Below are 72,089 nucleotides of genomic sequence, written 5' to 3'. Positions count from 1 at the left end.
CATTTCTACAATTGATTATTGGCCTTACCACACTAGCTCATGATATCCTATGCAATTACGACACATTGAACTCTCTTATCCTAACATTGTCCCCTAGTTCAATGTGTTTACTCAAAATCAACTTCTTTGATACAACTTGCCCCATAAGCTAGGACTTAATTTATTTAGTTTGTATTCGAAATCATGCCAAACCCACATTCCATGATAAATGATAATTTCTAATAAACACTATGAATTCAAATGGCATTTTATACCTTGTCAAAAACTAGAGTTACCACTCAAAAGTCCATCACGTTTATTAGTAACCATTTCATAATACTGCAAGACATATTTATCGTCAGGTCTTGTAGTTGCTTGAATCATTAATGACTTTCTAAGTCAACCTTCAATAATTGCCTAAGGCGACCAACCATGCTACTAGGGTGGATAACTTTCCTTAATCATTATAGTGCTAATCTACATCTGTCATACATGAAAATTTTGACACACGCCAAGTCATTTAAATAACTGCTTCATCATCTGTTTGAGTCACATAAAATACAAGCCAAACTCTTAAATCCTTTATACAGATAGCATATACAACTTAGTTCACACCGCATTTACCCATACTTAAAGTAATACGAAGTTCAACGAAACTATTAAGTGTTACTAGGATCATTGTTGCCTTGATCCAGACATATCGATGGATCCTTTTCCATTTCTTGAGGTTTCTCCATATTATCCTTAATCCAAGCTTGCTGTATTCTTATGCATTCCTCCCTACAAATAGGTGCAGCACCCTTCCACATCCAGGAGGAAAGTTTCAAACAGCGGATACCTTTCTAGGACGATAACCTCCTCTTGCAATTACCTCTTTCATCTTTTCCTCAGACCTTTCCATCAAGAAATTTTTTACAACTTCCCAAATCTTAGTGTTGTCCTCGCTTTCAAGATTTTCACTACTTTCTAGGTTTTTCCCATTACGAAACATTATTTCCAATCTAGGTGGAATCCATCCAATAGGAATTTGAGACTAGTCATTTTCTTAACTTCCTAGATCAGGGCACCATTGGCTCCTAGTAGTGGAATCTAACGATCCCTCGCTAGTATTTTGAAGGGCATTCTGACTATCGTTGCTCCTAGGCATGGTGTGTGCAACAAGCGCACCTCCAAACCTATACGTAACCAAGCATAAATTCTTAGCCATTTATACATCATAGGAATAGGTAGGTTTCTAATGAATTAGGGGCTTATGTAGCCTCCCGTCCTTGACTTGTGTTGCACACCCACAATTCAAGGATAAGACTCTACACGAACTCTAATAACTTCATTAACAGACACGAGAATCCTTAGCACTCAACTAAACCTAGAGCTCTAATACCAACTTTGTCACAACCCAAAACTTGGGCCATAACCGGCACATGGGCCCAATAGGCATCGCCCACCAGGCCTAAGCAAGCCTCTCTATGTAAACTCGTCAGTAGTCCATCTATCACTTCTTTTTCTTAAAGATCTAAGACTCGTGATTTTTAATAACAATCTCTTCAAATTTAAATCGTGAAAATCAAGTACATACAAAGTTCACAACAAATCTCACAATTTATATTAAACCATCACAAATAAACATACAACCGACCCTTGACAACTAGCGGAGTGACTTTGGGTGTAGGTGCTATCATTGAGAGTCGTAGTGAACCTACCGAAAGATGAATAGGAGGGAGCACCTCGACTTAGAATCCAACTACCTTCGATCTTGAAAACTAAAACATGAAGTTGAAAAGAATGAGTATAAACTCAGTGAGTGAACATAGGAAGGGAATAAGCAAACGATACGAAAGATTTTTTAGAAAACACGATGCACTTGTATTGAAACCATGCAATTTTTATATCAGAAACCAAACTCGATGCCATGCTATTTTTCAACTCATTTTGAAAACATTTAAGAATAATAACTTTCAATATACAATTCAATCACATTACATTTTCCAAAAATCTCTACTCTACAGGACAAGTGCACATGCATGTAAAAATTCACGTATACATTATGTGTGAGACCTCAACCTCTATAGGCTTATAACTAAGCATAGATGTAATAACACAGGCTAGGGGTAGTTTTGTCATTTCTTCTAATAAGCTCTCAAAAGGTGGTTCTATGATATTTTAAGGTCTAAATAGGCATAAAATCACATAAGTGATGCATAATGATGAAAACACGAAGAAAACTAGAAATGACAATAATTTTCATAACAAGGGCAAAATGGTCATTTTTCACCTCAAGTCAAAATTTTTAAATTTTCATGAACCCGAGTATTTGTAGACCATTATGGACCTTGTCCCAGTGTTAAAGGAGTAAAAAAATTGCATAAAGGGTTGGAGGAGAGTAAGTTAATTCATGGAGGGGCATTTTGGTAATTTAAGTGGAATGGATAAGATTAGCTATAAATATTTCTTTGTTCCAGCAACTTCTTCTCCCATTTTTTCCAGCAGCTTTTCTTTTTCTTCTCCTCCCAATTCACGTTGCTTCCAACCTCCATGGAAGCTTGATATGGAGCTTGCATAATTTTCTCTCTCTAGCTTTAATTTTCATACCTTTGTGCCCTTTTGACTAGAACCCTTGTATTCTTTCACTCTCTCAGTTCAAAACCCTTGATAAATCTTATTTTCATACTTTCTCTCACTAGTTGGGCATTCTAGAGAAAGAAAGAGAGAATTACACTATTTGTTTAGAAGCTATTGGAAGAGAATTCTACAAAGAAACCCTAGGGTCAGTGATAAACTAAGCTTGGTTTTTTAGCTGTGGATAATGGCTAGTAATTGGGATTATGAACTGTTTTATTGTTGAGTATGTTCATTCATTTTATAGTGATTAAGATAGTGAACATAGATAGCCATTTAAAGTGGCAATTGAAAGCTTGCTAAGGGATAGCTTTTAGGGTTTATAAGTATGAATTGACATTATGGTAATGTTAAATTGATGGTAGATTCTAACGAAGACCCATCACCCCAATTGGATCATTAGGGGGAATTAGAGTCAGCTAAAGGCTCAACAATATACCGGTGAGTGAACTGCCTTCAAAACTTGTTTGGAAATATAATGTACTTGCCACACATTTGAATGATTTTGTACAAACTTTTCTTAAAATAAGTGCCTTGGGAACAAGCTTTTGCTAAATGGTTTTGTGTTGTGATATGTGGTTGCTATGGATTCATGCACTATTCCATCATGATGATATATATATGTTGTGCATGATAGTTGACATTGTGTATGATGATTGTAACCGTGTGTGTGCATGATGTGGGGGGATGCACATGCTGGTGATGATGGTGGTGTGAGAGATGGATGATGCTAGTGCATGTGTGCATGATGTGGGAGGATGTACACGATGGCACTGATTGTGCACGATGTGGGGGGATGCACACGATGTCAGCTATGTGCACGATGTGGGGAGATGTACATAAGCCGGGTGTGATTATGATGATATGGATGTTATTTATGTATGTATGCATATCTTTACTTATAAAATGAAAGGGCATGAATATGATATATGATTGAATTGTATGTGAAATTAGATACATTACACTTTGGGGGATTTCATGTGTTTCATGTTGTCAGTGTCATTTTAGCAGGATGGCTTTTATTGAGGGAATGAAAATCTTGTTCATGTTGCTCTGTTCTCGCTGTAGTGAGAAACTCTCGGGTTTTTGAGAGCCTCACTAGTTTGGTTCTCGTTGCAGCGAAAACGCATTCTCATTGCAGCGAGAAAGGTACTGTAACTTCTCGCTGCAGCGAGAAACATTCTATTTTAGGACCAAAATTTCACTGCAACGAGATTCATTCTCGCTGCAGTGAAAAACTTTCTGTTTTGTTTCCTTTTTAGTTCGGTTGCTGCTCCATTTTCCATTTCTTTGGTACCATAGTTGAGCTTGGACTTCCAACATTAAGGAATAAGTGAATTAAGTTTAAAATGAGTAGGTTTGGTGAGAAACCCTTGGCTAGTTGAGGAACTCTCGTTCGGCTAATAACTTATTCCCAACGTTCGTTGTCGTATTTGACTTGCTTGTGTATCACTAAAGCCTTCATTTGTCAAATTATTTGTTATGTATGGGTTCATCATTACCAAGTGATTAATATTTAAGGGTTTAATTAGGGGTTTTCAATATGAATGAAATTAAATTGCATTGTTTTAAAACAAATGCATCATGATTTTAAATTCTCCCTAATGGTTGCTTGTTCCCTTCCTTGTTCACTCACTGGGTTTATACTCACCGTTTTCAACTTTATGTTTTCAGATCACGAGGCAGCCGGTAACTAGGACGAGGTGTCCTTGTAGACTTGTATCTATCTTTTGGTAGGTGTCTCGGCATTTAGTAGCTGTACATTCGTTTGAGTCTCTCCGCTGGAAGTCAAGTATTCTTTTGTTGTGTATAGACAAACCTAATGTAAATTATTAAGATACGTGTTGTAGACAATGTATGTATATTTTAAATGAGTAATGCCAGTACGAGTTGGCAATCTCTATCACTATTTTGATTCAAAGTTATGAAATAAGACTTAGCAGTTTTTGGTAGAATGATGACATGTCAGATTAGTAGGCTTGCTTGGGCTTGGTGGACTACGTCCAGTGGGCCCATGCGCTAGTCATGGCTCAGAATTTGGATCGTGACATTATGTATATATAAATATTTAGATAATTCAAACATACACCAAGGTCAACCCCACACTAGTCATCGCAGCTCCACACATACACCTACCAACCTCAATTTAGCTCATGTGCTCTCCCACACCGCACATAGCTAATATCCTCATGTGCACTCCCACATTGCACATGGCATATATCATCATCATGTGCTCTCCCACACCGCACATGGCATATATCATTATCATGTGTTCTCCCACACCGCACATGGCATATATCATCAGCGTGTGCTCTCCCACATCACACACTACCGGCACCATCACGTCCACTCCCACACCGCACACACACGGTTATAATTCTCATTCAACATTATATTTCAATGCATGGCACACATAACAACATGTAACAAGAATCTTTGCATAATAATACATCACATGCCAGAAATCAATTGGCAATTCAACATAATATTTCAAATACGTAATTCATCACATTATACGTTTAAAAATGTAGAAGTATCACTTGTGAAAAGCTTGTTCCCATGCATAAATTTGAAAAGTGTCAACCAAGGATATTCTAGCATTTCATTCAAGACATATGCATTTGTTCAAAGCCTTTTAAATGCAAGTTCACTCACCTTACAATAGCGGGATACTATATCGCTATTAATTCGGAGGCGTATCTAGCTATTTCTACTTGTCGGTCGCTCATTATTTCCTCAAGCATGCCACTACAGTACACTATCTTTATTTTTGCATTTCCTAACAACAATCTAAATTCAATATCTTTAGTGTATATCATTTCTACTTGTCTTTTTCATTCAATCATGAATCCTTATTCAACTAACTTATATCTGGACACATTTTTACCAAAGTTGCCTTTATCTTTTGCTTGCGTAATTCTTTAGATTATAAATACTGGCAACTTATTTATGACTCTAGCACATATTAATCTTTTCTAAGGATACTTATCAAGTTCAACCATCATTTCCACACCAATAACCTAGCATATGGCGGCAACTATAAATTTACTTCCATCAAGCATTTTCTAAGTCCACATGCACCACAATTTACTCTTACATGCTGCCACAAACACTAACAATCAATACATATCTCATTTTTCCTTTCTACTTGTGATTTAGAGGTTAGAATGCTTACCCACCACTTAATCTAGCTCAAAATCACCACGCATTCCAAGATTCTTCCACATGCATGCCTTGGGTTCCTTGGATCTTTATTGATCCTTGCTTGAAATCCACAAGGCAAACAACCAAAATCTTTTCAAACCTCAACAATGGTGTGTGGGTGGGGAGGAAAACCTCTCGATTTTTTCTTTTCTCTTATAAGGTCGAGCCTTTTCTGAGCTTTTTTCTTCCTTTTTCCTTTCTTTCTTTCCTTTCTTCTTTCTTCCTTTCTCTCTCCTAGGTTTAATTAGGATGAAAAATGAGTTAAGAGTTGTGAGTTGGGTGAATAAAGGGGTAGGAGAATGGAAAAGTAAGAAAAGAAGAGAAATGAGTAAAAAAAAACTTGATTTTTGTGGTGAAGAAAGGAAAATGGCATGGGAGGAAGAAGATGGGAAGAAAATGCCTTTTGGAGAAGATAAGGATCAGCCATGGATAAGGAAGAAAATAGTCAAAGCTTCCTACCAAGCTCATGGAAAAATTATCGTTTTGCCCTCCCAATTTCTCCTTTTTTTTTTAATTTTGTCCTCTCAACAATCCTTTAATTCAAATTTCCTTCTTTTTTCTTCCTTTACATGTTTGCAAACAAAATATAAAGTTTGCACTTCAACGTGGTATCACCATAATATTTAAATATATACTACCTAAATTAACTTTATTTAATAAAGACACATGGGCCGCACTAATGTTGTTTTTCTCCGAAATTCTCTCATTCTTTTTCTCCCCCACTTAGATTGACCATATACTCCTCCTCATGACTAATTTCAACATCAAATAAAATATTAATATTTTAAAACTATTTTATTAGTAAACTATTATTTTATTCCAGGATTTTCCACTTATCTCCTTGGAACCCAAAATGTCTTATTATGCTCCAATTCACTTTCAGATCACTTTTTATCTCGCTAATTCATCATCAATAAAAATATTATTATTTAATTATTATTTTCTCGCGTGCGAAATATTTTACTCAAGAATATTTCTTTCATCTGCCACCGCTCTTTGATACTTAAATCCACGTCAATTAGCCCTTCGTTTTATCGATATGATTAAGTTGACTACTATACGGGGGTAAGGGGCATCACAACTGCCATATACAAAACTGCAACAGTCCATCATCTTTTTATTGGGATAAGCCCTGCAACCAATTAAGATCAGTCAAGGCTTGGTTCAACCATGCAGCAATATCATTCATATTGAATGATTAGAGGTTTTTCTTCATCAATAAAACATTAATTATAATGAGTTATAAGTCTAATTTGATGATGTCCATGAGATTAATATGCTTTGAAAGGGAACTATAATGGGTTGTAGTTATAAAATCTCTATGCATCAAAGTATAATCTCAAAAGGTTCCTAGTCAATGTATCATTAAGATTGGACATCATTGATGCTTAGAGACTAGTACATTCTATTTTCCTTACTTTGGAAGTTAGCAATTGATCTCATAGAGTATAGATATACTTGGAAATAGAATGCAGGTGATTGCCTAGAAAAGGAAGTTCACTGAACATGACTCGCCATGAGAAGTGCATTTGGTGATGCACTCTAGTGTCTATGCAAAAATTCTTATGTGTCAATCGTATATGTGAAGTGTTATGCTTAAGACGCTAGGTTGTCTTATATGTGGAGTGCTATGCTTTAATTTCATCGCTATGGATGCTTAATCAATGATGCCTAAATAAGATGCCTTTGGGTATCATATGAAGCATGTGAAGGCAAATGAGTGGTCAAAGCAGAAATCATCACCTCAAGTGTTTTAGAGGACATATCCTATTAGTTTTTGGTTAACATTAACTTATTAAAGTCCTTGGCCAAGGCGACTTGGAAATTATGGAAAAGGTTTTAGAAGTCTCTATAAAGCTAATGCTATAACTACAAGAATGAATATGGAGGTCAATAAGGGTAGACATTGTACCAAGTTCTTATCATTTTCGAGATATATGATGAAGGAATTAATTGCACTAATAGATTGTACACTGAAAGGTTGTCAAAGAACCCTTTGACTCTCCTAACAATTGGGTGGCCATGATGCATTGTTAGATGCCAATCTTGGTCTATGAAATTGATTATAAATTAATTGATGAAAATTTATATTAATCAATAAAGTCATTAATCAATTATATTTCCAACATGTTAGAAACCTAATAGGTCACACATAATGATTGTATTTGAATTAAATAGGAAAAATGATGATTTAAGTTAGACTTAAATCACATGTTAGGTAATTAACTTCTATAAACTTAATTAAAACTTAATTAAACAGAGTGTAATTAAGTTTTGAGCATAATATATAAATAGTTATAATTATAATACCAAAATTACAATAATATAAAGGAAATTATTTCAATTTAATTTCCACTGGGCTTAATTAAAATAGTTTAATTAAGTCATGGGCCTATATTGTAATATGTTATAAATTGGAGGGCCTTGTTGCAAAATTAAAGCTAATTTTAACCTAGCTATATAAATCAAATTTAACTATTTTTTTGCACATGAAGTAAAAGAGTTGTCAGAAAAGAAGAAAAAAAGTGTCTTTCTCCTTATGTGTCATCATTTACTTTGTGAAAAAGAAAAATTATTTTTGAAGCAATTTTTCAAATGTGTGATTCGACCATCCTTATAAAAAGTGGAAAGGGACCAATGTTGTCCCCTTTACTAGCAAAAAACATAGTTAAAATCTCCTTTCTTTGCTAAAAGGTTTAAGTGAAATCGTGTGTTCTATTGTTGGAGGCCAAGAGCTTGATTGGTTAGGGTTCTTGCTTATTGTGATGTTCGCAGGTTGAATTGATGAGATTGCTATTTCGATCAGAAGAACGTTGGTAAGGTTAGCTTCTAAATTTATGATTTTATATACCATTCTATGTGTTAAAATATCATCATTGTGATCCGTGGTGGAGGTATGTTTGGTTTTTAAAGTTATTTAATTTTCTTTTCACTGTGCAATTTCGAGCATGCCGTCCATAGCCAAATGTAACACTTTCAACTTGATTTTCACCTCAATCTAATTCAAAATGGAATAAGTAGTAAACATGAAAGTTGTATCCATATCTTTTAGCTTTCCAATAGATCAGGAATCACATCAATTTGACTTCTGTAGCTCAAGTTACCCTCGAAATACTGCAGCATGTACAATTAAAACCATCACCATACTTGTGCGATTTTAAATGAACCTTTATCATCAAATATCCTACAAAAGTAATGAGAGAAATCAACAACAACTATTTTTAAAGTAAATTAAAGCAAAATAAATTAAAATTAAACTAAAATAAATTAAATTAACTACTTAATATGTAATCCAACGTAAACTAAAAAACACCTAAACTGCTAAAATTCGAACCTTAAATCTCAAAGATTTAGCTACTTAAGCCCCCAAAATGTGTCAAAATAACTCCATATAATAGAGTTATCACACCTCTAAGCTTAAGATTTTGCTAGTCCTCAAGCAAAACATGAAACAAAATGCAATAACCTAAATAAAGAAAAACAACTTAATTAGAAATCAATTGCACCAACTCATTAATCAATTTAATATCCTCAAACGTTAATCCATATTCTCAACCCTAAGCAACACACAAATATTATTCAAGTTCATGTTTTAATTCAAATGCAAGATTATCGTCAAGTGGATTTCCGTGTGTGTGTGTGTGTAATCTTTTCACCTAGAACATTATACAACCCGAATAAATTTATATTTAAGTAAAATTCAAATTAGTAATTGAATTCCATAAGTTTGTTTTTCATTTCTCTCTCCACTAATGTAGACTAACACTAAGTTAAGGAGCAATAGGACCTTAATTAGCTTGTAATGTATAACTAGGATCAAGGTGGGATATAGAATAATATGTAGCTCCAATTACCCTAAGCACATAGTCAATCTAAGACCCATTCAAGCTTTATTTTCCTTCACCTAGTACACCTCTTTTTTTATCAAAATTTTTTTTGTTCAACACTTCATTTTTTTTCTTTTTCTTTTTCTCCATTTCATACCCCTAAACTTATTTCTTTTATTGGTTAATGAGATGAATACAATCATATTTTTGAACTTTTCATCATTTTCATCTTTACTACCTCTTTCACTATTTAGCTCTTAATACTTCCTAAATTGACTTATGAACTTAGGAATGAGGGATGCAAAAATTGAAATTATTTATTTTAGGGTCTAGGCTAAAAATTAAGTGTTCAAACAAAGAAAAGGTTTCATTAAGCTCAAATGGGGAAACTAAGGATAAATTATGTAAGGGTAGGCTTAAAAAGGTTCAATCAGTCCGAAGATGGCCTAAATCATTTCCTTAACTATGTATAGCCTAGGATTTTGCCTCGAGAGAAAATCAAACAAATTATAGAACTCAATACATAGTCCAAAAATTCATATTCCCATAAACCTTTTCTAAATATGTACAATGAATTTAAGCAAAAGACATAGTGCTCAAAATGTAGAAATCTCATCCTAACAATGAAGCTTAGCATAAGAATTTACATAAAACCCAAACAATATTCACATGCTTCAAAGAATCAATATAAAATATAACTAAGTTCTCATCATTGCATAGGTAAATTAAAAGAAAGTGGTGCAAATATATCTTGCTCAAATTCTTAAAACATGGATCAAATTAAATGATAATTAACTAAACTAACTTAAAGACTAAACCCATAAAGAAACAAAGCTAATAACTGAAAATTCTCCCCAAACTTAAAAATAACATTATCCCTAATGTTATCAAAAGTAAGGAAAATGAATACTCGTCTGACTGGAGGTTAACTTCTAGAGATCATCTTTCTCATCTTCATCATTCCGATCATCCACTATGGGGTCATCTGGTAGAGTAGGAAAAAAGGCCATGTCCATACCAACATGCTCAGCATAAGCGCACATCATCTGCTCAATGGACTGCATACAAGTCGCATAGTGATCCATTTGAAGGTCAAGCCTTTCCATTCCTTGAGACATGGAAAAATGTTGAGGTGGCCTTTGTGGTGGTGGATGGCATGGAGCAGAGGAAGAACTACCTCCAACAGCTGACAACTTTCAAGCATAAAACCAATTCATAATTCTCGCATCCAAAAGAGCTTTAGGATGCAAAATTTCTTCATTTTTCCCAGCTCACGTTTACTTTCTTGCACAAGGACATGATCAGAGATGGAAACCACAATCCATCACGTAACGAGCGAGCAACTTGAATAATGCTATTGAATAAGACTTGACCTACATTGGTTGACATTCCAGAAATAATTGCATATAATAAAATAACTCTATCTTTGGTCACGTCACTTGCATGTTTCACAAGAAGTAATCTTGCAATCAAAAAATAATACCAAAGTTTATGATCAGTCTTCATGGTAATGGCCTTAAAAGACATAAGTATTCCTTTTTTTATTTTCCATTCAGCTCTATTATTATAAAGTGCACCAAAAACTCCATCCAAATCAATATTACCAATCAAGAATTGGCCATACTCATCATTTTTAATATCAGGTAAGTTCTAGAATTGATTGATTATTGGACTATCGAAACATATTTGACATCCTTCAACAAAAACCTGTCCATTCACGTGCTTGGCAAAATTGGCAAAGAATTCTCGAACAACAGTTAATACGACTACCTTAGGTTGTTCACAAAATTTCTCCCATTGTTGCTTAGTGATGACCATATGAACAAAATCATACAGTTTAGGATGGAGATCAATGCCACGCTACAGAATAGGGACTTTATGCACTAGTGATTGAGTATGTCCTTCGGCCGCATCATTTGACATAAATTTGCTTTGATCAAATCGAGTCCCACTACTACTGCCTTTAGTTCTTCTCTGAGGTGTCATTGCTCACTCACAAATTTTTAACAATATGCATTCAATAAGCTCAAAATAAAAACCTCTACCCAATTAAAATCACAAATATTCTCCAAAATTCACTATTTCACAAATACTCCATCGCCCATAATTTCAATACAAATGCATAATTTTGTTTTCACTATTCACCCTTATCTAACAACTAATTTCACCATTAATCAATGTGCAAGTAATTAAAATTCAACACACCTATTCCAATATTCATATAAGCATCCGCCCATGAGTCAACAACAATAATTCCTCCACAATAGTTAAATTTAACATATTTTAAAACATATCAAAAACCAATCCACTTACTTGAATTTTGATGCAAAAAACTTGGAGGGTGATGTGATGAAGAAACCTTACTTGCAGCAAAAGAGTGATTTGGTGCAAAAATTTTGATTTTTGGAAGTGTTTTTGGAATGGGTGGAAGGTATAGAGAGAAACTATAGAGGTACAGAGAGAAATAACCCTAGAATATGAGAGAAGATGGAAAGAAAGATAAGAGAAACGAGTTTTTAAAATAAAGTGCCATGACATGGTGCCACGACGCTTTAGCCTTCGCCTATTGTATGGGTCGAGTCTTCATGTAATGTCACGGTGTTAGGTCTTTAGCACCACAATGGCCTTTTCTCAAGTTTTTGTATGAGAAAGGGCATCATTGCAGCACCATGGCCTTGTTTCCCTTAACACCACAACATCATTTTTTTTAATCCTAAAACTTGTAAAATAAGACAACAAAGTGATTAAAATATAAAATAAACATTAAATGACAAGTAAGAATTATAAATAATGCTAAAGAAAATAAATATTAAAGTAGCTAAGTTTAGAAACTTAAGTTGCCTCCCAAGAAGCATTTCCTTTATAGTCTTTAGCTGGACTCTGTCAAGCTCATTTGGGGTTGGAAAGATGGATAGTGAATCGGTGATGATCAATTTCACCTCCTTAGTAATGCTTCAATTGTGGTTTATTCACCTTAAAGGTCTCATTTGTTGGCCCATCAACTATTTCCACTACTCCATGTGGAAAATAAAAGGTCTCAACGATCTTGATTTCAACTTGCCCAAAAATAGTTTTAATCATGAATTAAAAAACAACACATGTTGACTTGGCTTGAAAAGATGCTTAACAATCTTATAATTATGCCATCTCTTTGTCTTTTCCTTGTATATTTTGGCATTTTCATAAACATCCAAAAGAGTTCATCCATCTCATTCAATTCAAGCAAACGCTTCTCACCCACTCTTCTAAGTCAAAGTTTAATTTCTTGATGGTCCAAAATGCATTATGCTATAATTCAACTTGAAGGTGACACATTTTTCCAAATACCAATCAATATGGGGACATACCTATTGAAGTTTTATGAGCGATCCTATAAGCCCATAATGTATCATCCAGTATACTAGCCCACTCTTTCCTTGACGGAGATACCACTTTCTCTAAAGTCCTTTTTATTTCTCGGTTAAATAGCTCAACTTGTCCACTTGTCTAAGGGTGATAGGCTACGACCACCTTCTATGTCACTCCATACTTTGCAAGTAATGCAATAAAATATTTATTGCAAAAGTAGCTCTCTTTATCACTTACAATATCCCTTGGTGTTTCGAATTTAGTGAAAATGCTCTTTTTTAGAAATTTCATCACCATCTTAGCATCATTGGTTAGTAAAGCGAAGACATCCATCCACGTTGACACATACTCAATAGCCACAAAGATGTATCGATTGTTGAAGGAGGATATGAATGGTCTTATGAAATCGATTCCCCAAACATCAAAACGACATCTCATGTCTTTTGGAAATGTTTCCCATTTTTTGGCATTTGTCACAATGTAAAACAAACTTATGAGCATCCTTGAAAAGTGTAGGCCAATACAAACCTGATTGAAGAACTTTGGTTACTATTCTTTCTCCTCTAAAATGACCCTCATATTTTGACGAGTGATAGTGTCTCAACATGCTTTCAACTTCCTCCTCCAAAATGCACCTTCTTATCATTTTGTCAACACATTGCTGAAACAAAAATGGTTCATCCCACATATGCAATTTAACATCATGCAAAAATTTCTTTCTTTGATAGGAAATTAAATTTGGAGTGAGAAGCTTACTTATAATGAAATTGACTTAGTCAGCATACCATTGTAACTTCTTTTGATCAACATGTAACAATTATTCATCAAAGAAAGTTTTGTTAATCAAAGTTAAGTCTTTACCTTGGTTGTTAGCTCCAACCTTGACAAATGGTCTGCCACTTGAATTTTTGAACCTTTTCTGTCCTTGATTTCCCAATCAAATTCTTGTAACAACAGAATCCATCTTATCAGCCTTGGCTTGGTATCTTCCTTAGCAATTAAATATTTAATGGCAAAATGGTCAGAATAAACAATAACTTTAATGCCAATCAATTATGAATGAAACTTGTCAAATGCATACACAATAGCTAATAATTCTTTCTCTGTTGTGGTGTTATACATTTGAGTGTCAGTCATGGTTTTACTTGCATAATATATAGAATGAAAACTTTATTCTTTCTCTACCCTAACACTGCACCTATAACATGGTCACTAGCATCACACATAAGCTCAAATGGGAGTGAACAATCAGGGGTTACAATAACGGGTGCAGATGCTAATTTCTTTTTCACTTCTATGAATGCACCATGGCATGCATTATCAAATTTAAATGAGATATCCTTTTCTAAAAGAGTACATAAGGGTTTAGCTATTTTAGAAAATCCTTAATGAATCGTCAATAGAAACTAGTGTGTCCAAGGAAACTCCTAATACCTTTTACTAAGGTTGGTGGTGGAAGCTTTTTAATGGTTTATACCTTTGCTTTGTCCACCTCCAATCCTTTGCTCGACACCTTGTGACCAAGAACAATGCCTTCTTGTACTATAAAATGGCACTTTTCCCAATTAAGCACCAGGTTTGTTTCTTCACATCTCTTGAATACATTATCAAGGTTTAACAAACATTCAACAAAATTATTACCAAATACCGAGAAATCATCCATAAATACCTCTAAAGTTTTCTACATCATATCTGAAAATATAGTCATCATGCATTGTTAAAATATGGCTGAAGCATTGCACAGTCTGAATGGCATCCTCCTAAAAGAGAAAGTACCATCGGGACATGTGAAGGTTGTTTTCTCTGGATCCGTTGATGTTATGGCAATTTGGTTATACCCTAAGTACTCATCCAAGAAACAATAGAACTCTTTACAACTAGCCTATCCAACATCTAATCAATGAAATGTAAAGGTAAATGATCTTTTCTGGTGTCCTTATTTAGCTTTCAATAATTCATGCATACTCTCCATCCAGTGACTGTACTTGTGGGAATGAGCTCATTGTTTTCATTTGCAACCACTGTCATCCCAACTTTCTTGGGTACACATTGCACTGGACTTACCCACTCACTATCCGAAATAGGATAAATGGTACCAACATCCAACCACTTGATTATCTCTTTCTTTACCACCTTCATCATGATTGGATTCTATCTTCTTTGATGCTCTATAGTGGCTCTATGATTATCCTCCAACAAAATTTTATGCATGTATATTGAAGGACTTATCCCCTTTATATCTACGATTGTCCAACCAAATACCCTTTTGTGCTCTCTTAGAACTCTCAGTAACTTATCTTTTTGCTTGTTAGTAAGATCAAATGCAATAATAACAGGAAAAGTAGATGAATCACCAAGATAAGCATGCCTTAAATGATTAGGCAATGGTTTAAGTTCCAATCAAGGAGGTTTTTCAATCGAAGTCTTCACCAATGAAGATGATGAAGTAGACAAATCTAACAATTGATAACTCTATGATATAGAGTTATTTTGTCACATTTTAATTATTAAAAATAGTTAAGTCCTTATGTTTTTAAGTAATTTTAGGTATTTTTTATACTTTTCGTTATTAAGTTTAATACATGTTGGAATATTTTAATTTTAGTAATTTTAACTCATTTTTACATTAAAAGGCCTAATTTGAGCCATCATTGATCTAGTCCTTATTTTGAAGGTGTGCAAGTGCATAAACTTCATGGAGGTGAACCGAGCAAGGATGATTAAGTGTAAAATTTTCTAAACATGTTGAGGTATTTTGACCATAACTCTCTCTACAAAACAAAAAATGAGGTGATTCTTATACCACTACAAATGAAAAAGAAAGGTGTACGATGTTTCTGTTTAATACTTTGCCCAGTTTTAATCAAATCATGGTCAAAATCCTTGTTGAAGTTGGAGCATTGAAGCAGTTTGCATGGACTGAACAGGATGCGGTATTTTGAATATATATTTCACTCCATAAGTTATATTGATGTGATTCTTGATTAATTGGAAAGATAGGAGGTCAAGGTACAACTTTCATCACTTTGCCTAAATCAAACGGGATCATAGATAAAAATCATTAAGAAGCCAGTGCTATGGCACTGGAAAAGCGACGTTGCACAGTTTTCTAAAAATAAAACTCTTTACGAGAATTTTGGAAATTAGGTTATTTAAAGCCTATTTAAGGGACCCTTTTCAGAGGTTTAAGTGAGGAGGCAACAAGCAATTTCTCTGGAGAAAAGATCCAAAAACAATGTAAGAAAGCAAGAAAATTTGAGGGAGAATCAAGATCACAAAGCTTCAACTATTAGTTTTCTCTCTCTACTTGTGTGTTTTTCTTATTTTCTTGACTTGGATTAATGGCTAATTTTCTTTAGATGAAGTTTTTATTAGACATTATAAGCTAAACTATTTTTCTAAGGATTCTGGTGGATTTTAACATGTAGCTTGAATATTTATTTCTCTTTTATGTACTATGAATGGGTATAATGTTGCTTATTCAAATTTACTTTTAATGCTTTTGATTGTTTGGCCAACAATTAACTAATTTGTGAATCTAATTTAGACTTGACAGTGACATTTTAGATTAGACTAAGGTTTGAATAATGTATGTTCACATCACTTAGGTGATATGATTTGCGATTCGAGTAGACATACGATAATTGCCATACGTAGCCCAATTAGAACACTAGCTTAATGAATTTTATTAATTGATTACTATAGACATATAATGACCCAATTAAGTTAGGTATTTATGCAAGCATCTCGACAGAGACTTGTACATAGCTTGTAATTTTAGGGTAGTAAAACCACCCACAAATGTGAATAATAGGAGAAGCTGGTATCAGATGAATTGTTGAATGAACCTATAATCCTAGGTTTTAATCTATTACCTTTGTCAACTAAATTTTTAGTTTTTGTTAATTAATTGAGTGTTTTCTTTAATTTATTTTTAATTAATTTTCTAAAAAATTTACTTACTTGAATAAGATTAATTTGTCATAATTTTAGTACTTAGTAAACAATTAGGAACAAATCCCTATGGGATATGATTCTGGACTTACTGTCTATATTAATTATTCGATACGTATACTTACGTGTATTGAAATCAACAATAACAATTAAAATTTATTTCCCAACACATGAGATGGGGCATTCAATACATTCACACACACTATGACTTCTTTATCATTTGTCTCAAATTCGGCAACCAATGATGCCTCAAGTGGGTCAGTAGGATGACTTTCCATGAAAACTTCATTGGTGGCTCTATCCACCACACTAACTGCAAAACACTCATCATGATCATTAGTAAACTTTAAAGCTCTAAAAATGTTGAATGGTACCTCTTGATCCTGTACTCTCATGGTAGGTTCTCCCTTCTTGACATTAATGAGTGCTCTAGTAGTGTGTAAGAAAGGTCTTCTAAGGATAATTGGAACTCTCTATCGTCTTCCATATCGAGTACTATGAAATTTGCTAGGAAGATGAATTTATCCACCTTAATAAGCACATTTTCCACGATACGTCTCGGATATGTGAGAGTTCTATCTACCAATTGCAGAGTCATAGTGATTGTCTTAATTTCCCCCAAACCCAACTTGTTGTAAATAGACAAAGGCATCAAATTAATATTTACCCCTGAATCACTCAAAGCCTTAGCAAAAAATAAAGCACCAATTGTGCATGGAATAGTAAAGCTGCTTGGGTCCTTAAGCTTTAGAAAGAGCTTGTTCTAAATGATTGCACTACACTCCTTAGTGAATTTGACTATCTCAAATTCACCCAACCTCTTCTTCTTGGATTAAATATCTTTCAAAAGTTTGACATATGAAGGCATTTGCTCCAATGCCTTAGCAAATTGAATGTTGATATGAAGCTTTTTAAACACCTCCATAAATTTCTAAAACTGGTTTTCCTCATGTTGCTTCTTGAAATGCTCAGGAAAAGGTGGTGGTGGTAGAGTTACCTTATACTCTTTCATTTAACACTACCCACTAGAAGTTGTAATTTGTTTAGCATCCTTAATTGCCTTATTTTTCCGTTCACTTTGTTTTGGGTCACTTTCAACCTCCTTTCCACTTCGTAAAGTGATGGCCTTGACATGTTCCTTACCTTCCCTCATCGAATTTGTTTCTGTTTCATTAGGTAGTGTTCCTTAAGCTCTGTTGTTTAATAAATTGGCAAGTTGACTAGCCTGAGTCTTGAGGTTTCGAAGTGATGCTACTTCACTTTGAATGAAGGTTTCTTGATTTTGGATGATGCTATCATTTTGTGTCATGTACTACCTCAGCAAGTCCTCTACAATAGGCTTCTTTTATGGGATAGGAGTTCTTGCTTGCTGTTAAAATTCCCAAGGTGCATTCTACCTTGAAGATAAAGATGGTCTTTGATTATTGGCTCAAGAGAAGTTTGGATGTTTCCTCCATCTTGGGTTGTAAGTGTTGGTGTAATAGTTATTCTACTATTTGTTTCCTTAAATTGTTCTATTTTTGTCATACTTGGACACCGATGGCTCGTAGATCATCTCCACAATAGTCACAAGCTACAAAAGGACTTTGAATGGAGTTAGTACCAAAAGATTCAAGTGTCTTATTTAGAACTACTACTTGTGCTGATAATGTTGGAATGGCATCTATATCATGAACTCTAACTACTCTCCTATGCATTGATCGCTCTACTAGCCATTGGTAGTTGTTTATAGCCATTTCCTTCACAAATCGTATGCCTCGTCAATTGATTTAGCCATTAAAGTTCCTCCCGCAAAGGCATCAATGGTGGTTCGAACATGACCACTCAAGCCATTATAGAACATCCACACCTAAAGCCATTTTGGAAAACCATAATGAGGACAACACCGAAGTAATTCTTTGTATCTTTCCCGAGCCTTGTTCAACGACTCACAATCTTGCTGCATAAATAATGTGATATCATTCATCAGTTTCGTTGTCATGGTTGGAGGAAAGAACTTAGCAAGGAACTTTTGAGTAAGATCATTACTGTTGTTATTGATCAGTAGGTAGTACATTCAACCATGCTTTAGCTTTATCCCTCAATAAAAAAAGGAAAACCCTCAAATGAATTGTATCATCTATGATACCATTTTGTTTAAAAGTATCTCATATCTCCAAGAAGTTTGAAATATGGTCATTTGGAAGACCCCCAAACTAGATTGAGGTTTGAACCATGGTGATGATAGCCAACTTGATCTCGAAAGTGTTTGCTTGAATAGCCAGCCTCTGAATGCTCGATGGAATTCTTTATACCAAAGGAACAACATAATCCCTTAAGCAATGATTTTTAACTACTAAACACTCTTGGATTTGCTACTCACCTTATTGATCAGCCATTTTATTTATTCGAACAAAACTTTGTTGATTTTCTCATTGAAGTCCGAAGAATGTTCTTTTAATCTCTATATCACACGGTATAATCTCCAAGTTTTTTACTCTTCTCATACAATGACACAACGAACCTGAAAAATAAAAAATAAAAACTTTAATTAAGACTAACTTGTTAAATTTTAATATTAGCAAATAAATAATAAAACAGATCCTCAGTAATGGCATCAAAAAGTTGTTGAATTCTCACGCAAGTGCACGTATCGTAAACAAATAATATAATGATGAAGTAGAGTATTATTCCTACAAAGATTTGTTCCTAAATCTTTATTAAATACTAAAATTTATGAAAAATTAATCTTCTTTAAGTAACTAAAAGTTTAGAAAACTAATTAAAATTAAATTAAAACAAGCACTAAATTAACTAATAGAAATTAAAATTACTTGGAAAAGGCAATAGACTAAAACCTAGGATTATAAGTTCAATCAACACTTCATCTAATACCAGCTTGTCTTATTATTTATATTCATGGGTGGTTTTACTAACATAAAATCTAAAGCTATGTACAAGTCTCCATTAAGATGCTTGCATAAATACCTAACTTAATTGGATCACTATACATCTATAGGAATCAACTAAACAAGATTCATTATGCTAGTGTTCTAATTTGGCTATGTATGGCAATTGGCATATGTCTACCCAAATTGCTAATCAAATCACCTAAGTGACATGAACATACATTATTCAAATCTTAATCCAATCAAAAATCTCTCTGTCAAGTCTCAATTAGATTCACGAATCATTTAATTGTTGATTAAACAATTAAAAGCATTAAAAACATATTTGAATAAGCAAAACTATACCCATTCATGATAAATAAAATAGAAATTAATAATCAGATTACATGTTGAAATCCATTGTAATCCTAGAAAAGTAAATTTGTTCATGATATCTAAATGTAACATTATCCAAAGAATTTTACCCATGAGTGTAAGTTAAAGAAAATAAGAGAAAAACAAAATAGAGAAAAAAAACTAATGGTGAAGCTTGTGATCTTGAATCTCTCTCAATCTCTAGTACTTTCTTGCTTTGTTCCTGGTTCCAAGTCTTCAGAATAGTTACTACCATCCTTCTTGCTGAATACTCTTAAAAAGGTCCCTTAAATAGGTTCAAAATAACCTAATTTTCATATTCCCATGTAAAAAATATTTTTGGAAAGCAGTGTGGCACCGTGGCCTTGTCTTCCTTGGTATCATGACGCCTTTCTTTGGTTTATGGCACTCTGGCCTCAAGAAAGTGTATGATGCTCTCCATTCTTCCAGCACCATGACCATGCACTCCTTAACATTGTAGCCTTAGCTTCTTTGGTGCTGCAGCCTTGAGCAACTCAAGGTTATGGCTTTCATTCAATGTGCTGCCTTATACAAAACTACATCAATCTATCATTTTTTAACATCATTTTTACCTCAATCTAATCTGAACTGGACAAATTAATAGACTTAAAAGTTGGAGCCCTATCTTTTACCTTTCCTATGGATCAAGAATCACATCAATTTGACTTTTGTAGGTCAAGTTATCCTCAAAATACTACAGCCTATACGAATGAAGCCATCTCCATACTTGTGTGGTTTTAAATCAGATGATCTTTTCTCATCAAATTTCCTACAAAAGAAATTAGAGAAATCAACAATAACTATTCTTAACGTAAATTAAAGAAATATAAAGTAAAATTAAACTACAAAAACTTAAATTAGCAACTTAACATGTAATCCAACTTAAACTAGAAAAATACTTAAAATGCTAAAATCTGAACCTAAAATCTCAAAGATTTAGATACTTAAGCCTCCAAAATGTATCAAAATAACTCTATATGATAGAGTTATCATCTACAAAATTCTCCATTAAAACTAAACTAAATCACCTTTACAATTTCGTAATGCAATGGAATAGATATGTATTTGGTCACATGGATCTTGCAATTACCAACTTTGAAGATAAAATCAAGGCTTTGGATAAAACTGAGAATTCTTTAGATCTTTCTAATGTTGAAATTTTATTGAAAAATGAGAGGATCCAGGATCTATGGACAACCACTCGTAATAGAAAATCCATATATATGCAAAAATCAAGGATACAATGGATTAAAGATGAAGATAAAAGCACTCGATTCTTTCAATCCAACGCAAAAACACGCTTCAATCGCAACCATATGAGCAGTATCATTTTGAATGGCGCATAGATTTCTGATTCCAAGGAGGTTAGAGAAGCCATTAACCTTTTTTTCAAAGAGCTATTTAATTATGATAGGTGGCCAAGACCATCCCTAAAGGCCTCACTTTCAAGAAATTATCATCAGCCATGGCATTCAATCTTGAAGCTCCTATCAATATGAAGGAGTTGAAATCGATAATTTGGAGTTTTGATGGACTTAAGGCACCCAACCCTGACGGTTTCAATTTCAAATTCTTTAAAAAAAATCATGGCCTTTTGTAGGTAAAGAAATATATGATTTACTTCCCTAATTCTTGGTGACTAGAAAGTTAGAGAAAGACATCAACTCTTTTATTGTGCTCATCCCAAAAGTGTCAAGCACGTCGACCCTTAAGGATTATAGGCATATTAGCTTCACCAATTCTTTGTACAAGATTCTTGTAAAGTTATTAGGAAACTGCCTAAAAAAAGTCATCCACTTTATAATTAATGACACTCAAAGCACCTTTATCAATGGCTGGCAAATAACTAATGGCATTATGCTAGTTAATGAAGTTATTCACAACATGTATAAGAAACTTTTTAATCAAGGGGACATAGTACTTAAGCTCAACTCCAAAAAAGCCTTCAATTGTGTTGATTAGGACCTTTTACTCATGGTTATGGATATGATGGGCTTTGGAGCCAAATGGCATGCATAGATCCACAAATGCATCTCTACATTTCATGTTTTGGTTTTAGTCAATGGCTTAACCATTTTTAAATTTTTGGTTAAGTGAGGCTTAAGACAAGGGAAGCTTTCCATTTACTATTTCTCTAGAAAGAAAAGCTTCATTCCTTCAAAGGTATCATTCTTCCTGGTTTTGGCTTGTCTATCTCTCACTTGTAGTTTGAAGATGATAATATCATTTTAATGGAATCAGGATAATAGGAAGCTACTAATATAAGACACATTTTACTCTATTTTGAAATGGTTTCTGGACTAAAAATAAATTTCAGGAAATCATGTTTCTACTCGGTGGAAATTGAGGAGAGCATTGATGTTGAAATGGCGAGCATTTTAGGCTGCAAAGTTGGCTCTTTGCGTTTTATGTATCTCAGCACATTCTTGGTGCAAATCCTAGAAACTTACATAAATGGGACTTAGTGGTAGCCAAATTCAAAAACTGTTTGGCTATGTGGCACAGGAAGTTTCTCTCATTCGATAAAAGGTTAGCTCTTGTAAACTCAGTGCTTAACTTGTTTCCTATGTACTATATATTTATCTTTCAAGAACCACAAGGAGTCATTAAACAACTTGACTAGTTGAGACAATCTTTCTTGTAATGGGGAAGACTTTGGCAAAAGAAAATCCCTAAGCTCAAATGGAGCATGGTACATAAACCAAGAGGGTATGGTGGTCTTTGGGGTTGCTAAATCAAGTCACAAAAATACTACTTTACTTGCCAAATGGTGGTGGTGATATGGCACTGAGGATAAAACTCCTTGGAAACGTCTATGATAACTCTATTTTATAAAGTTATTTGGCCACAATTATGGGTGATTTTATTTAAGTTCTTGACATTTAATTTAATTATGTTGGGTTCAATTACTTTAAGTTATTTTATGATGCTATGATTTAAGTTTAGTTATTATTTAAGTTAGTTTGTTGCTTTTGTAGGTGTGCTATGAAAAGGGTGACATTTTGACAAGATGAATGCATTCAAGGTGCAAACTTTCACTACATATGTTCTGGTATTGCAAGAATATCTTTGACTATAGAAGTTCCATTGATGTGATTCTTAAACCATTGGAAAGGTAAGAGGTAGAGCTACAACTTTTATATTTACCACTTTTCCTAGTTCAACCTCGAAGAAGTAAAAACTCATGTCACAAGTTGAAGCAGTGTAGTAGAGCTTGATATTTTAAGATAGGACAAAGAGGACCAGGGCCATGGAAGGAAGCAGCACCATGATGTCTCAAAAAGTAAAGACACTTCAGGCACAAAGAGGACTCGGTGTTACGCCCACCAAAAAGGCAACACTGCGACACTTGAGGAGAAAAATTGAAAAAAATATAAATGAGGCTTAACTTCGCGGTGGCCATACATAGAGAAGACTTCTTACGCAACTAGACTTCTATTTTGACACAAATTCAAGCTTAATTTAATTTTCCTTTTAGAAGAATGTAAAAAGAATAATTAAGCTAGGTTTTTCTAAAGAAAAAGAGGCATTCAAGCTAGCAAGAAAGCAAGGAAGATTATGGTTAGAAGATTTGATAAATATTAGAGTTCTTTCTTTTCTTGGAATCTTTATACTTTCTTATTTAGTTTTGATGGTTAAAATTCTTTTTAGGATGATATTTTTAGGAATTATATTGAACTAAATTTTTTTAATCTACAATTGCAATTGAACCGAATGCGTAATTTGAATTTTTAATATATTTATTGCTTACGATTGATAGTGTTTGAGTTATTTATTTCAGTCTTGTTCTTAATACGTTTGATTGCTTGATCATCAATTAGATTGATTTGAAAATCTAAACGGAACTAAAAGAGGAAGTTTAGAGTCAGTCATGGATGAAATAACATATGTTCAATATCAATTCCATGAGATGATTGATATGATTTGCATGTTGGGTAGGAACACACTTACATGTCATATGTAGCCATAATTAGAGTTTAAGCTTAATGAGTCTTTCTTGATTTCAATTTGCATAGAAATATAGCAAATTGGTTAAGATATTTTCATAAGAACATTGGAAAAGACTTATAAATAAATTAGAATTTTAGATTAACAACTCAGACCTATCTAGTAAGTAATAAGGGAATAAAAAAGACTCAAATGAAACATAGAAGAGATATTGTGGTTCTAGACATTTGGTTGATTGATTAATTAATTACATTGATATTTTTGCTTTCAGTTCTAGTTCTAGTTTTAGTTTATTTAATTTTCAATAGTTTTAAAATTTAGTTATTTGGATAAAATTTAGTTGTTTTAATTTTAGTACTTAGTACATAGATTTGGGAAATTCTCTATGAGAATGAACTTTACATTCTATTATATTGCTTGTTAATGATATATGCATTTGTGTGGTAAATCCTATAACAAGTTTTTGGTGCCAATGCTAGGGAGTTGTGCCAAATTTTTTTTGTTCATATTAATACTAAGCAATCTTAGTCTTAATTCAAACTTTTTTTTTTTTTTTGTTTTTAGGTACTTTTGGTCATTGTATTAAAGAGTGAGAAGTTGAAAATTGTTCCTTTTGATTCAGAAATCGAAAAAAACTCTTCAAATACGTCGAAAAGAAAATTCACAAGCTTCAACTCAATTAAAAACAATGGCTAATCAACAAGAAGAAAACAAGTCCTTACAAGAATATACTGTACCTCTCCTTCAAGGCCTTTGTTCTAGCATCCGTTGACCTACCATCTAAGCCAATAACTTTGAGATTAAGCCAACAATAATTCAAATGATTCAGACTTCAATTCAATTTAGGGGATTGTTGAATGATGATTCTAATGCACATATTGTGAATTTCTTGGAGATTTGCGATACATTCAATACCAATGGTGGTTTTAATGATGCCATTAAATTGAAGTTTTTCCCATTTTCATTAAGAGACAAGGCAAAGAGTTGGTTGAATTGACTTTCAACTAGTTCCATAAATACTTGGGATGATTTGGCTTAGAAATTCTTGGATAAGTTCTTTCCAACAAGTAAGACAACTAAGATGTAGAATGATATCACTTCTTTTACATAATTCAATTCTAAATTACAGTATGAGGCTTGGGAAAGGTATAAGGATTTTCTTAGGAAATGTCCTCACCAAGAGTTACCTAAATGGCTACAACTTTAAACTTTCTATATTGGTTTGTTGAGACCAATTAGAACCACCATCGATGTTGTAGCTAGAGGTGCACTTATGAGTAAATCCATTGACAAGGCTTATGACTTATTAGAGGAGATGGCTTCCAACAATTATCAATTCCATTTAAAAGATTGGGTCTAAGAAAAATTGCTAATATTCATGACCTTGATGCAATCAATGCCTTGACGTCTTAATTGAATGTTCTTACCAAGAACATTAATACATTAGGTGTCAATGTTATTTAGAGTCCTTTTTCGACATGTGAGTTTTATGAAGATAAGCATCTCAGTGATCAGTGTCTTATTACTATTGAATCTGCATAGTTTGTTGAAAATTTTAATAGGCAGCAGAATAATCCATATTTTAACACTTACAATCTTGGTTGAAGGAATCATCTTAACTTCTCATGGGGTAACAATCAAGGATCCTCTTCAGTAACAAAGCCAAATTTCCCTCTTAGTTTTCCTCCACAAGTTAAAGCTCTTTTGCCTAAAAAAAAGACAACTAAGGAAAAGATGTTTATACAATACATGGCTAAGAATGATGCTGTTATTTAGAGTTAAGCAGTTTCTTTCAGAAATCTTGAGACATAAATGGGTCAGTTAGCTAATGCCATTAACTATAGACCTCATGGTGCTTTCCCTAATGATACCGAACCCATTCCTAAGAGAAAAGGTAAATAGCATTTTGAGGCAGTCACACTTAAAAGTGGAAATGAGGTAAGTAGTAATAATGTGCAATTTGAAGATTTAGGTAAGTCTATTGAAAAAGAAGTTATTGATGTCGAAAAAGAAATTGTGGTTGAAAATTCTAGTGAAAAATCTAAAATAAAAAAATCACAATTGAATCCTTCACAACCACCTCCACCAAATTTCCTTAACATTTTCAAAAGCAAAAACTACACAAGTAATTTTATAGATTTTTTTAGGTATTTAAAAAAAGTTTCATATTAATATCCTTTTTCCTAAAGCTTTGGAAAATATGCCCAGCTATATTAAGTTTTTGAAAGATATCTTGGGTAAAAAAAGTAAATTAGGTGAGTTTGAAACTATTACACTTACTGAGTAGTGCAATGCCATAATTCAGAATAAGCTTCCACCAAAGCTTAAAAATCCAAGTCGTTTTACTATTCGTGCACTATTGGTACTTTATGTTTTGCTAAAGCTTTATGTGATTTGGGTGAAAGTATAAATTTGATGCTACTGTCAATTTATCAGCAACTTGGTGTAAGAGTGGTTAAGCCTACTTCTGTGACTTTACAGCTCGTTGATAGATCCCTCACTTATTCATATGGTACAGTGGAAGATGTTTTGGTAAATGTTGGTAAGTTTATTTTTCTAGTAGATTTTATTGTACTTGATATGAAGGAAGATCATGAAATATCGATCATTCTTAAGAAACCATTCTTAGCTACTAATAGAGCTCTGATTGATGTTGAAAAAGGTGAACTTACTAAGACTAAGAGGTAACTTGTCACGACCCGGAACCTCCCTCAGGCCCATGACAATCGCCGCGACGTCCCGATTGACACTCATTATCCGGAATGCCAACCGAAACCCCGCAAGGCTTACATATCAGTTTCTTTCCTTTCCAGTGAGCAATCATTGTTAAATATCGAGTTTTTAGAGAATATATACTATTTTAGATCAAAAACAATCAAAATAAACTTTTTGCCACACAGGGGTATTTTGGTCATTTTTTTTTCAAAAATTTCGAAACTGGCTAAAACGTAATATACAAGTACAAAAGACATAATTCATATTCAAAATGAGTTTAAAAGTCTAAAATCTTCATTTAAAATGAAATTACGGTTATTTGAATATAATAAGAAAATAAAAGAAATATTAAGGAAAATATTCTATTTTCTTATAAAACAATATTTATAGAGTTATACGTGGATAATTTTTATAGCGTAAAAGCTAAATAAATTTATACATACTAAAATACAGTAAACCAAAATATTTAATTTAATTTACAATAACAAGAGGGCCCCCGAATAAACAAAAGTAAAGAGGACTGTGAACCTACGGTTTGGAAAATGCAGATCCAATGGTAGTCCTCGATGAGATTAGCTATCTACAGTCTATACTCAACCTGAAATGGGTGGAAATGAGGGTGGTGAGATTATAAAATCCCAATGAGTAAACAGACATTATCATAAATATCTAAAGGCGAGTAAAATGGAGGCAAGTTTAAACAACAAATTTCAACCCATTTCATAATGTTTTCAATTTGTTTCTTAAATCATAAAATATTTGTAATTTACCAAAACAGTTGTTAAGGCTTATGTCTTTTATTAAAACAAGGCTCAAGCCAAAACTAATCCTCGGGGATACCTTGGCCGAGGCATCTAACCGAGTCCGCCAAGGGTGATAAAATATTCACACGTGAAACACATTTTTATTTTTAAAACCAGCCGTTCCTTGGCGTTGGCCGAGTTACACATTCACGTGGGGGTTCGACGTGAAGTGAGCTGTAATACTACCCCGGGAGTTACCCTCCTCGCCTCTACAACCGGAGTAACTATATAACTGGGTTTACCGTGCCCCTCTAATAGGCAGTCCACGAAAACCCGTCACTGCAATGACTAACCCACCAATTTTAATAAAATTTCGACAGTATAACGTGGCATTTATTTATTTATCCAGCCTGCATAGTAAAACAACTTACATAAATTTCCCAATGCATTCACAAAATATAGCCACATATACTCATTTCTCATAAGCCATTCCTAGGAAAATATCTATTTTTCAAGTCAATTTGTAGCCTCCAATTACTCAATTTCATAATCAATACAATATATTTTTATTTGTCACATTTATTCCTAAAACATCAAAAATCCCGTTTTAATCTCATAAAATACATAAAGGGCATTTAAAAATAAACTCTAGATAATTTACAATAATAATAAGTTTACTCACCGTTTGTACAAACTAAAAGCTTTCTAAGCGCCTCAATCACTACTCGTCGGGTACGACATCTTTGCCTTTTCCGGAAGGCTCTCCTCCTAGACACATTACAAAAATTTACACAATTCATCACATTGATGCTAAATCACTATATAATTAACTTAAATCCTATACTAATGCATGGTATGAAATGCAATAGCCTAAAACGACTTAAACGCGGTATTAACCTATTTTTGGCACTTTGCCCGATAAATTGCTAACGCGCTCCATTTTAGCTCTAAATCATCCCATTCTCTCTCCAACATTTCTAACCATTAAATATCAGCCAATAACCTTCTAAAAACAACAAAATCAGCTCACTCCCTTCCTTGAAAAATTCGGCCAAAAATGGGACATTAACTCGGTTAATTTTCTACTTTGTTTTTCTATCACGTTTAATCGTTTTTCATCATTTTCTCTTCATTTCCCTTAGAATAAAATCAATTCATCATCATTGTACAGCATTGAGCATTCAGTCAAGAGTGGGTATTGTGAAAATTTAATGATTTCTTGCCCAATTTAATTTCTAAACACATTTAACTAACTAAAACTATCAATTTAACTAAAAATCAAAACCTAAAAATTTCAATTTCTCTCCCCTAGAATTTCGTCCAACCCTTGATATCACTTTTTGATCTCTCTCCTCAAGCATGCTAAATGGAAATAAAGGCATAGGAAAGGTAGAAATCAAGCTAAAATCGAAAAATCTTACCGTTAGACGCGTAAACGGTCGAAAATCGTGAATTTCCCTTTGAATTTTCTTGTTTCTCTTTGGTTTTTCTGTTTTTCTTCCTTTCCTCTCTATTTCCTCTCTTGTTCTTCCTTATGGCCGGCCAGCACTCAAAATTTGGGTTTAAATGGGCTGACTTTTCATTAAAATAATATTATTTCATTAAAAAAATGCCATGTGTCACTTTCCCATTGGCCCATTTTTAAAATTTCATCCATTTGTTTCCAAATTTTCACCATACACTTGTCCCACATATCCATAGCTTAGATAAAATTCTCAGACTTATCCAAAGTCTCGGTGGAGTAATTTTTGAAATTTACACTTTTACCCCCGTAAAAGTCAAAAATTACATTTTTGCCCCAAAAATTGAAAAATTGCCCATAGACATATTTTTCATCCCTTATACTCATACCATTCTCCAATTTGTCAAATTTGATCTAAATTCTCTCAAAATCTCAAATTTTGTCCGTGGGTGATAAAATTACGATTTTGCCCCTACACTCCAAAAATCACCAGAATTAAACTTTTTCACTTCCTATCATTAAATTATACTCCAAATAGTTAATCTTGGTCAAAAATTTCACACCATGATCAAATAATTATTTTAGGTGGTAAAATGACGATTTTGCCATTGAATATCAAAATTTCTAATTTTACCCCAAATGAACCCTCGAACTCCGAACAATCATTTTTAGTCATTCCTGGACTATAAAATATTAAATTTCATCCTACAATTCCTATTTGAACTAGTTCGAGGTTAAATCAATTTAAGTGTATCGTTAGGTACAATATCAGGTTTCGTCTATTCTTAGGTGCTTTTCTAGCGTAATAACATGCTACTCAATGCATGTATGTCATGACATGTATTTATAGGGTCGGGTTTTACATAACTTTTAATATTTTAAGAGCTTTAAAATTTTCATAAGATTTTAATGAGTGTTTTGTAATTAATGTGGTGAATAGCATTACCAATGATGTGTTTATGGAAAATTATTCTAATTATCCACTTGAGGCTTCTTTGATTTCTACTTATGAAAGTTATGATGACAAAGTTCTTGAATATGCTAAATTGTTGGATGCTCTATTATGCCTCCCAAAACCTTATTTTAAGTCTTTGGAATTATCAACTTCTTCAACTACACCAGCTAAACCTTCTATTGAAGAACCACCCACACTTTAGCTTAAGCCATTGCTTACTCATCTAAGGCATGCTTTTCTGGAAAACTTATCTACTTTGCTAGTTATTATTTCTTCTTCTCTTATTAATGCATAGGAAGACAAGCTCGTTTGTGTGCTAATATAGTATAAAAAGGCCAAACGGTGGACTATTGCTGACATTAAAGAAATTAGTCCATCTTGAGAACAACCACAAGGCAACAATTGAGCATCAAAGTAGGATGAATCCAATTTTTGATGGTACATGGGTAAGTTCAGTCTATTGTGCACCAAAGAAAAGAGGTATGACTGTAATTTTCAATGGAAAAAATGAGCTTATTCCCATTAGAGTTGTGACTAGTTTGAGGGTATGTATAGATTATCAAAAGCTCAATAAGGCTACAAGGAAAAGATGCTTTCCTTTCCCTTTTATTTGTCAAATGCTTGATAGATTATCTAGTCAGAAATTTTTCTACTCGTTAGATAATTATTCTAGGTATAACTAAATTGCTATAGTTCCTTAAGATCACGAGAAAACTACTTTCACTTGTCCATATGGAACTTTTTCCTTTAGGAGAATGCCTTTTGGACTTTCTAATACACCTATTACTTTTCAGAGATGCATGATGGCAATTTTTTCTGACATGGTGCCAAATATCTTGAGCCATTTATGGATTTTTTTTTTTTTTTGTATTTGGAGATACTTCTGACAATTTTCCTTTTAATCTTGCTAAAGTCTTGAAAAGATAAGAAGAAATAAATTTGGTACTGAATTGGGAAAAATGTCACTTCATAGTGCAAGAAGGCATTGTTCTTGGACACAGAGTTTCTAGTAAAGGAATTGAAGTTGACAAGGCAAAGATTGAGAAAATTGAGAAACTTCAACCTCCAACATCAATGAAAGGCATTTGAAGTTTTCTTGGTCATGCTAGATTTTACAAACGCTTCATTAAAGAATTCTCCAAAATTTCCTAGCCACTTTGCAATCTTTTAGAGAAAAATACACTTTTCCACTTTGATGATGCATATCTGAAAGCATTCTTGGAGCTGAAAAAGAAATTAATTTCTACACCATTTATCACAACTCCAAATTGGAATATTCTTTTTGAACTAATGTGTGATGCTAGTGATTATGAGGTTGGAGTAGTCCTTGGCCAACGAAAGGAGAAGATTTTTCAACTAATTTATTATGCCAACAGAACATTGATTAATGCCCAATTTAATTACACTACCATTGAAAATGAGTGTCTTGCTATTATGTTTGCATTTGACAAATTTCACTCTTACCTTTTTGGCATAAAAGTCATTGTTTACACTGACCATTTAGTAATCAAATATTTGATTGAGAAGAAAGGTGCCAAACCACAATTGAGAAGAAAGAGTCTTTTGTTGTAAGAGTTTGATTTAGAAATTCAAGACCAAAAAGATACAAAAAATCAAGTTACAACTCACCTTTCTAGATTGGAGAATAAGGCATAAGTTGGAAATAAAATTGTGATTAATGAAACTTTTTCAAATGAGCAATTGTTTCTTGTCAACAAGCAAAAAATTTTGCCATGGTATGTAGATTTTGTGAACTACATTATGAGTAATCTTTTCCCTCCCAACTTGAACTCTCAACAGAAAAAGAAATTTTTGCATGATGTCAAAAATTATGTTTGGGATGAGCCTTTTCTTTATAAGTAATGTGGGGATCAAATTCTTAGAAAATGTGTTCTAAAGGAAGAATTTGAGAAAATATAGCATCATTGTCGTTCTTCAGATTATGCAAGACATTATAGAGGTCAAAGAACTGGTACAAGGGTTCTTTAATTAGGTTTCTATTGGCTTTCTCTTTTTAAAAATGCTTATTATTTTGTTGAAAAGTGTGATAGATGTCAACAAGTTGGTAACATATCTAGAAGACACGAAATGCCTCCCAACAACATTCTTGAGGCAGAAAGTTTTTATGTTTGGGGAATTGACTTCATGGGTCCATTTATTCCTTCATACAATAATCAATATATCTTAGTTGCTGTTGATTGTGTCTAAATGGGTTGAAACTACAACATCCCAAAATAAGGACTCTAAGGTGGTGATGAACTTCTTGAAAAAGAATATCTTTACTTGTTTTTGGCATTCCTAGTGATTAAGGATCTGACTTTTGCAACAATTATTTTGAAGCACTCCTTGCCAAATACGGAGTTAAACAAAAGATTGCCATAACATATCACCCATCAACAAGTGGCGAAGCTAAAGTTCCAAATAAAGAAATCAAGAGAATTTTGGAGAAGACTATTTTTCCATCTAGAAAAATTTGGTCTGAGAGGTTAAATGATGCATTATGGGCTTATAGAATTGCATTCAAAACTCCGACTGGGATGTCTCCATTTAGATTGGTTTTTGATAAAGCTTGTCATTTTTTGGTTGAACTAGAGCATAATGCATATTGGGCAATCAAAAGACTGAACTTTGATCTCCAAGATGCATGAGAGAGGCATCTCTTGCAACTCAATGAGATGGATGAGTTTCAACTTCAAGCTTATAAGAGTGCAAATATCTACAAGTAAAAAACTAAGAGATGGCATGACAAGAAAATCATTGAGTGTCGTTTTGAACCAAGCCAACATGTTCTCCTTTATAACTCTCAATTAAGATTGTTTATAGGTAAGTTTAAGTCTAAATGGTCAGGATCTTTTGTTGTTACGAAAGTATTCCTTGATGGAGTAGTGGAATTATCATAAGGAAACAGGAAATTCAAAGTTAATGATTAGCGTCTCAAGCATTATTGGGGAGGTGAAATCAAATGCTATGCATCCTCAATTTTTCTCATTGATGCTAATTGAGCTTGAGAAAGTCAAGTCAAAGTCTATAAATCAAGCATTTCTTAGGTGGCAACCTAAGCATTTTAAACTCAATTTATTTTTATTTACTTTTATTTATTTATTTATTTTTAATTTACTAATTTAATTCTTCTCTCTTACAAGAGTTAAAAAAAAAAAAAAGTTAGCCCCGCGGTGCCTCGATAATGGGGGACACCTTCCTCAAAACAGAAGGCGTGGCACCACAGTGCCCCACTTATAGCATCGTGGTGCCTCAATATCTCATACACGCCCCTCTACTCAAGAAGGTCGTGTCACAACAACCAAAGGGCCATGGCCATAATGCCTAACAGCCTAAAAGTCCAATAAGGTTTTAAACCCTTCCCTCTTTCTATTTAACCTCTTCTAACTCTCCCATCAGCCACCAAACCCTAAATCTACTTCTGTTTCTTATCTTCCAACTTCAAAACTCTCTTCTCTCACTATAATCTTCCATACAAACTTTGACTTTTTCATCTTCTTACTTCCAAAGATCATAATACTCATTCCAAATCGATCAAAACCTTCAACAATCTAATGGGTTTTAATCTTTCTCAAAGTAAGTTACTTCCTTTCTTGAAATTTATCACTTTATTTGAGGAGTTTAAACTTGTTCTTGTTATTCTTGATTTATTGCTAGTAGTTGATGGGAAATTATACGGTTGAGTTCATTGTGCTTAGAAAATAGTGGGTTTCTTGAATTGTTGAGAATTTTTTAGTTGGGTCGTTAAGAACTTAGATTTCCATGTGAAGTTGATTAGTAAGTTGTGAGACCCTGTCAAACTCGATTAAAACACGGTATTATACCGAGTGGTACAACCAAGTTAAATCGAGCCTTGAACTAGTTCAAATAGAAATTCTAAGAGGAAATTGAAAATTTTGAAACCCACAGAACGACTTAGAATAGTGATTCGGAGTTCAAAGTCCAATTTGAAGTCCATCAGGAAAATTGTTTGATTAGGGACAAAATGGTCATTTTACCATTTGATGATTTAATGGAGATTTCTAGCCAAGATTTGATCACATTTGACCAAGAATAATTATATGAAATATAATTATGATTATTGGAGTATAAATGATGTTTAGCAATGAAAAAAATTTTGATTCCCTGTATTTTTGGAGCACAAGGGCAAAATGGTAATTTTACCACTAGAGGACTAAACGAAAATTTTTATAAAACATTTTTTTTTGCCCCATTTGATTAATATTGATCAACATTAGTGTTATTTTAGGTTGAAAAGTAGAAATAATGAGATTCTGGTACATTTCGGAGTATAGGGGCAAAATCGTAATTTTTCCATCTCGAGGCCAAATCGGTAAATTTCTCGCCCCAGTACCTGTCAAGACCAAGGGATTTTAATTGTGGTAAGATTGGATAAATACCAGAATATTTGTGGTGGAAAATTAAGAAGAAAAAGTCAAAAAGTTAAAAATTTAGGCCAATAAGCATGTGACACATGGCATGCTTGATTATTTTATTATTTTCTATAGAAATCAGCCCATTAAATCCCCAATTCCCTCACCATATTCGGCCTAGACATCCAGCAACAAGAAAAAAGGAAGAACAAAAGGAAAAACAAGAAAACCTAGGTGGAAATTCAAAGAAAAAGTGAAGAAATCAAGGAAACAAGCTAGGTAAGTTAAAATTTCTTTAATTCTCCTTGATACCTAGCTTACCCATGCTTTTGTTCTTGATTTCCATGGTTGAATATTGAGTTATCATGATGAATTCAATTCTGAAAAATGGGTATGGAAGAGGAATTGTTGTTGGAATAATTTGATTTTAGACTATGTTAGTGTTTAGGGATAGTTAAGCATGGTTATGAACAAAAACACAAAATAAATATTCAATTTCTCTAGGGTTCCTTGTTGGCCGAACCATGAGGGCTGAATATCAATGGGGGATTGTTTTTATTTCAAGGAAAATGGCATGGAAAATGATGAAGTAAGGTGAAACGGTTATGTAGAAAAAAATTCGATGCTAGTACACCAAATGACCAAATTTTTTCTATAAGGAATTGTGAGGGTTCTAATGTTGAATTTGGCTTAATTTAAATGTATGTGGTAAATTAAGGTACTAGAGGAGAAATGAATTAATTTGGAGGTGATTTGGACACAATCGCCGATTAATCGGGTGATCGGTCGAATTTAATCGATACCGTGATTAAGCGGTAATCGGACATATTTTTGCATTTACATATCAAGCATTAGTAGTTTAAATTAATTTATATCAATTTAGGGACAATATAGTAAATTCCTCGGCTTTGTTATTTGTCAAGGTGGTGAGACGTCCGGAAAAGGCAAAGGAATTACGCTTGAGGACTATCAGTTAGAGTTCACCCGAAATCCGGATTTTCGACACCTGTGAGTGGACTGCCTATTAAAATTGTTTTGGGAATATGACTGTTTTGAACAAAGTGTTTGAATGATTTTATAATTTTTTTTTTATGAAAATGAATGCCTTGGGAACAAGCTTTTGAGAAAAAGTTTATGTTATGAAATGTGGTTATTATGGATTTCTATGTGGTTGTATTATGTTGATATACATATACACTTGAATATAATGTTGTGTAATTATGTTGACTCGACTATGTGCAAGTAGGGAGTGTGCATAAGCCGAGGATGATCAGGTTATGTGCGAGTAGGGAGTGCGCATAACCCGGTGATGACCCAGCCATGTGCGAGTAGGGAGTGCGCATGAGCTGGTGATGATGATGATGAGCTGGTGATGATGATGATGAGCTGGTGATGATGATAATGGGTTGGTGAGATGATGATGATGGGTATATACATACATATATATATATATATATATATATATATATATACATATGTAAATATGTGTGATATAGCAAATTGATGGACAATGATTTATGGATGTGATGTACATGAAAGTTGACACATTGTACTTTGAGAATTTTCATGAATTTTAGGTTGATTTTATTAGTTTAGCAGGATGGCTTTTTGTTGAGTGAGGAAAAATGTTTCTCTTGTTGCTCTGTTTTCACTGCAGCGAAATTCATGCTCGCTGTAGCGAAAAACTCTCAGGTTTGGAAGGGTTTTAAATAGGAATGAACTAAATTACATTGTTTTGAAACAAGTGCATCATGATTTTAAATTTTTCCTAATTGTTGCTTGTTCCCTTCCTTGTTCACTCACTGGGTTTATACTCACCATTTTCAAATTCATGTTTTCAGATCACGAGGTAGCCGATAATTAGGACGAGGTGTCCTTGTAGATCTGTGTACATCTTTTGGTAGGTGTCTCGGCATTCGGTAGCTGTATATCCATCCGAGTCACTCCGCTGGAGGTCGAGTATTATTTTGTTATGTATAGATGAACTTAATGTAAATTTTAAAAGAGTAATGCCAGTACGAGTTGGCAATGTATATCACTATTTTGACTCAAAGTCATGAAATAGGACTTAGTGATAATAAATAGAATCATAAGTAAGATAAATAATAGGCTTGCCTGGGTTTAGTGGATTACGTCCATTGGACCCATGCGCCGGTCATGACCCGGAATTTGGGTCGTGACATAAGTAATTTAGATAACTTCTTGATTAGATAATATTATTGTTGCACTTTATTCAAAATTGATAAGTTGAATTACTTCTACTTAAAATTTTGTATTAATTGTTGATAAAAGATATTGAGCATTGGAAACTAATTGGAAATTTTGTGGCTTTGTTGGATTTGGTTTTGCTTTCTTTTGCTTTAGTTTTGGTTGAGTAATTTGTAGGAAATTTAATCATGGCACAGAAGAAAGCAAGGGCTAGTACAAGTGGATCCTTCAATAAGACAAAATTTGTGTCTTAGATGCCGTTGCCAAACACGCGAGTTTCCTCCTAAACAAAGTTCTGATTCCTGAAAGAGGTCTTGATGTTTCTTTAATTTGTTACCTCGGAATTCAAGCCTAGATTGAAAAATGAAATTGGAAAAAATTTTGTGCTCAACGTGAGGTGGCTGTTATCTTAGTGGTAAGGGAATTTTATGTTAATCTGCCTAAACATACTAATGGTGTTGTTTATGTGCAAGGTAAATAAGTGTCATTCCACAATCAAGTCGTCAATGCTTTTTACGAGGCTCCTAATATTGAGAACGATGGCTATGGACAATATCTGGTAAAGCATCAAGATTGGAATGAAACTATATCAATCCTTTATGAAGAAAGTACTCAATGGAAAATATTGAAAGATGAACCAGTGTCATTTCAGTGAAGTGTCATGCAGCATATGTCAAAAAGTGTGGTGGTATTTTGTGGTGGCAAAGATGCTCCCATGTTTACACATTAGTTATGTGATAAAGGATAGGGTAGTTCTTTTATATGCTATTGTGATTGGGAGATCCATCAACATTAGCCATGTCATTAACCATGTCATGCTACTTATTGCCAGCACCAAAAGAGATGGTTTATGGTTCCCTTCATTGATCACTTCCTTGTGTGGAAGAGTTGGCATCCAATGGCATCTAGGTGAAGAATTACTGCACTCGAAAGTTTCAATTGACATGGGACTTATTTATTGATATTCTTAACCTTCGGTTAGTGGTAGTTCTTCTGCAACACCACGTCCTCAAGCTTCTCAGCCTAGACCACAGACTTTAACATTGCCTTAGTGAATGGAATAGCTGGAGCTCTGGTTTACACAATAGGCTTCATACCAAATTCAATGCAATCAACAAATAGAGCCGATGCTCGAAGCCTGTGGTTCCTTTATGGGAATGGACATGGATACATTTCCCACCTTCCTAGATCCTCCTAAAAACTTAGGCAACCCAAAAGAAGATGAAGAGGATGAAGATAGTGCCTCTACGGAATCCTCCAACTACTAAGGAAATATTCTTTCACCTTTTCTTTATCTATTGCTAATAGTGAGGACAATATGGAATTTAAGTTTAACGGGAGAATTATTTCTTGGAAGTTGGATTTTTCTATGAAAGTTGGAAACTTAGACTTCATTTATTTATTTGCATGCTTGTTTTAGGTTAAGTTTATCATCTATTTTTTGTTTTGTTTATTTGAAGTTTTTAGGGTAGAGAAATTAGTGCCAAATTTTTTGGTGATTTCCTTATCCAATGAAGACAATCTAGCTATGTTATATTTTTTGCTTTTGATAAACGTAGTTATTGTTTGGTTTGTATCAAATTTTTTTGCTAAATATTATTGTTAGAATGTGATTTTCACATATTGAGCACTTTGTCTTTTACTTTAAATTATTGTGCATATCTAGAGTAGGTTTATATTGATGTGAATTATAAATTATTTCATAAATCATAGAATTTGCTTAATTCTCTTTCGAAACAAAATCTTAGGCAATACTTAAAGAGATAATTTAGGCCATCTTTGGACCGTTTGAGCCTTTCTAGCTACCCTTGTTATATTTTTATCCCTACTATACCCCTTTGAGCCTAATTTTTCCTTTTTCTCTATTTAAACACATAATTATTTAGCCTAGCCTTTTAAATAAAATTCCAATTTTGTATCCCTCATTCCTAAGTATGTATATCATTTTAGGATGTGTATTGAGCTAAATATTGAATAATGTAGAAAGATGGAATTGATGAAAAAGTCAAAAATATGTTGAGTATTCACCGCACTACCTAAAATAGAAAGAAATAAGTTTAGGGTGTAAAAAATTTCGATGAAGAAAAAAACAAAAGAAAAGAAAGTGTTGAACAAAAGAAAAGTTCAAAGTTGAAAAAAAAAAAGTGTATTTGGAGTTTATAAATATAGAGCTTTACATAAGTCCCAGAATGATTATGTGCTTATGGTGATTTAAGCCACATTAATGACCTTTATCCTACCTTGACCCTAGCCTTACATTACAAGCTTAATAAAGTCCTATTAATCTTACTTAGTATTAGTCTACAGTAGTGGAGAGAGAGATGAAAAGTAAACCTATGGAGTTTAGTGCTAATTTGAAATTTTGCATTGACATAAACTTATCTGGATAAGTATGATGTTCTTTGTAAAAGATTGCAAACACACGAAAATCCATTCGAGAATGAGCTTGCCTTTGAATTAAAACATGAACTTGAATGATGTCTATATTTTATCTTAAGCTAGAGATTTATAGATACACTTTTGAGGAAATTATGGAAATCATTTAATTGATGCAACTTCTCTTTAGTTAGTTGTTTATTTATGATTGTTTTCATCATTTAAGTTTTTTCCATTTTAGTTTCTCTTTTATGTTTTGCTTGAAGAATAGAAAAATCTTAAGTTTGAAGGTGTGATAACTCTATTTTATAGTGTTGTTTGGTCACAATTATAGGTGATTTTGTCAAAGTTCTTGAGATTTAATTTAAGTATTAAGAATTTTTAGTCATTTATTTTATTTAATTTAATTACATTGGGTTCAATTGCTTTAAGTTATTTTATGATGTTTTTATTTAAGTTTAGGTATTATTTAAGTTAGTTTGTTGCTTTTATAGGTATGCTATGAAAAATGTGACATTTCGAGAAGATGAATGCATTCAGGGTATCGATAACTTAAAGGTAGAAAGCATTCTACCCAGAAAGTATCAATACTTTTGGTAAATGTATTAATACCTTGATTGTAAACTTGGTATTTTCACCCTATAAGAAGGGTTTTAGGTTCGATTATGCTTGGTTATATCCTCTCTGATACTTAAGAGGTTTTGTTAGTCTTATGGATGATAATTGAGATGCTTGAATTCATATGTGGATGAATAATTTAGCTTTTAGACAAATGTACACTCTTTTGTTTAGTTTGTTCCCCCCTCGTTTCTGCTCACTAAGATTTTATATCTCACCATAGTTAAATCCTATTTTTTGTTTAGATCAATAGATCTTTGGTTGGCATCTTTGGAAAGTCATCCCTTCATCACTCTTGGTAGGTGATCATCGAGACTCTTAGTTGATTATAGGTACTTTCCCATATTACTTCACTAGTCGAGTATTTTAATAGTTGGTTTGCGAATATTGACAACGCTCAAGTTAGGCCAAATTATGGCTTGAGACATTGTCTATGTTTCATACATATAAGTTATAATGATAAATATGTATAGCCATTGTAGATTGTTTTGAAATGATGAATGTTACTCAAGAGATACATTTGGTTTATGTATATATATATATGTATGTATATATATATATGTATATATATATATATGTATGTATATATATATATGTATATATATATATATATGTATGTATGTATATATGTATATGTATATATATATATATATGTATGTATGTATATATGTATATGTATATATATATGTATGTATGTATATATGTATATGTATATATATATATATGTATGTATGTATATATGTATATATATGTATGTATGTATGTATGTATATATATATATGTATGTATGTATGTATGTATATATATATATATGTATGTATGTATATATGTATATATATAGATATATATATGTATGTATGTATGTTTGTTGAGATGCCTCTCCCATGTTTCGATTAATTGATTGCAACAGATGATTTGTCTTAAAGGCTTTCTTGGGTCTAATAAATTATCCATATATAGGCCCTTACACCGATCATATCCTCGAGATAAAGATGTGACACCTTGCAGCAACATGTCACATGCTGTCCATTTGAAAACATTTTGAGGCCAACCAATTGTTACTTTACTGCATCCTCGAGTCGTTTCTCAATTCAACAAACCTCACCTCTTTGAACAAGTGTTTTTGTTTTTTTTTTTTTCATGGTGTGGAGAATGGACTTTTGAACTTAAAGATCTCTATGACAAGAAACATTTTAAATATGCATTGAGTACCATTTTGAAATTATCATTGAATTAATGTGGATACTTGATTTTGGTTAATATCTATTCTCTAAAGAATTATTTTATAACATAATATTATACAAAGAACAACCAAAACAAGTGAAGCACTACTTCACACAGAACAACTTAAACAAATAAAGTGCTACTTCGTGCAGAACAACTAGAATAAGGAAAGCGTTACTTCATGCAGAACAACTAGAATAAAAGAAGCCTTACTTCATGCAGAACAACTAGAATAAGTGGAGCACTACTCCATATGGAACAACTAATACAAGTAGAACAACTACTTCATACAAAATAACCACTTCACACAAATGATAGTGAAAGCAACTTGGAATAAGTGGCAGAGTTTATAGGTTACTTTCGTCTTGGGATGTTTTAGAGAGTTTGGCTTGGTGGCTCAAATATGAAAGTAGTTAAGAGGTTTTCCTCTTAATTTTTTCTTAAAGTACAAGTGTTTCACCCTCCTACGTTGTTCTCGTATACCTATTCACATACACCTTCTCTTCTACCTATTCATGTATAACTTCTTCTCTTGTAGCTGTTCACGTACAACTTCTTTTCTTATACCTTTTCACGTATACCTCTTATCTATTACCTTTTACTCGAGAACATGTCTTATTACACTAAATTACAATAACGGTTCCTCACATTAAAGCTCTTCATAATAATGTTATTCATTAGGCACATTAAAGCTTATTCTTGAGTAACCGCCACTTTTAGCACTATATATAGAGCCTCACAATTCATTTAGAAGGGCTCTTCCCTTCGAGAGCTAACATATTCTCCTCCAAAGTTTCTCTCTAATTCTATTCTACTCCTTAATTCTCTTCTACCTACCACGATACTCAGTACTTCAGAAATTGCTCCAATCTTCCTCTCTACTACCTCTGCTTCATCTTTTTTACTTTTTTGCAACGCTTCGTTTCCCTATTACAAGAACGCCTTTACAATTAGCATTATTCATTTAAAAATGGTTTGGGCAGATTATTTTGACTAAAGAGAGAGCAGTTGTTATTTAGCGTTATAGTGCTTCTTTGTTTAAGGAGAATTGGGTAAAGAAACTATGATTCACTATAAAGTGTCAACGGAACAATATGCTATAAATTGTTAAAGCTAAGTTTTGCTATAAGTTTTATAATCCCCATATCTATCGTTCATTCTCATAGAGTTCCTATTTCTTCTCTCTTCTCGATGATATTAAAAGATTTATAACAAATGATGATCTTGGAAAGTATTGAGCAAAATAAGAAATCTTTCTAATTGATGTAGTAAAATGTTATTCCTAGATAAATCAAGTAATACATATGTTGTGACAACATTTATATGCAAAGCTACCTCCAGAAAGCAAACAGATACAAAGTACCCAGCCATCATAGAGACGCACGAAGGGCTGGCCAAAGGAAAACAAATAAATGAAAAAGATGAGTTAGGCGCTTTCACCCTATAGTGCTAAATGGAGATGGATTTGGGGGAACAGTTACATGGACGACTCCTTCAAGCATCTGTATAACCTTCCTCATACTGGGTCTGAGACATGGGTCCTCTTGAATGCACCAAAAGGCAACCATCAAAAACCTCTCCAAACTCTTTGTATCATTCATGACCTCCATGTCTTCACTAACCAAGGCATCTATTTTTCCTTCCGAGTAGCAGTCATAAGCCCAATAAGTTAATATTATGTTGCCTTCATCACCCATCTCCTCATCCACAACACTTCTCCGACAACAAATGATTTCCAGTAGTAAGACGCCAAAGCTGTAGACATCAACCTTAACTGTTACTGGCAAGTTCCGAAACCATTCAGGTGCAACATATCCTTTTGTCCCTCTAATAGCCGTTTTGGTTTGTGTTTGATCCATCATCAAAAGCTTGGACAACCCAAAGTCAGATATTCGAGCATCGTAATTGTCATCAAGAAGTATATTCTGAGGCTTTATATCACAATGGATGATCTGAGTGCTGCATTCTTCATGTAGGTACACAAGTCCTCTAGCAACTCCTAAGGCAATTTGGGTCCTTTGACACCAACTAGGCTTTCTGTTTCCGAAGAGATATTCCGCTAAAGTGCCATTGCTTAAGAACTCGTACACCAGCAACCGCTGCTCTCCCTCTTCGCAAATTCCTAGTAATTGGACTAAATTCTTATGATGTGTCCGCCCAATCACATTTATTTCAGTTTTGAATTCCTTGTCCCCATCTGTGACCACTCTGTCTAACTTCTTCACTGCAATACTAATCCTAGAACCACTGGCACTCATTCGCGTTGTCCCTTTGTAAACAACGCCAAAAGCTCCTCTCCCAAGCTTTTCCTCGAAACCATTGGTAGCTTCTGCAAGTTCTTTGTAGGTGAAAAGCCGCAAATTTGTCTCTAATCCGCCTTGGTCAATTTTGGAGAGCTTTTTCTTGTAGATGAAGAAAAAACTGAGGCACAATGCTCCAATTAAGGCCAAGTTTACAAATACAGAGGTACCTAAGAGTACTGATCCAGTGATGATCAAATTGCGTTTGTTCTTGTCATCATCAGCCTCTCGAAGATTAGGGAATGATGGAGGACGGTCACCTCTAGGAACTTTAATGAAGGCCTTGCTCTTATCGCTACTGTTTTTCCTTCCATTTGACAGCGGTAGCTTCTTCATCCAGCAGCTCCCTCCTCCATAAATGGCAACGACACAGAAACAATCATTCAAACAAGATGTTTTACAATCCTGCTCATCATAATTAGTTCCGTAACGCTCATAATCAGATGTTGGCCAATTAGTGTCTGGTAGCACCTCAATATCATATAGATCTTCCTTGGATATCTGTCCATCTTCATGACAATCTAATTCACCGTCTCTCTCGCAGCTTCCGTAGTTATCATTTGGATCAAGGAAAGAAAATCCCGGTGGGCAGTTACAAGTTGGCCTCCCATTTTCATTTAGGCTGCAGATACTGTTAAACCCACATGCCCCACTACCCAGCCCTCCAACACGTAAACAAATATTTTCTGGTTGGTACCAAACAGTTGACCAGCTATCATTTCCGGTATTTATCTTTGGATAATAATATTGGGCAAAAACACCATCAAAATCCAGAGTTGCCCTCTGATAAAAGTCTTCACGTGGAGTGGGAAGTGTCGATCCTGTTCCGAGGAGAGATCTTTGACCATTCCTTCTCAACACGTAAACATCTCCAGACTCGTTGAAGATCAATTGATTACCTGAATTTGATTCATTTGCAGGATCACTAGTATGGCTATTATAATATGGTCCATCTCCATCATAAACCAGATTAGTGGGCAAATTTACAATATTGAGGACAAGATCTCCATTTTCACGTAGACTGAGCAGGAACCTTCCCCGTGAAAAGTTGTTCTCTTTTTGTCGAGAAAAAAGCTGCCCATTAATTTTCATTATCTGAGCAGGCAGCAATGTATCGGTAGGGTGGGCAAAGCTCTCCCACAGCATGTCCGAATTACGACTTTTAATTGCGAAGTTGCCAGTATCATTCATAACACCATAAGCAACGTCCGCCCTGGCTACAGCAGATTTCCATACTAGTTCTCCTCGAGCATTGCTCAACAGCAACCCATTTTCAGCGTTTAGCACAATCTTTGACCCTTCTGGCACAAGAACAGGGTTCCCATCTTCGTGTGCGTACCAGACAACGGTTTTACCAGGTATCTTATCAAACCATATAGAAAGCAAGAAAAGATCCTCATTGTCAGTTGGGTGAAACCCAAATGCAAAATCCCCAGAAGTTGAAAGCCAAGGAGAGGCATTGTGAGCTGCAGTGAGAGATGCACCCACAGCTACCCTTCCATCGGTCTGAGCAATAGCTAAGAGTGGAAGCAAAAGTAGGAAGAAGATAAAAGTACAAGAAGCAAAAGCCATCGCTCAATATGATTATTTTGCTCAAAGACGTTCCAAATAAAGATATTAAATTGAATCGTATATAAGAATGAGGGAATAAAGCCTATGATAGAAGGTGACCAGAGAAAGTTCAAATCAACGAAAGAAAGCGTTGGGTGTATTTCTTTAATGATTGAGACAGTCATTGCTTCCTTGCATTTTCCATATCGGAATAGTTCATTGAACACTTCAATGTTCCACGAAATTTCAGAAGTCTTACCCCTTGAAAGGGGCAAAGGTAATCAGCACCGTGGCCCACATTACAATCCCCGTCAAAGAGAAAACAGCTAGCCCCTACAAAAGTCTTGAAAAAAAAAATTTATAAAAACAAATAAAATATTTACAGGATAGTTATTCATTAGTTAATAGAGATTTAATCCCAATAAACATTATTAAGAACTTAAAGAACGAAGAAATTTAATTTACTTGAAATTAAATAATTTCCTATGATTAACAATTAACAACACTAGAATAATCAATGCTCCAGGTTTTGTATTTAGCAACATTGAAAAGTAAGCAAGACCTCTGCTTTTTCAACAGTCAACTTCTGGGATTACCATAAAATCACCAAAACTCTTGACTCTTGATTTTCTTTTTTAAAGATCTCATAATTTTATAATAATATAATTAATTATATTAAAATATATAAAAATTAAGATAATTAATAAAATATCTACATATTTTCTTACTTCTTAAATTAAGTACCTAATAAATATCTATTTTCTCTCACTTCTCACATCTTTATTAGTTCTCAACTATTTATTTTATTTCACATTAAAAATATGTAAAAGTCTAGATAATTAATAAAATGAAATATTCTCTCTCTTCTCTAATTATGTGCCTTTTTATCACTTCTCAATTCTCACAATGCTATTAATTCATAAGTATTTCTCTTCTCTTCAATCCATTAACGGTAATACATATTTAATAATCTCCAACCACTATTTTTTCATATATATAAAACCAATTGCCGTTTTTTTTTCAATTTATAGTATTCACTTTTGAACTCTTCTTTCCACATTTGCTCTTTCTTCTTTAACTTCAATTTTCTCCAAAGAATACGAAGGAAGTCTATTATGTGAGTATCTTTATAAAACCATAAGCCTCATTTGCTGTTTACTATAAACATTTAACAATTAGGTATTATTGTTTTAATTTTTACAGACTTTTTTTTTTAATTTAGAGTTTATATTATATTGTTATATTGTCTCTATTTTATGTACTAGTTGATTTATTGAATTAGAAATTTTGATTATTAATTTTATATTAGCCATTTGAAAAATATAAGACAATTATAATAACTAAATCTTTTGGATACTTCATAATAGAAATTTTTTTTAAAAAAATTTACTTCGTAATAGAAATTTGAATATGTCAAATCAAAAATATGAATCTAATTATTCAAAACTTAAAAAAGAAAAAAGGATTGAAAGTTTAATACAATGTAAAAGGGAGCACCTTTTTACAAGTAATAAAAATAATAAATCAAAAATTTGATGAAAATGTAGATAATGATATAACAAGATTTCCAGAATAATCATTTAGAATTGACAACTTCTTATATAAATTAGATGAAGCAATTTTTTCACTCCAAAATAGATTTGAACAATTTAAAATATATGAAAGTATTTTTTGTTTTCTATTTATTTTCCTGGGTATTCTCAAGCTCCACAATTTTCTCCAAATGGATACTGTATGAATAGAGGTGCTTGCACTATTAAGCCTTTCCATCTCTGAACATAACAACCAGTAACCCAATCTCACCTTATAATCCCTTCCTTTGCTATCAAACCACATTAGACGATCAACTGGCCTTCTTAAACTTCATGGTAGAGATAAGATTAAATTACTTTCATATGGCAGAAAGCAATTTCTTATTTTTTCTTCATCCCATCTCTTCTAGCCTGCCAGAATAAATTCAATCACCTTAGTCAAATCGTTTACTATAGCATCACAAACAAGAATTGGTCTAGGATTATCATATGGTATCCAATTGTCTTTTTTAACCAAAATAGAACTTCCATCACCTACCCTCCAAAATGAACCTCCACCAATTAGAGCCTTGCTCTTTCTAATACTTCGCCATAAATAGCTCGAATTAGCAAGATTAAAAATACAAGTGTCCCTGAATCCCATTCCTCCAAAATGTTTTGATGTATACATTCCCCTTCAATTCTTCCAATGAATTTTAGCATCAACATCATTCCCTCCTGTTAGTGCAGAAGTCTCCATAAGCAATATATCAAAAGGGGTGAATTTGTATTTAAAAACTCCTTTGAAAGACTAAGTTTAAAAATCAAGACTTTTGAAACCAAAGATTTCTTCTTGTGTCAAAAGCAAAGTGTGTGATTTTTTAAAGCAAGCTTTCAATAATAAGTTGAAAAGAACAAATAATAAATTAAGGTAAAATATTTTCCTAATCCAAATGCAATCAAAGAATAAATAATCAATCAAGGTAAAATATTTTCTTAAGCTAAATGCAAGCAATAAATCATAATGCGAAAAAATTAAAAACAAGACACAAGATTTTTATAGCAGTTTGGCTTTCTTTAGTGCCTACATCTACTCCCTTGAAACACCAAGGAATTTCAAATCCACTAAGGGAAATTAGCTTTTTACGAGATCAAGTGAAACCCTCACAATGCTTTTTCACGAGATCGAATCGAAACCCTTACAATACTTTTTCATAGGATCAAGCAAAATCCATCAACAATGATTTTAAAGGGCTCAACACAAACCCACAAATAGCTTTTCAAGGTTAAGCTAAAACTTTTACAATGGAATGCAAATTTTAGCAAGAAAATGCTTTTACAAAGGCTAAGTGCTAGGAGTTTAAGCTTGAGCATAATGAAAGAAGAAATTTTAGCTTGAATGAAGTAAGTATAAGACTTTTCAAATCTTCGTGGAAGACTAAATGAAGTTGGAGAGTGAGGATAAGCTTTTAGAGGTCTCTCTAAGGTTTGAAACTTTATCTCAAGTATTCTCTTGCTTCCAAATGGTTCCAAGATGACTATTTATAACTTGTGTGAAGTTTGGAGTCTTTAAACACAAGTTTGAATCAAATCTAACCATTGTTGAAGCTTGAGAGTCGACTACAACGCTCATAGGGTTGACTATATTCTTCAAACTTCTCAAATTAGGGATCTATAGTATAATACCCCGTACTTTGATATGGTGACTAATAAAGCTTTTTGGATGCCAATTGAGGTTAATTATAATGTTTAGAAATGATAAAAGATGAAAGGAATGGTTTGGGATAAAATATTCTGTACACGAGGAAATAATAATAAAATAATAATTTTTTTTGGAGAAGAATTTATGAGATAAAAAGTGATTCAGAAGTCAATTGAGGCATAATAAGGTATTTTGGGTACTAAGGGGACAAAAAGAGACAAGAGGAAATTTTTGGAATAAACTAATAGTAAAATATTAATATTTTATTCAGTGTCAAAATTTTTCATGAAAAATGAGTATATGGGCAACCTAAGTGGGGGAGAAGAAGAATGAGAAAAATATCGGAGAAAAATGACGTAAATGGGGTCGCGTGTCTTTATTAAGTAAAGATAGCGCGGGTAAATAAATATTTTAAATATTATGGGGACAGTACGTTGGAGTACCAACTTCATACTTTGCTTGTACATATGTAGAAGAAGATGATAGAAGGAAATTGGAGTTAAATGAGTGTTGGGAGGACTAAATTAAAATGGAAAGAAACTTAAAAGGTAAAATGGTAATTTTGCATAAAGTTTGGTCAAAGCTTCCTTTAGAAGCTTTGACTCTCAACCTTATCAGCCCAAAACAGTCCTTATTTTCCCAGCAAGATATTTTCTTCTTCATTCTTGAAGCTTCCAACTCCATTCTCTCATTCTCCCATGGAAAACTAATTTTCTTTCATTTTCTTTCCTTGTTTTCTTTCAATTTCTTTTCTCTTCTTGCTTCATTCTTCTCCCAACTTCTTGTGCACCAAAGTTACAACTCCTAACCCCAATTTTCAGCACATATAAACTCTAGGAGAAGAAGAAAGAAAAAGAGAGAAAGGAAGAAAAAGCTTGGTTTTGGTGATTCAAGCAAGGAACGGTAAGAATTCTTGTTTTTGGCTTGAGTAGTCTTTGAAAATGAGTTAGTGACTTAGAAAAATCTCTTGTGGCAGCAACGATTGGCTTGATTGGAGAAAAATTGATAACATGTAATCCAATAAACCCATGGGTACATGAAGGACTCAAAGTGAAAAAGGAAAACGGTAAGCTTAACTCTATGTTTTAAAGCCTACGGTTAGTTGAATATTGTGGGAAATTATGGTTGTTGAAAGGATCTACTTGCATAAGCTAGTTGAAAATTGTTAAGATTGTATGGCATGTCATTTGAAAGAAATGAAAAAGGAATATTTTGGATGGAGGATTGAGAAACAAAGTATTGAAAGTTAGATAGATAACGATGCGTGTAAACTAGGAAATAATCAAGTGAAAGTGAAAATGATTATTGCTGCCATATATGTGGATTATATGTGGAAATATAAGATGGATTTGGATGGAAATTATTTAGAAAGGCTGAAGTAGACACGTGACATCATAATTAAGTTGTCGGTGATATAATTTAAGGAATTACGCAAGCAATGGATATAAGTAATTTTAGTAAAAATGTATTAAGATGTGAGTTAATTGAAAATGGTTTCATGATAGGAGGAAAAATATATATTTTAGTAAGGATTAATTGATTGAAGTGCTGCTCGTATACATATGTAATTAAATATATTGAGTTCGTATTATTACCAGGAAGTGCAAAGATAAAGTTAGAGTATTGTAGGGGCGTGCCTGAGTAAATAATGAGTGACCAGCCAGTGAAAATAGTTAGAGACACCTCCGAACAAATAGCAACTTAATATCTCGTTATTGCCAGGTGAGTGAACTTGCATTAAAATGTTTTGTAATAAATGATTTTATGCTTGATTGAGCCACTTGAAATATTTTGTTGGTTTTTCTTTAAAAGTTGCATGGGAACAAGCCCTTGATGAAATGTTTTGATATTATGAGATATGAACATGATGAATTCATGAGTTTCTACATTATGTTGATGTGTATATTATACATTAAATGATATTTTTGTGTGATAATTATGACCCAGCCATGTGTGCTGTAGGAGTGCACATGAGCTGTATTGACCCGGCTATGTGCGATGTGGTAGTGCACATAAGCTGAGACAGAGTTGGGGGCGAGGCCGGTGGTTATATATATATTTATATATGATATATATATAGAGAGAGGTTTTGCAATTTATATTGTGGTTGCATTGATTATTGAATGTTAAAACTTGAGAAACGGTTTCCACTTGATTTTCATTGCAACAAAGACAAATTTCTGTTGACAAGAAATTGAGTTAATTTGCATTGTCTTCAACATAAATGCATCATGATTTCTAAAACCTCCCGTATTGATGCTTGTTCCTTTTCTATGTTCACTCACTGAGTTTATACTCGCGTTTTTAAAATTCATGTTTTAGGTTTCCTAAGTTAAAGGTGATTGGATCCTAGGACGAGGTGCTCCTCCCTGTACATTGCTCGGTAGGTTTAATGTGACACTAAGTGTTATTGATCGTGCCCAGAGTCACTCCGCTGACGGTCAAGGTCTAATTATGCGTATGTGAATATTTAATGTGAACATTAAGAATCATTGTTACTCTATTAATGAATATATTGGTGGATGATGCCATTATGAATGTATGATTGGGTTTTATGAATCGTTTTCAAAGAAACAGTATTTGAACATTTCGAGCTTTGGATTCTAAAGTAATAGGGATTAATGTATAAGATCAATTAAGTAGGCTTGCTTGGGCTTAGTGGGCTAAGCCTATTAGGCCCTTGCACCAGTCATGGTCTGAAAATTGGGCTATGACAGATGTGGTATCAGAGCTCTAGGTTTAGATGAGTCTTAGGGATTCCTGTGTGGTCAGCGGAGTTGTTGGAGTCTGTGTAGAGTCTTGTCCTTGGATTGTGGGTGCGCAACGCAAGTCAAGGACAAGAGGCTACATGGACCCCTACTTCATCAGAAACTTACCTGTTCTTATGATATCTAGATGGATGAGTAAATAATATTTGGTTACGTATAGGTGGAGGTGCACCGACTGCACACGTCATGTCTAGAAAAGACGGTAGTCCCGATACCCCTCATAGTACAAGTAAGAGATCGCTAGATTCCACTGCTCAGAGTCGATATATGCTCAAGGGTGAAAGCATAACAAGTAACTTGACTCAATTTTTGAGTGGATCGGTTCCCCCGAGAGGTAAACCGCTATTTAAAAGCTTGATGAGTCTAGCAAGACTGGTGCGTAATGAAATCAATCCGAGGAAAAAGAACACGAACAAGATGGAAAAAAAAAGGATTATCAGTAATTATCGTCCTACAAAAGTATCGGTATCCGTTGTCCGAAACTTTCCTCCTGGTTGTGGGAGAGGTGGTACGCCTGTTAGTAAGGAGGAATTTGAGAGGTAGTGTCATGACCTGGTACTCTCCTCGAGCCCGTGACAATCATCGCGATGTCCCGATAGACATTCATTACCCTGTATGCCAACCGAAACCTCGCAAGACTTAATATCAATTTTCGCACCTCCCTTGTGAGAAATAATTACTAAATATCATATTTTAAAAGATTATAAGCTATTTCCAAATCAAAACAATAATAAAAAAATATTTTCTGTCTCACAAGGGCATTTTGGTCATTTTTTTAAAAAATTTTGAAACTTGTTGAAAATATAATATATAGGGGAAAATACACATTTCATAACTAAAAACAACTTTTTATGTCTAAAACATTCATTTAGGGTGAAATTGTAGCTAATAGAATAAAATAAAAATATTAAATGAAATATTCTATTTTCTTATAAAACAATATTTATAGAACTCTGCGTAAATAATTTTTATAGCGTAAAAGCAAAATAAATCCATACATACAGTAACATAGATAACTAGAGTATGTAATTTAACTTACAATGACGTGTGGGCCCCCGAATGACCAAAGCTAACGAAGGCTGTGGACCTACAATTTCTGAGGAGGCGAGTCCAATAATAACCCTCGACATAATCAGCTATTTACGGACTATCCTGATCCTGGAACGAGTGGAAAGGAGGATGGTGAGTTTATATAAACTCAGTGAGTAAACAAACATCATCTAAAATATCTAAAATCGAGTAAATTGAGACAACTTAAAATAGTTCATCGTACTATGATTCATAACGTTTCAAACTCATTTCAACTAAATAAAACAATTTCATTTCACTCAAATAATCAACATGGCTTATGAATTTCTTAAAAATTTGGCTCGTGCAGAAACTCATTCTCGAGGATACCTTGGCTGGGGCATCCAACCGAGTCCACCAAGGCTGTTAAAGAAAAGTTCATATACGCATAAAACACATTTTTACGTTTAAAAGCATAGCCGTTCCTTGGCGTTGGCTAAATTCACCCTCACGTGGTGGTTTAGCATGTAGTGAACTCTAAAGCTTTACCTCGGAGATACCCTCCGCACCTTTCGTACCGAGGTAAAATATAACCGAGTTTACCGTGCCCCTCTCTAATAGGCTGGTCTACGGAAACCCGCCACTGCAGTGACTAATCAATATCCCACCAAATCAATAAAAGTTTCAACAGCATGACATGGTAATTATATTACTACCCAGCCTATTAAGGCAAAACAAACAGTTCATACAATTTCAACATAATTTCCACTTCACCCATTCATGCCAATATCACCATAAGCCATTCAATTCAAACCATAAATTTACAACACAAACAAACAGTCTATAATTACTCAATTTCTAAAATCATCATTCAATTTCTAAAATCATCATTCAATTTCAAAATGATTTATAAAACTCATTTCATTTAATCACATTTTACTTATAAAACATAAGGATTTACCATTTAAACTCATTTTTCTATAAAATCACAAAAACGAATAAAAACTACTTTAGATAATTAAGACGATAATAAGGTTACTCACTATATCAAGAGTCGAAGTACTCCTAGTCCCCGATCTTCAGGTACAATCTCCTTACCCTTATCGAAAGTCTCACCACCTAAACATAATGCACAACAAGCAATTTACTATATTTGTACTAAACCGTTATAAAACTAATTTAGGCTCTATATGAATGCATGAAATGGGATGCGAAATGTTCGGATTATTATCTAAATATGGTGTTCTACGTAGCTTCAATTATGTATCGAAATAAAATGGTATTGGCCTAATTCGATCTATACACCGGTTAATTGGCCAATACATCCAATTCAACTCCAATTAACTTGATTCCACTTCCAACACTCCAAGTCATCAATTACAAGTTAAATAATATGTAATATCACAAAAATCCATCATCAATATCTTCCTTGTAAAATTCGGCCACTGAAGGTTTAGTGTAGAACATGTAATTTTCATGCTTGATTTTTACACCTTACATCATAAAACAACTAAAAACACCTAAATAGCATGAAATTCATCAAAGTCCATTATCCAATTTCTCTCTTGAAAATTTCAGCCAAGGAGTGTGGGTGAAGGGCATGAAATTTCTAGCTTGTTTTTCATGCTAAACATCACCAAACAACTAAAAACACTGAGATACCTTGAAATCTAACCAAATAAATCATCAAATCTTCTCTCCCTAAATTCAATCAGCCATGAATCCTTCATGACATCTTGAATTTTAACCATGGTAATTGAAAAAGAATGCATAGGAAAGGTAGATCACAAGCTAGAATTAATAAATTTTACCTTTTCTTGCTTAATTCCTTGAAATCCAATGAATTTTCTCTTGATTTTCTTCTCTAGGGTTTGTTCTATGCTTTTTCCCTTTTGCTCTTGCCTTGGACGGCCAAGAGAAATGAGATGGGAGAGTTTTAGTTGTGTTTATAAAGGAAAATATAATAATATTAAAGCTTGACACTTGTCACCATGTGATTGGTCCATATATAAAACTTAATAATTAAGCATTTCTTCTCCACCACATAAAATCCCTCAATTATCCAAAGTATAAAATGAATTTCATGGGTTTGACAAGTGTCAAGGTGATGTAAAATTTCAAAAATTCTAATTACGTCCTTGTGGACATGTGAAATGATCTTTTTGCCCTTATGTTCGAAAAATTGTCGGAATTAAAATTTTTCACTTCTCAAACTCAAATTATGTTCCAAATAGTCAAACTTGATCAAAATTTCAGCCACCATCCCAAATTTGCCCTCGAGTGAAAAAATGACCATTTTACCCCTACGTTATGAAAATTTCAATTTAACTCCAAATCGATCCCCGAACTCCGAATCACCATATTAAGTCATTCTAAGATTCAATAACTCTCGATTGCATCTTAAAATCTTTATTTGAACTAGTTCGAGACTTAAATCAACTTAATTGTACCACTAGGTACACTACCGACTTTTGACGATTTTTTCAAGGTATTCAAGTATGCAAGCATGTTGTCAAATACATGAATGACATGGCAAGTATATTATAGGGCTGGGCTTGACAAGTAGCAACAAGCTCGGATTAAGGATAAAATGGAAAAATCTCAAAAGATGGAAAAGGACCCGGAAGAGGATCCGTCGATGTGCTTGGATTGTGGCGACGAGGATCCTAAAAACACATAATATTTTCGTTAAAGTTCGTATCACTTTAAGCCTAGATAGATGCGGTGTAAGGGAAATAGTAGTAGTTATTTGTACAAAGGAGTTAAGAGTTAGCTTTTATTTTGTATGACTTAAATGGATTATGAAGTAGTTGTTTTAATGACTTGATGCATATTGGAGTCCTTTGATACGATAGAGATAGATTAGCGATATAATAATTGAGGGAGGATATTCACCTTAGTGGCATCATTGGTCGCCTTGGATAATTATTAAGGATTGACGTAGAAACTCATTAATGGTACAAGAAACTATGAGACCTGACAAATGATTACCAATTAATCGTGGAAAGGTGAAATTTGGAATTCTTGTCACGACCCAGAACTCCCCATCGGGCCCGTGACAACCGCCGCGACGTCCTGATAGGCACTCATTACCCAGAATGCCGATCAAAACCTCGCAAGGCTTAGCATCAGCTTCCACATCTCTCCGGTGAGCGACAGTTATTAAATCTCGCATTTCAAGAAATCATAAGTCTTTTCCAAATCAAAACAATAAAATATTATTTTTTGGCTCATAGGGGCATTTTCGTCATTTTTCTTCGAAAACACCAAAACCTGCCAAAAACATGGTGTAAAAGCTAAATATGTTCATACATACTTTAAATCAAATAACTAAAGTATAAAATTACTTTTACAATGATACATGGGCCCCCAACTAACCAATAAGATGCGAGTCTGTGAACCTACAATTTTGTCGATGCAAGGCTAACTGAAGTCCTTGATGCAATCGACTATCTACCGACTATCCCGAGCCTAAAATGTGGGGAATTGAGGGTGGTGAGATTATAAAATCTTAGTGAATAAACAGACACCATCTAAACTATCTAAAGGCGAGTAAATAGAGATGAATTAAAATATTCTTTTCCAATATATGTTTCATAACATGAATATTCAGTTTCCTCAATTAATCAACATGGCTTATATATCTCACAAAACTTAGCTCCTGCCAAAATCATCCTCGCGGATACCTTCGTCAAGGTATCCCACTGAGACCGCCAAGGCTGTTAAAATTCATATTTCGCAAAAAACACATTTTTCGTTGAACATCACAGCCGTTTCTTGGCGTTGGCTGAGTCTCACTCTCACGTGGTGGTTAACGTGAAGTGCACTCAAAAAGCCCACCTCAGGAGATACCCTACACGCCTCTACGACCGAGGTGAGAATATAAAGGAGTTTACCGTGGAACTTTAATAGGCTGGCCCACGGAACCCCCCACCACTACAGTAGCTAATCTTTTATCTACCACCTGATTTATAAAATCTTTTTCTACATGACATGGCAATTTATCGCAACCTAGCCTCTCAAGGTTGAATACACAATACAAATAATTCTAACACCAAAATCAGTTTAGCCATTCATGCTTATTTATTGTCATAAGCCATTCAATTTAAAACCATAAATTTACAACACAAGCAAGCAGTCTCCAATTGCTCTATTTTCAAAATCAATATTCGATTTTCTAGAAAATTTATAAAATCATTTTATAAAATCACAATTTCTCTTAAAACATAGCAATTTACCATTTAAACCCATTTTTCATAAAATCACACAATTGTATAAAATTACTCTAGATAATTAAGACAATAATAAGTTCACTCACAGTTGTAGAAGTCAATGTACTCCTAATCCCAGTCTCCAAGCATAATCTCTGTACTTTTTCTAGTGTAATTTACTCGCCACCTATCCACAATGTACAATACATAATTCACCACATCAATGCTTGACCATTATAAAATCAATTCAGGCTTGGTGTATATGCATGATATGATATGCAACTTATCCAACTACCGCTTAAATGCGGTGCTGACCTAATTCAGCCTATTACTCGATTAAATCGATATACGCGTCCGTTTAAACTCCAAATTAATTTTTTTCAGTTTCTATACCTCAATTGCACCCAAATTGACTTAATGTCCCTCAGTGTGGTGCAATTTATCAGTCCCGATAGCAAATTACAAAAATACCCTAGTGGGTAAAAATTCATATTTTTGCTCCGAAAATTCTCATTATTTTTCTAGGCTCATAATTCATCATTATTCATCATAAAACCTCAAATAAACATCAAGAGCAGCAGCCAATATTCCCCTAGAAAATTCGGCATAATGGGTTTCAATGGGAGAAATTATTTCTCTAGCTTATTTTTGCTATATTTCAATATAACCTAACTAAAATCACTTAATTCAATTAAAATCAACCACAACTCAAGCTCAAAACTCATCCATGGAGGTTTGGCCAGCATGGGTGTCCATACCCACTTTCCAATTTTTGCATGGAAATGAGAAAAAAATGCATGGGTAGTGAAAATCACAAGGAAAATCAATGAAATTTACCTTTGTAATGCTTGATTTCTTGATTTCTCTTGATTTTTCCCAAATTTTTCAGCGAGGGTTCTTATTTCTTTTCCCCCATTTTTTCTCCTGGTTTGGACAGCTTGAAGAAGATGAGAATTCTGGAAATTTTGACCTTTGTAAAGGCTAAAATAATATAATATTATTTTATTCATTTTTTTTGTTTTATTAATTCCTTAAATTCTAGCCATCCATTTGTTTCCAAATTTTCACCATACACTTGTCCCACATATCCATAGCTTAGATAAAATTCTCAGACTTATCCAAAGTCTTGGTGGAGTAATTTTTGAAATTTACACTTTTACCCCCGTAAAAGTCAAAAATTACATTTTTACCCCAAAAACCGAAAAATTACCCATAGACATATTTTTCATCCCTTATACTCATACCATTCTCCAATTTGTCAAATGTGATCTAAATTCTCTCAAAATCTCAAATTTTGTTCATAGGTGGAAAAATTACGATTTTACCTCTACACTTCAAAAATCACCAGAATTAAACTTTTTCACTGCCAAACCCTCAAATTATACTCCAATACTCAAATCATACTCCAATAAGTTAAATGGGACCAAAAAAATATTTTTTAAAAATTCTCATTTTGTCCCCAAGTGCAAATGACCATTTTACCCCTAGATAGTGAAAATTTCGGTTGGACTCCGAATTGATCATCGAACTCCGAATTACCATTTTGAGTCATCCCTGAATTGTGAAACTCTTAATTTCACCTTAAAATTCCTATTTGAACTAGTTCGAGACTTAATCGACTCAATGGTACCATTAGGGGCAATATCGTCTTTTAACGATTTTTCGAAATTCCTAAATATGCAAACATTTGATTGAGCATGTAAATGACGTCATAATTATTTTATAGAATAGGGTTTGACAATTCTAGTTGCAGTTACAATTCGAAAAGATACGGGAGAAATCAATAAGGCTATAGGTGACACTTAGAATGGATGCTGTGATTAAGTTAAGGATTGTAAAATTTAAGTATGGAGGGAATTACAAAATGATGCCATGACATTACAAGGTAATAATTGGGCACAAATATAGCCAATGGAATTAAATTATGGAACTTGGGAAAAGGTGAATCCTTGATTTAATAAAGATTGTGAATGTAGAGCGTGGAGAAAGATGAACTATTTTCATGGTCATTTGTACTAAGTCAACAGAACTACTTGAGTTACATGACAAGAAAGACAATTAATTGTGAATGTTAAGGAATCGTGGAATGTCATAAATGGTGGATATTTTTGTGTGTGGTATTATATATTGAGAATTTGATGCACAATATGGCAAGATTGTCCTAAGGTGAAACCTATTGGTCGAAGATAAATGTTAAAGGATAAAAGGAGCTTGAAAATATTAACTCAGCTTAGTGCATATGATAGCAAAAGAAAAGTTATGCCTGGTCATGAAGATTGTCGGATAGGCTTGGAAGAAAGCCAAATGGTTGAGCATGATCCTTGTAGTAACTTTAAAGATGGAAGAACTTATTCGTGGAAGAAATTTCCAGCAACCACAGCACTATAGCACTAACTTTTTAGCACTGTAGCATTGAAACTATCCCATGTCTAGCAGCCACGATGCTGCAGCACTGATTATCCAGCACCGCAGCGCTAAGAATACCTCATGTCTATGATGCATGAGCAAGATGGGAGTGGCACGATAATGACCTTACAAGTTGAATTATGGTCATTGGTCATTGAGCTCTGTTATTTGGGAGTTTTAAATGTTTCAGAGAATGTTTACATGAATGAATTGAAAAGTTTCTTTATCGCCTTGTATATGGGCATATAATTAAAAGAGAAATTGAAATATTCTTGAAATGGCTACATTGAGATAAGATATCATGTGAAGTATTAAGATGGATAATATGTTGACCAAAGTCAAATCCTAAGAAATAAAGGAGACGAGAGATTAAGCCTTGTTAAAGGCTAAGGAAAAGTGAGCGAAGAGTTAGATGAATATATGAGAGATGGGTAAGGGATGTTAATACCAAGTAATGAAAGTGTGAATGAAGGATTACAATGGTGGTATAGCAAATGGGATTATCCAGAATATCGTTATGAGAATTTACAATTCTTGTCTTGACTCAGTTAAATGAAAAGGGTTAATAACAACACAAGGCCAATTGTGTGGCACACTAGAAACCTATGAAGACAATTTAGGGATTGAATGGACGAGTATGTATTTATCTATCTTTAAGAATAAGTGCATGTCTATAGAACGACATGCTCGGGTTGTTAAGGAGCACATAAGAGACTAAGTGTTTCGAGAATGCACAAACCTCTTTGAGAAGGAATTACCAATCATACATAGCAAGTATAAAATGTGGGATTTTTGAAACTTGTTGAGGAACCTAATGGCTAAGTCACGGGTTAAGTAATCACATGCGGTGAGAAATGAGTTTAAGATAGGTATCCCCAAGGAAATATTCAAGAGTAGTTCTGCTATGGATATTGTGAAAGCAAGCATTAAGTTATGTAGTTGCAAAGAAAAAGCCGTAAGTTGAAAGTGAGATTCTTATTGACATTGAAAAAAAAAATACTTAAGAAGAACCTTGTTTCAAGTCTTGCAGTTTCAAATACAAACTACGAATTGGTCCGGGAAGAATGATGTCATATTAGTATGAAAGAATAGAACAAAGGATGATCAAAGATAATTTGGATAATGAAGTCCAATAATGAAAACTTCCTAAGGTAGTATGGAAATTGGAATTCGAAAATGCTTAAGGCATGCACGATTCGAATGAGTTTAAATTTTAAGTGATTCATTAAAGTCAAAATGCAACAAGGATGTAATGTATATATTAGAGGTATGAAGAATAATTGAGAAATAAGGATGACTTTTAGAGATTGTGGTATTACATAAGATGTAATGATCAAGTAAGAGATAAATCTTTGAAAGATCAACGAGGTTATAAAGCATATACGAATACCGGATTACAATTTAATGAAAATGACATTTGGCGAGTGAGATGTGATTAATGACATTGTGATGCAAGGATATATAGTACAATGAAACTTAAGCATATAATTGGAAATGATAAGAAAAAAGTATGGGCATGAAAAAGATGTGAAGCTATGCATAGGCATAATGAGAATTCTTATGGATTACGTAAGAGATAACTTATGGTAAGATGCGAGTGGAACGGTGATTTAAATATATAAAAAGGGTAATCTGAAATTGATTATACCCCAATGCTCATAGATTAAATATGAGAACGTTGACATGAACTATGAGGATTATTATATTGAATCTTGGATAGGGATGGGAATGAATAAATGAAGATGTAGTCCAAGGCACGCGAACACATGGATCCCTTTGCATAACGAGGAATGCTAACATTTGGAAATGAATGTACACACCTATATGTGAAATTGATGACTTGACCAACTGAGGTGAAGAATTGTTCTCAATAATTTGAGATTTGAACTTTATGTATTTGATGAGTTGTATAAATGATACAACGGCAAGAAGTCCCATTAGAAGTTGAACTATGATGATATAAGAAAGTTTGGGAAAAATAGTCAAAAAATGAGATTAAAGAAATGTAATCCATAACGTGGGAATAATTGAAGTATGTGGCGTAAATGCAAGATAAACCTGAAGTATGTGGGAATAATTAGAGGCATTAACCTTTTTCGACGTTGAGACTATGTATAGAAATGAATATGACATGTTTATAATGCTGCAGGTTACATAATAGTGTATGGGGATAAGATGAATGAATGAATGTTGAGAAGTTTGGCAAAGAGCGAAATAATAAGATGATGATTAGGCATACATAAGTAAGTATAATATGTGGTTGAAATCGGTATGATTGAGATAGAGTTATAGTTCAAATTTAATGATAGTGATAAAAGCGTACTCAACATCTTAAAATAAGAGAAAATGATCGTGAAGGCTACCATCGATTTGATTCTAAAGGATGATAACAGACATAAGTGAGGCATTCTAGTCGAACTAGAGGTAACGAGGTGAATGAATGATTGGAGGTTTGACAAGAATCGAAATAAAGATATGTTTGAGGTTAGTGACGAAATTAAAGGCATACTTGGGATCTTAGTGATAAGAAAGAAAAATTGAGAAGGGTACCGTAGTTTTAACTCAAAGATGATAATAGATATAAGATACGTACCCTGATCTTGTAAAGTGTTCTAGTCAAATTGAAGGTAATGAAGTTCATAAATCAAAACTCCTTACGAAGAAAGAAAAGGAATAAGATCATAGAGAGAAATTGATAACTCGACACCGACGTGAATTCGAGTACGAATTCTATTTAAGTGGGAGAGACTATAATACCCCGTACTTTGATATGGTGACTAATAAAGCTTATTAGATGCCAATTGAGGTTAATTAAAATGTTTAGAAATGATGAAAGATGAAAGGAATGGTTTGGGATACAATATTCCGTACACAAGAAAATAATAATAAAATAATGATTTTTTTTTATAAAAGAATTTATGAGAATAAAAGTGATTTGAAAGTCAATTGAGGAATAATGAGGTATTTTGGGTACCAAGGGGACAAGAGGAGATAAGAGGAAATTTTTGAAATAAAATAATATTTTATTAATAAAATAATATTAAAATATTAATATTTTATTCAGTGCCAAAATTTTTCATGAAGAAAGAGTATATGGGCAACCTAAGTAGGGGAGAAGAAGAATGAAAAAAATTTCGGAGAAAAATGACATTAACGGGACCCCGTGTCTTTATTAAGTAAAGATAGCGCAAGTAAATAAATATTTTAAATATTATGGGGACACTGTGTTGGACTACCAACTTCATACTTTGTTTGTACATATGTAGAAGAAGATGATAAAAGGAAATTGGAGTTAAATGAGTGTTGGAAGGACTGAATTAAAATGGAAAGAAACATAAAGGGCAAAATGGTAATTTTGCATAAAGTTTGGTCAAAGCTTCTAAAGGAAGCTTTGACTCTCATCCTTATCAGCCCAAAACAGTCCTTATCCTCCCAACAAGATATTTTCTTCTTCATTCTTGAAGCTTCCAACACCGTTCTCTCATTCTCCCATGGAAAACTAATTTTCTTTCATATTCTTTCCTTGTTTTCTTTTCATTTCTTTTCTCTTCTTGCTTCATTCTTCTCCCAACTTCTTGTGCACCAAAGTTACAACTTCTAACCCCAATTTCCAGCACATTTAAACTCTAGGAGAAGAAGAAAGAAAAAGAGAGAAAGGAAGAAAAAGCTTGGTTTTGGCGATTCAAGCAACGAACGGTAAGAATTCTTGTTTTTGGCTTAAGTAGTCTTTGAAAATGAGTTAGTGACTTAGAGAAATCTCTTGTGGCAGCAAAGATTGGCTTGATTGGAGAAAAATTGATAACATGTAAGCCAATAAACCCATGGGTACATGAAGGACTCAAAGTGGAAAAGAAAAACGGTAAGCTTAACACTATGTTTTAAAGCCTACGGTTAGTTGAATATTGTGGAAAATTATGGTTGTTGAAAGTATCTACTTGCATAAGCTAGTTGAAAATTGTTAAGATTGCATGGCATGTCATTTGAAAGAAATGAAAAAGGAATATTGTGAATGGAGGATTGAGAAACAAAGTATTGAAAGTTAGATAGATAATGATGCGTGTAAACTAGGAAATAATCGAGTGAAAGTGAGAATGATTGTTGCTGCCATATATGTGGATTATATGTGGAAATATAAGATGGATTTGGGTGAAAATTATTTAGAAAGGCTGAAGTAGACACGTGACATCATAATTAAGTTACCGGTGATATAATTTAAGGAATTACGTAAGCAATGGATATAAGTAATTTTAGTAAAAATGTATTAAGATGTGAGTTAATTGAAGATGGTTTCATGATAAGAGGAAAAATATAAATTTGAGTAAGGATTAATTGATTGAAGTGTTGTTTGTATACATATTTAATTAAATATATTGAGTTCGTATTATTGCTAGGAAGTGCAAAGATAAAGTTAGAGTATTGTGGGGACGTGCCGAAGCAAATAACGAGCGACCGGCCAATGAAAATAGTTAGAGACACCTCCAAACAAATAGCAACTTAATATCTCGTTGTTGCCAGGTGAGTGAACTTGCATTAAAATGTTTTGGAATAAATGATTTTATGCTTGATTAAGCCACTTGAAATATTTTGTTAGTTTTTCTTTAAAAGTTGCATGGGAACAAGCCCTTGATAAAATGTTTTGATATTATGAGATATGAACATGATGAATTCATGAGTTTCTACATTATGTTGATATGTATATTATACATTAAATGATATTTTTGTGTGATAATTATGACCCAGCCATGTGCGGTGTAGGAGTGCACATGAGCTGTGCTGACCCGATTATGTGCGGTGTGGTAGTGCACATAAGCTGAGACAAAGTTGGGGGCGATGCCGGTGGTTATATATTTGTTTATATATGATATATATATATATATAGAAGTTTTGGAAATTATATTTTGGTTGCATTGATTATTGAATGTTAAAACTTGAGAAACGGTTTCCACTTGATTTTCACCGCAGCAAAGACAAATTTTCGTTGTGACAAGAAATTGAGTTAAATCCTTATATATGATGCAAAATGGATCTTGTTCTATCGTTGATCAGAGATTTCTCTATGAAAAATACGAATCGTTGTCTTCAACATAAATGCATCATGATTTCTAAAACCTCCCGTATTGATGCTTGTTCCCTTCTTATGTTCACTCACTGAGTTTATACTCATGTTTTTAAAATTCATGTTTTAGGTTTCCTGAGTTAAACGTGATTGGATCCTAGGACGAGGTGCTCCTCCTTGTACATTGCTAGGTAGGTTTAATGTGACACTAAGTGTTATCAATCGTGCCCAGAGTCACTCCACTGACGGTCAAGGTCTAATTATGTGTATGTGAATATTTAATGTGAACATTAAGAATCATTGTTAATATATTAATGAATATATTGGTGGATGATGCCATTATGAATGTGTGATTGGGTTTTATGAATCATTTTCAAAGAAACGGTATTTGAACATTTCGAGCTTTGGATTCTAAAGGAATAGGGACTAATGTATAAGATCAATTAAGTAGGCTTGCTTGGGCTTAGTGGGTTGAGCCCATTGGGCCCTTGCAACGATCATGGCCTAAAAATTAGGCTGTGACATATAGTCAAGTATAACCTTCCTTTACTCAATCTAATTCTCAATAATGTGATTTTTGCAAGTCTAAGCTGCTATAGTTGACTATGTCTTTGCTAGGATCGACTATGTCTCTTGATTTCTCCCTTCTCCATGCATTAGAGTAGCTAGGGTCGACTATGTTTGTGTTTTCTACCAATTTCGAGCTTTTTCGATCAAGGTCAATTATAACCACTTCAAGGTTGACTATGGCTTTGTATACTTCAAGTTTTTCACTATTCTGCCTTTGGATCGACTTGAGCTTCTCTAGGATTGACTCTTGACTTGTGTCTTGAGGTTTCCTTAGTTTTTTGGTGCATTTCTTTAGCTGTTTCTTCCTTGCCTTGTTTTTACAATCAAATGATAATTCAAAGCATGTTTGCTCTTTGTTTGTTTTGCTGAATATGTATTGTTTATGATATTTTTTAATGATGCATCATTTTTCAAACAATTATGTGACCTTAAGAGATTAAAAATATATTTGAGACAATTTCAAATGCTTGACACTAAATTCGAGATAACATGTAATTTTTGTCAAATCGAAACATGATGTAATTCAAGGCTAACAATCTCCCTTTTTTTTATATGATAAAAATATGAGCATATTGCATTTGAAATTTCTTAAAACCTTCCCCTAACTTAATTAGTCTCTATGCCGTTGTTGAAAACATTTTAAGTGTAAGTGAGAAGGATATAAGAAATGAATATGAACTTTGAAAATTCTCCTCCTCAATTTATGCATGAAGTTCAAAAATATTTTCAAGAAAAATTAAAGTAATATAGGAACATTTCAATGTGCTTATAAACCTTATAACAAAAAAGTTAAGAAGTGTAAGCTTTAAGTACTTAAACTCAAGAGACAATGGTTAGTGATAGTCATCAAGTAAAAATAAGCATTAAGTTCAATAATAAACTCTAACCATCAAATCAAAACAATGACATATTTTCAAGCAAAGATATTCAATTAAGAGATCAAGAAATATATCCTTCATCATAATATGAGAGCATTAAATCAAGATTTATTTCCAATCTATATATTCAAGAAAAGTAAGTCATAATATATTTCTACTCAATATATTCAATTAAAGCCTAAAGAACATATCTAACCATTGCAATTCAAGCACAATATATGTCATCATCAAGAATGACAAATATAGATATGCACATATAAACAAAGTGTGGACATTTCATCCTTTAAGTTGAAGTTGGATATACTTATATAAAAAAACAAGCATAATCAAGTATAAAGCATTTATAAGTATGCACATAATGTGAACATGATGTGTGCAACTTCTACACTAGTATGTTCATGTCACGACCCGGAACTCCCCATCGAGCCCGTGACAACCGCCGCGAAGCCTCGACAAATATTTTTCACCCCAAATGTCGATCGAAACCTCGCAAGGCTCTCATATTAGCTTTCGCACTTCCCCGATGAGCAATAGTTATCAAATAATCAAAATACGAAGGATTACAAATCATTTCCAAATCATAACATAACATATTGTTTTTTTTTTTTACTCACAAGGGCATTTTCGTCATTTTTTTTTTCAAAAATCTCAAAACTTGCTAAAAATGTAGTAGGTAAGCAGAAAATATATATTTAATGATTTAAAAGCAAATTAAGTATCTAAAACGTTCATTTGAAGTGAAAATTTGACCATTTGAATATAATAAAAATATTCAATAAAATAAACTATTTTCTTGTAAAATAATTTTCATAAAACTATCGATACATAATTCTTATAGCGTAAAAGATAATTATATTCATATATACTATAAAGCAAATAACCAAACCATAAAATTTCTTTTACAGTGACACGTGGGCCCACATTTATCCAAAATGCATCGGAAGCTAGAAACCTACAGCTTTTACCGATTCGAGTCCAAATGAAAGTCCTTATCAAAGTCAGCTAATTATGGAATTCCCTTAGCCTGAAATGTGAGGAAATGAGGGTGGTGAGATTATAAAATCTCAGTGAGTAAATAGATACCATCTAAACTATCTAAAGTCGAGTAAATGGAGACAATTAAAATAAGTCATCATACTGTAATTTCATTACCTTTCAGTTCATTTCAACCAAATAAAATCAATCCATATAAATCGAGTAATCAACTTGGCTTATGAATTTCTTAAAACTTTGGCTCGTGCCAAAACTCATACTCGGTGATACCTTGCGCAGGGCATCCAACCGAGTCCGTCAAGGCTGTTAAAATTTTGTATACATTTAAAATATATTTTTAGTTTGAGAAAAATACAGCCGTTCCTTGGCGTTGGCTGAGTTCCCCTTCACGTGGTGGTTTGGCATGAAGTGAACCCTAAGCTTTACCCCAGGAGATACCCTACGCGCCTCTCCGTTCGAGGTAATAATATAATGGAGTTTACCGTGCCCCTCTAATAGGCTGGTCCACGGAACCCCCTCTGCAGTAAATAATTAATATATAATCCACCAATCAATAAAATTCATTCTAGCATGACATGGCAATTTATCGCAACCTAGCCTCTCAAGGCTGAATACACAGTATAAATAATTATAACACCAAAATCAGTTTAGCCATTCATGCTCATTTATTGTCATAAGCCATTCAATTCAAAACCATAAATTTGCAACACAAGCAGACAGTCTCCAATTACTCTATTTTCAAAACCAATATTCGATTTTCCAGAAAATTTAAAAAATCATTTTATAAAATCACAATTTCTCTTAAAATATAGCAATTTACCATTTAAACTCATTTTCCATAAAATCACACAGTTGTATAAATCTACTCTAGATAATTAAGATGATAATAAGTTCACTCACAGTTCTAGGAGTCGATGTACTCCTAATCCCAGTCTCCAAGCACAATTTCTGTACTTTTACCAATGTACTTTGCTCACCACCTATCCACAATGTACAATACATAATTCACCACATCAATGCTTGACCATTATAAAATAAATTTAGGCTCGGTATATATGCATGATATGATATACAACTTATCCGACTACCGCTTAAATGCGGTGTTGACCTAATTCGGCCTATTATCTCCAATTTAACTTCAAATCAATTCTTCTCACTTTCTACACTCCAATTATAACTAAATTACCTCAATGACTGTGAATGAGATTCAATTTATCAGTCTCGATAGTAAATTATGAAAATACCCCTAGTGGATAAAAAATCATATTTTTGCTCTGAAAATTCCCATTATTTTTCTAGGCTCATAATTCATCATTTCTTAACCAATTCTCCTAGAATGAAAATCAAATTTATCCTCACTCAACACATGGTAAATTCGGCCATTAATGATTGTGAGAGAAAATAAGTTCTTTTCTTGTTGTTTTGTTTCTAAATATGTTAAACTAACTTAAAACACTAATATAACTTAAAATCAAATTAATCTAACAAGTTTCTCTCTCCTAACCCATTTTTTTAGAATTGAATTCATCATGAAAACATATAATTTAATCATGAAAAATAAAGAGAAATGCTTAGGAATAAGAAAACTCAAGCTTAATAGAAAAAATCTCACCTTTTTCACTTAATTTCCTTGAAAATTCACACTTTTTCTTTGATTTTCTCTCTCTAGGGTTTTGTTTTTGTTTTCTCTCTCTTCTTGCTGGTTTGGCCGGCCATGGGGTGGAAGATGGGCTGATTTTGTGCCTTTTAAAATGGAAAATAATAAATTAATAAAGGCATGACACGTGGCATCATGTCATTGGCCCGTTTTTAAAACTTTAAAAATTTTAATCCTTTTTATCTCCACCACACAATTAGTCAATGGTCAAAATGAGTATAAAGGAAGACCATGTGCTGGAAAAATGTCCTGGTGGTGGAAAATTACAAATTTGTCCCTGGGGTGGCAAAATTACCATTTTACCTTTTTACTCCAAATTATACCGAAATTAAAATTTTTCACTTCTAAACCTCAAATCTTACTCCAATGAGTCAAATTATACTCCAATAAGTCAAATGGGGCCAAAAGAAAATCTTTTCTAAAGTTCTCATTTTGTCCCCAGGTGGCAAATGACCATTTTGCCCCTAGATAGCGAAAATTTCGGTTTGACTCCAAATTGATCCTCGAACTCCGAATCACCATATTAAACCATTCTGGGACTTTAAAATTTTTAATTTCATCGTAAATTCTCTATTTGATCTAGTTCGAGGCTTAAATCAACTTTATTGTACCTCTAGGTACAATATCGACTTTTGTAAATTTTTTCGGGACTCTCCTAGTATGCAAACATGCTATCCATCACACGTATGTCATGATAAATATTTTTATATAGTCGGGCTTGTCATTTTCACCCCCACTTGGATCAACCATATGATCCTTCTTCATGACTGATTTCGATATCCAGCTAAATATTAATATTTTAATATTATTTCATTCATAAAATATTATTTTATTCTAAAAATTTTATCTTGTCTCCTTGGTACCCAAAATACCTTATTATGCCTCACTTGACTTCCGAATTGCCTTTTATCTCATAAATTCTCCTCCGATAAATTTATTATTATTTTCTCACTTGTGGAATATTTTATCCTAAACTACTCCTTTCGTCTTTTCTCACTTTTAAACATTTTAATTGACCTCAATTTGCATTCGATCAACTTTATTTATCACCATATCAAAGTATGGGGTATTTCAGTTCACATATTCATTCGAACAAATAATCAAGTAACATATTGAGTGCACAACGAATTATAGTAAGGAGCATGGCAATCATTATTCAAGCACAAATGTGAGACATTATTAAGAACAAGTTTAATATGGTGTTTAAAAGATATTAACAATAGAGATGAACACCATTTCTTCAGATCTCACCAAGCTCATTGTTGAAGATTTTAAGTGTTCAAACATCATAGGACAAAGTCAATGATCAACTTCCCTTTAATCATCCATTAGATTGCTTTCAACAAAGAAGAGTTAAACGGTTAACCACATTAAAGCATAATCTTACCTTCCCTTATGAGACAAATACGGGCATAAATCATGAGCATATGATAGGAAAATGGATAATCAACATGTTAATCAAATACTCAACCATTCATGGAACTAGAAAAATATGAGCATTTAAATAAGTATTCAATATATGCTTCAAACACTCATAACTTCAAGAAGTGTACGCACATTAATTTCAATGCATGTCCAAAATATCATTTTTCATTAAGCATCTTTTTCAATCATGCATTGTCCAAGCATTATCAATCAAGCATTTTAAACAAATTCTCTAAAATATATAAGAATAACAATTTAAGAGAGAATTTTCTCAACAATAGTCTATCATCATGAGAATGTCATCATTAAGCCCTTTTTAGTAATCTTTTTTCCACAATATTTTCACACAAGCATTTTAATAAGTGTTCTCCAAAATATGTATAAGACTATTAATTCAATGAGAAGTTTTCTCATCATTTTGCACTTGTTGTAATCGTACATGAAGATTTTATGATCAAGTATAACCATGATCACATATGATAACATGGCTATTTTCATTAATTTTGATTTTAATTATTTTCATCGAAATGCAAGCAAGGTTTCAATTTCCAAAAATATAAACATATATTTATCAAGAATATGCAAACATTGAATTTCATCCATGTATGCTATTTCTAATGATCTATGATTCATGAGTGATACCAATTGTTATGAAATAATTAAAATAAAGCATTCAACTCATGAATATCTCTAAAGTAAACATCCAAGCATCAATGAATACTAATTGTCAAAGTTCAAAAAATGAGCATTCGATTGATAACTTACAAGCTCAAGTTGGATACACACAAGGTCTTTAGATCATGAAAACATTAAACCTCATGGAAAACATAGTTAACATTTAAATGCATGTTTAAAAATATTTGAACTATATCATCACAATATATGTTATGATCAAACTTGACAAGCAAATTCATATTCAAATGCATAGCTCAAGTCAAGTTTTAAACTTTAAACATTAAGGTCAAGCAAGAATATCATGTAAGCATGTGACTTGATAATGGATAATAGATGAACCAAGAATATTTCTCACGAAGTTGAAAGAGTTCATCATAATCAATTTCATATGCCTAATCAACGAGTTGTTCTTTGAAATAAATATTTAAGCACAAACATAAGGCATTTTTCAAGAATTGTTCCTAGACTAAACATTTGAATATTTCACTAGTTAGGAAAGATATTTCAATGAAAGCACATGAATATTCAAAATGGATCAATAAGTTTAAGCAAGTTCATCGTGTGTTGAACTTGTTAAAGCTATAGATAAATATAATGTCACGACCCGGAACCTCCCTCAGGCCCATGACAATCGCCGCGACGTCCCGATTGACACTCATTATCCAGAATGCCAATCGGAACCCCGCAAGGCTTACATATCGGTTTCTTTCCTTTCCTGTGAGCAATCATTGTTAAATATCGAGTTTTTAGAGAATATATACTATTTTAGATCAAAAACAATCAAAATAAAATTTTCGCCACACAGGGGTATTTTGGTCATTTTTTTCTCAAAAATTTCAAAACTAGCTAAAACGTAATATACAAGTACAAAATACATAATTCATATTCAAAATGAGTTTAAAAGTCTAAAATCTTCATTTAAAATGAAATTACGGTTATTTGAATATAATAAGAAAATAAAAGAAATATTAAGGGAAATATTCTATTTTCTTATAAAACAATTTTTATAGAGTTATACGTGAATAATTTTTATAGCGTAAAAGCTAAATAAATTTATACATACTGAAATACAGTAAGCCAAAATATTTAATTTAATTTACAATAACAAGAGGGCCCCCGAATAAACAAAAGTAAAGAGGACTGTGAACCTACGGTTTGGAAAATGCAGATCCAATAGTAGTCCTCGATGAGATCAGCTATCTACAGTCTATACTGAACCTGAAATGGGTGGAAAGGAGTTGGGTGAGATTTTGCAATCCCAATGAGCAAACAGACATTATCATAAATATCTAAAGGCGAGTAAAATGGAGGCAAGTTTAAACAACAAATTTCAACCCATTTCATAAGGTTTTCAATTTATTTCTTAAACCACAAAATATTTGTAATTTACCAAAACAATTGTTAAGGCTTATGTCTTTTATTAAAACAAGGCTCAAGCCAAAACTAATCCTCGGGGATACCTTGGCCGAGGCATCTAACCGAGTCCGCCAAGGGTGTTAAAATATTCACACGTGAAACACATTTTTATTTTTAAAACCAGTCGTTCCTTGGCGTTGGCCGAGTTACACATTCACATGGGGGTTCGACGTGAAGTGAACTCTAATACTACCCCAGGAGTTACCCTCCTCGCCTCTACAATCGGAGTAACTATATAACTGGGTTTACCGTGCCCCTCTAATAGGCAGTCCACGGAAACCCGTCACTGCAGTGACTAACCCACCAATTTTAATAAAATTTCGACAGTATAACGTGGCTTTTATTTATTTATCCAGCCTGCATAGTAAAACAACTTACATAAATTTCCCAATGCATTCACAAAATATAGCCACATATACTCATTTCGCATAAGCCATTCCTAGGAAAATATATATTTTTCAAGTCAATTTGTAGCCTCCAATTACTCAATTTCATAATCAATACAATATATTTTTATTTGTCACGTTTATTCCTAAAACATCAAAAATCCCGTTTTAATCTCGTTCTCATTTCATAAAATACATAAAGGGCATTTAAAATAAACTCTAGATAATTTACAATAATAATAAGTTTACTCACCGTTTGTACAAACTAAAAGCTTTCTAAGCGCCCCGATCACTACTTGTCGGGTACGACTTCTTTGCCTTTTCCGGAAGGCTCTCCTCCTAGACACATTACAAAAATTTACACAATTCATCACATTGTACAGCATTGAGCATCCAGCCAAGAGTGGGTATTGTGAAAATTTACTGATTTCTTGCCCAATTTAATTTCTAAACACATTTAACTAACTAAAACTATCAATTTAACTAAAAATCAAAACCTAAAAATTTCAATTTCTCTCTCCTAGAATTTCGTCCAGCCCTTGATATCACTTTTTGATCTCTCTCCTCAAGCATGCTAAATGGAAATAAAGGCATAGGAAAGGTAGAAATCAAGCTAAAATCGAAAAATCTTACCGTTAGACGCGTAAACGGTCGAAAACCGCGAATTTCTCTTTGAATTTTCTTGTTTCTCTTTGGTTTTTCTTTTCTTCTTCCTTTCCTCTCTATTTCCTCTGTTTTTCTTCCTTATGGCCGGCCAGCACTC

The 72,089-nt window shown here is 33.4% G+C and overlaps 1 protein-coding gene, 3 long non-coding RNA genes and 2 other non-coding genes across 6 annotated transcripts; 3 read left to right on the top strand and 3 right to left on the bottom strand.

The window, feature by feature from the left end:
- Positions 1 to 18,793: 18,793 nt before the first annotated feature.
- On the top strand, positions 18,794 to 18,900 carry LOC148760949 (small nucleolar RNA R71). The gene has a single exon (XR_016028678.1). It is a non-coding gene; the product is annotated as a small nucleolar RNA R71 (small nucleolar RNA).
- A 6,317-nt stretch (positions 18,901 to 25,217) lies between these two features.
- Positions 25,218 to 25,324, bottom strand: LOC148760948 (small nucleolar RNA R71). The gene has a single exon (XR_016028684.1). It is a non-coding gene; the product is annotated as a small nucleolar RNA R71 (small nucleolar RNA).
- A 16,740-nt stretch (positions 25,325 to 42,064) lies between these two features.
- On the bottom strand, positions 42,065 to 44,709 carry LOC18589706 (G-type lectin S-receptor-like serine/threonine-protein kinase RLK1). Its single transcript, XM_018126686.2, has one exon. The coding sequence runs from the start codon at positions 44,683 to 44,685 to the stop codon at positions 42,250 to 42,252; it is 2,436 nt and encodes an 811-aa protein (XP_017982175.2). The 5' UTR covers positions 44,686 to 44,709; the 3' UTR covers positions 42,065 to 42,249.
- A 1,881-nt stretch (positions 44,710 to 46,590) lies between these two features.
- On the bottom strand, positions 46,591 to 53,543 carry LOC148760946 (uncharacterized). Its single transcript, XR_016028262.1, has 4 exons — positions 53,465 to 53,543; positions 52,697 to 52,772; positions 51,685 to 51,803; positions 46,591 to 46,607 (listed from the first exon to the last, which is right to left on the bottom strand). It is a non-coding gene; the product is annotated as an uncharacterized LOC148760946 (long non-coding RNA).
- On the top strand, positions 48,562 to 50,356 carry LOC148760947 (uncharacterized). The gene is made up of 4 exons (XR_016028600.1): positions 48,562 to 48,780; positions 48,854 to 48,943; positions 49,476 to 49,599; positions 50,200 to 50,356. It is a non-coding gene; the product is annotated as an uncharacterized LOC148760947 (long non-coding RNA).
- Positions 53,544 to 61,768: 8,225 nt separating the features above from the next.
- Positions 61,769 to 63,672, top strand: LOC148760945 (uncharacterized). Its single transcript, XR_016028641.1, has 4 exons — positions 61,769 to 61,966; positions 62,045 to 62,129; positions 62,662 to 62,785; positions 63,457 to 63,672. It is a non-coding gene; the product is annotated as an uncharacterized LOC148760945 (long non-coding RNA).
- The last annotated feature ends 8,417 nt before the right edge of the window (positions 63,673 to 72,089 follow it).

Source organism: Theobroma cacao, chromosome 9 (assembly GCF_053813885.1).
Source record: "Theobroma cacao isolate CCN51 chromosome 9, ASM5381388v1, whole genome shotgun sequence".
Taxonomy (NCBI): Eukaryota; Viridiplantae; Streptophyta; class Magnoliopsida; order Malvales; family Malvaceae; genus Theobroma; species Theobroma cacao.
This window is presented reverse-complemented; position numbering and strand designations above follow the sequence as displayed.

Coding starts and splice junctions, on each gene's coding strand:
- LOC18589706 (XM_018126686.2), bottom strand. CDS start 44,685: ATGGCTTTTGCTTCTTGTACTTTTATCTTCTTCCTACTTTTGCTTCCA.